The following is a 72089-nucleotide window of genomic DNA, read 5'->3' as shown; positions in this document are numbered from 1 at the left end:
TTTATTTATTTATGGTATTTATGGATCCAGGCGCAAATGAGACCATCTCTCTTCCCAATTGTACATATTTGTGTGGAGAAGAGAACTGCTTCTCTCTACCCACCATCATCCCGGAGCCTCAAAAGGTAATGGAGGACTCAGCTGAGGTTGATTGTTTTGATTGTTTGACTAATGGTTTTAATGATTTATTTTAGTTTTTGTCATTGTTATATTTGGAGTTTTTGTTATGTATTTGAAGCAGGGGGGAGGGGGAATTATGTGTATTGTGTTATATTGTATTAGAGTTGAATTGTATTGCATTATTGTATTGCATCCCATTAGAGTTGCATCTGCTATTATTATATACAGTTGTCCCTCTGGATTCGCGGACTTCAGATTCGCGGTTTTGATTATTCGCGAATGGGAGGGTGGGGACTGGAGCTGAAGAGAGGCAGGCACGCACTTGCCTCTCTTCATCCACCCAGCCCTTGTGTCTCAGAGCCAGCTAGAGGGACTGAAGGAGTGAGGGGATGAGGAGAAGCAGGCACACGATCCATCCCCCCTGGACTCCTTCCCATCTGGATCGCTGCCTGAGCAGCCTAGGCAGTGAATCCGGCTTCGGGGGATAGAGGCTCCTTTCCCCTTTCTCTGCCCCATTGCTCCCTGGGGAAGGAAGCAATCGGGCTCTGTGCACCCTCCATTTCCAAGGTATGGGGGAGGTCTGTGGACCCCTCTCTGGCCTTGGGAAAGGAGGAAGAAGGGCCCAGCCCGCCCTTTATCCTTCCCTCCCAAGGCATGACAAGGGTCTCTGGACCCCTCTCTTGCCTTGTGAAAGGAGGAGGCAGCGGCCAGCCAGCCCTCTTTCCTTCCCTCCCATCTGCAGATCCTTCTCTTGCCTTGGGAAAAGAGGAAGAAGGGCTCAGCCACCACCACCCCCAGACCCTTTACCTGCCCTATTGCTCCCTCAGCTGTCTGGGGAGCGATTGAGCAGGCAAACAGGGATGTAGCCAGTATTTTGGGAAGGGGGGGTCCCAACCAAGTGCCACCATTATAATGGGGCTTGGGTGTGGCGGTGCAGCTGCACGCACCATTCATTTTATCTAACAGATGGGGGGTTCCAGACCCAAGAACCCCCCCCCTTGGCTACGTCCCTGAGGCAAACGGAGGAGCTGGCTAAGGAGACAGGAGGGCGAGGGGATGAGGAGAAGAAGACGGGTGCCTGCTTCTCCTCTTCCCCTCGCCCTTCAGTCCCTTTAGCCAGTGCTGGGAAGAGATTGAAGGAGAAAGAGGCGCGTGCCTGTTTCTCCTCTTCCCCTCGCCCTTCTATGATTTTAAGGGAAAGAGAGAGATGGGGGGCAGAGACGTAGCCAGGGAGGGGGTCCGGGGGGTCCGGACCCCCTTCCATTAAATACAATGACTGGTGCATACTGCTGCGCCACCGCTCCCAAGCCCCATTATAATGGTGGCACTTAGTCTGGACCCCCTCCTTCCCAAAATTCTGGCTACGTCCATTTTCCATTCATGTTAACATTAGTTTGACGATGACGTCGTGTGAAAATCGACCTGCTTTTGCGGGGATTTTCCAATTTAAACCCCTGTTTTTGCACGGGATTTCCCCCATGTGATAAACTCCTATGAAAGTTTATGCTACAGCTTGTGTCACACAGTTATTCGCAAAGGTGCTACAAGATCCCTTTGCATACTGATATTCCAGAGTAACATGGCTACGTCTCTGTTTTAGACCTCTGTCTTTCAAAATTGTAACTGACTTCAGTCATTTTGGGTTTTGAAAAAAAAAAGCCTCCCTCCCACCATCATTTTAACTGAGGAGTGGGGCAAAAATGTAGTGAAATTGCCTCCCATTGCCACTCCATAGAGAGTATGAAGGGCTTTCTGGGGGTCAGGGACGTAGCCAAGGGGGGGGGGGTTCTTGGAGTCTGGACCCCTCTCCCTTCCATTAGATAAAACGAATGGTGTGTGCTGCCGCGCCATTGCACCCAAGCCCCATTATAATGGTGGCACTTAGTCTGGACCCCCCCCCTTCCCAAAATTTTGGCTACGTCCCTGCGGAGGTGCATCTACTCTGTAGATATAATCCAGTTTGACACCACTTTAAATGCTGTAGTACCATCCTACAGAATCCTAGGATTTGTAGTTTTCCAAAGTTTTTAGCCTTCTCTGCCAAAGCGTGCTGGTGCCGCATAAAAGTACAAATCCCAGGATTCTGTAGAATGGTACAGAATCCCAAAATGACTGAAGCCAGTTACAATTTTGAAAGACAGAGGTCTAAAACAGAGGCATAGCCATGTTACTCTGGAATATTAGTATGCAAAGGCATCTTGTAGCATGGTTTCAAGTGCCATTATTTCTACTGTGTTAATGCACCCAAAGTTTTTTAAAGAAGGACTGCAGACTTTATCACATATGAGGAATTTCTCTTAATTTCGAATGAAAAGAAAGTGGGGCCACAACGCATTTACGTGAATTCGCTAGTTCAGCAAATTTACGTGAATGTGAATTGCGTTTGAAGTGGCTTCCCATTGCCCGAAAATAGCATGTCATTGCCCGAATTTGCATGTGGTAGTCCACCACGCAATAACTTGAAACCCCATGATTGCGGTGGGACTGACTTCCCATTGCCTGAATTTGCGTGTGGTAGTCTATCACGCAGTAACGTTAAACCACACGATTGCGTTCAGATTGCCATTGGATTATACTTCCAATTTCCCTTGTCTGATAACGTTCTGTGTCAGGGGCTCTGTTGCAGTCTTCTGTGGTCCTACAGGATCAGGGTCTTTGGAATTTGTTTCCCCTGGACTCAAGACAAACAAAGATAGATACTGGAGAATGGTTTCATTTCTGGGGTTGCCTCAAGACATGTTTTTGTTATTCTCTTCGATGGCCCTTGAGGTATCTTCCAACTCTATGACTCTATGATTCTCCATCTGTTGGGAATGCTTTGGTTGTGTCTTCCTGCATACGGGGTTGGATTGGATAGACCTTCAGGTCTTTTCCAAAACTATGATTCTATTCTATGATTTATCTATGGTTTATCATTCATTTTCTGAGGATGGCATGATGGTTTTCTCCCTCCGTCTCCCTGACTTCTTTTGAGTGTCAGTTCCCAGTTTTTTCAGTGTGTTCTTGTTGTGACTGTAGCAGGGATACTGCAGTAGTTGCTTGGTAACTGGCTGCTGCATTTCAAAAACGCCTCGCTGTTCAGCGAAACTTTCCAAGCTAATGGCTATGAAAGGAACAGTTGTTCTTTCAGGATCATTTTGTATATCTCCTTTTAATCCTCCTTTCAGAGGAAAGTATACATTCACAGCTGGGCTTGAAAAGACATCCCTTCCAAGACTTTGCCTGTCTTGGGACCAAAAGCCTGGAAGACAAACGTGCTTTGCTTTGGAGTACAAAATTTTGTTTGTAATTGAGGAATATAACAATCAGTGTCAGTCAATAGTACTTGGCTGGAATAGCGGACTGACTAACAACAACAACAATAATAATAATAGTAGTAGTAGGATTTATTTATACGCCGCCCCATCACTGGGAATCCGGGCGGCTTACAACAGAGGGGATAATAGACGGTTCCCTGCCCTCAGGCTTACAATCTAAAAAGACACGGCACAAAAGGAGAAGGGAATGGTGGGGGAGAGGATCAGATCCTGCATTCTTCTCTCCCTCTGAGGCCTGGACCAAGGCAGATGGACCGGAGGGAGGGCTCTTCTTCTTCAGGCTAGCCCTGGTGGAGCTGGGCCTGCCTGGTCAACTCCCTAGCAGGCCGGAGGATGGCAGTTATGGAGGGAAGAGTTTCTTCGTCCAGGCTAGCCCTGAGGGAGCTGGGTCTGCCTGGTCAACTCCCTCATAGGCCGGAAGATGACAGTTATGGAGGGAGGAGTCTCTTCTTCCAGGCTAGCCCTGAGGGAGCTGGGCCTGTCTGGTCAACTCCCTCGCAGGCCGGAAGATGACAGTTATGGAGGGAGGAGTCTCTTCTTCCAGGCTAGCCCTGGTGGAGCTGGGCCTGCCTGGTCAACTCCCTTGCAGGCCAGAGGATGGCAGTTATGGAGGGAGGAGTCTCTTCTTCCAGGCTAGCCTTGGTGGAGCTGGGTCTGCCTGGTCAACTCCCTCGTAGGCTGGAAGATGACAGTTATGGAGGGAGGAATCTCTTCTTCCAGGCTAGCCCTGATGGAGCTGGGTCTGCCTGGTCAACTCCCTCATAGGCCGGAAGATGACAGTTATGGAGGGAGGAGTCTCTTCTTCCAGGCTAGCCCTGAGGGAGCTGGGCCTGCCTGGTCAACTCCCTCATGGGCTGGAAGATGATAGTTATGGAGGGAGGAGTCTCTTCTTCCAGGCTAGCCCTGATGGAGCTGGGCCTGCCTGGTCAACTCCCTCGCAGGCCAGAAGATGACAATTATGGAGGGAGGAGTCTCTTCTTCCAGGCTAGCCCTGAGGGAGCTGGGCCTGTCTGGTCAACTCCCTTGCAGGCCGGAGGATGGCAGTTATAGAGGGAGGAGTCTCTTCTTCCAGGCTAGCCCTGATTGAGCTGGGCCTGCCTGGTCAACTCCCTCGCAGGCCGGAGGATGGCAGTTATAGAGGGAGGAGTCTCTTCTTCCAGGCTAGCCCTGATTGAGCTGGGCCTGCCTGGTCAACTCCCTCGCAGGCCAGAAGATGACAATTATGGAGGGAGGAGTCTCTTCTTCCAGGCTAGCCCTGATGGAGCTGGGCTTGCCTGGTCAACTCCCTCATAGGCCGGAAGATGACAGTTATGGAGGGAGGAGTCTCTTCTTCCAGGCTAGCCCTGGTGGAGCTGGGCTTGCCTGGTCAACTCCCTTGCAGGCCGGAGGATGGCAGTTATAGAGGGAGGAGTCTCTTCTTCCAGGCTAGCCCTGATTGAGCTGGGCCTGCCTGGTCAACTCCCTCGCAGGCCAGAAGATGACAATTATGGAGGGAGGAGTCTCTTCTTCCAGGCTAGCCCTGAGGGAGCTGGGCCTGTCTGGTCAACTCCCTCGCAGGCCAGAGGATGGCAGTTATTATAGGGCTACCTCCTGTAACCGCCTTATCTGTTTTTCATAATAGCAGTGGACTAAAACAGGAATTTCAAACCCACGTTGTTTATGTTATGATTAATTTATGTCTCAAGCTCGCTCATCCTTGGCTATTCAGTCTGACAGTTACCTTAATTTGCTGGTTGTGACCTTTAACAGGAAGATATTTTTTCCCCAAAGAGGAAAGGTGGCTTTTAATCACGTGACGCTCTTCTGCCCTCAAACATTATGCTAATGAAACCAAAATTCACCAAGACAGACTAATTGCTGTGCCGATATTATTTCTCCCTCTGATGCCAGAGAGGGGAGTAATGCTAATGATGGGACATGGGCTAACCCCTAAAGAAGCACAGCAAATTGATTTCACACTCAGATGTAGAGTCTGTATCGGTGTGATCAGATCTTGGTGTTTGCAGTCTGCTAATTGCTAATATCAGTTCCCAGTAGCAAACTGCACACATTCAAACAATCTGATATAATGCTGCCACCATCTTAACTCTGTACTGCCACTGACTCCGCACAACGAAGGCAAACTTCTTACAGATGCCTGTTTAAATGATGCATGCATCCTAAGAATCTGCACCAAAGCTGCCCTCCAGTACTTAGGAAAGAAGTGTGGCTTTGGCACAACCTCCCGACTCTTAGGACCCATGCATCATTTAAATAGCATACCTCCAAAGAGACCCGAAGCAGCTTTATTTTGGCAGTCTGTAACAGGCCCTAGTCTCTGGAGTTGCAGAAAACATATCTTCAATATAATGTCCTTCCAAACATTCAGTCATGGATATCATGTCACTACTTAACCATCTCTTCTCCAGACTAAATGTACCCAATTTATCTGGATAAAAAAAAAGTAGGTAACAAATGAGCTTCGTTTGAATTTGCTCAAGTTTTTGCATTTCTTTGAATTTTGTGATAAAGTTCCTGGCTCAGGATGAATGAATGAATGAATGAATGAATGAATGAATGAATGAATGCCCCAAATATGCATAAATGTGTGTTTTGCTCCATTTGTGAACAAAATATGTTTAAAATAATGGAAATTGTCATGTTTCATAATGGCAGGTGGGTGTAAACTGTCAGAATGGATTTATGAATGAACATATGCAAAACTAACACAGAACAGAAAAGATCCATCCTTGTTGTTGGCTAAATCTTTTGATCATTTAATGATAGGGATTTCAACTAAGATCAGACAGCTCCATTGTCACCAGAAATCCACAGAGACAGGCTGATTAACGAAAGTGACAACATGCCAGAGAAATGGGGTGATGCCCATTGTGTGGAGAACAGCAGGCCACAAACATGCATGCACAATCACTACACCCCCAAACACACCACAATGGTGTTTATCACATGGAGGTTTTTGCAGCTCAGATCCGGGGTGACTCCTGGTTCAGCTATGCGAATTCACATTATAACACACATGTTTCATCACACCTGGTTGCCCTTCCGTTGCCCTTTCGAATCGAGGGGGAATCGAATCCAAGGCAAGTCACGTGATGCAGATTCACGCAAAGCGGAGTGAGAGCAAATTGTATTATCACACCGGTGGGATTCAATGATTCGAATCGGCACCCTTGCGCATGCGCAGTGGGGGTCTGAAAGCATCCTGACCGTGTACATTTCTGGGGTAAAAAGGGGTGCAAGTTCTTGTTCCCTGTTTTGCATAATTGCGTGATTGAGTGAATATTTGCCTCGTGAATATTTCTGTGTCTTCTTCATCCCCTTTTTATTTTCCCTTCCATTTCAGCAATTTCAACACACACATAGATAGATAGATAGATAGATAGATAGATAGATAGATAGACAGACAGACAGACATATCTGTATATTCACATTCACGCACATACACACACACATGTATATATTCCCCCCAAAAATGAGTTGCCCTGAAAGTTGCCCTGAAAGTGAAAGGACCACCAAAGGAAATGGGGGGGAAATTGCAGCGCCACATCATTGGAAATTTGCAACTGGGGGGTTTGCATTGGTGTACCAGAGCAGAAGCAAAGTTGCATTGCACACCAGACCAATTCGGAGTGGAATCGAAATGAGCTTGGAAGCGATTTCTGTGAATTCGCTTGTTACCGATTTCACCAAATTGAGGGGTCACTTTGGAATCACTGTGGAAGCCCCACGGAAGGAGCCCCCATAGAAAGCAATCGTGTGTGATAACACATCACGATATCACGTGAATTCGCATCGTTGGACTCGCAGTCACGTCGGATCTGAGCTGCAAAAAGCTGCGAACCTCTGTGTGATAAGGCTCACTGTGGCACTATGATGGTTTTTAGCATTGCAACTAATTATTCTGTTTGGACCATGAAGCAGATACAGTTAGCCCTATGTATCCATGGATTCTTCTTCGTGGTCTCTGTGGGTCACACAATAGGGTTTTGCACCGGTGCAGAGACTCCATTGAGGTAGCTGAAAAGCATGCCCAGTCTCACCAGTCTGGCTCCTCCTTCAGTTCTCTTTCGTCCATCACAAGAGAAACATCTCCTTTGGGTTGTTCCTGAGCTGAGTATTATTATTATTATTATTATTATTATTATTATTATTATTATTATGCTTTATTTATATAACGCTTTAGATTTCTACTGTAGGGTAGAATATTTTTTTCCTAATTTTTCTTTCCTTCAGAGCATTGCTCTTCTTTTTTATAGAATTGGAGCAAGGTTTTCTTTTCCTTTCCTTTCCTTTTAGTCCAGATGGGCCCCTCGCCTCCAGGCCCCTTATGGCCTCCAACTCTTTATTTAAAACCTGCATTGATTGTGATCGAAAGATCCCCTTCACCGACAGCCATTCTCAATGTCTTTATTGCCTGGGTGAAGCTGCCATAGCCTCTCCTCAAGAGGAGGCAGCAGACACTGCAGCTCAATCATAAGTGGACAAAGAAGGCAGACGCCTCAACATCTTTGGCCGTCGTTTTTATTCCTCTGCGACCCTTAATGCTAAACTTGTCAACCTCCAGGCCTGTATGGGCGCATATCAGAAATTTCTTTGGGACAAGATAGCATCTTTTATCCATTACTTACATGAGGATCAGAAATCGGCTGCCCTTGAGTTCTATGCAGAAGCACTATGTTTAGTCAACCAACAACTCCACTTGGCTAGACATTCGGTCGACTGCTCTGCTAAGATAATCTCTGGAGCTGTTGCTCTTCACCCGTTATGCCTGGCTCTGGTCCACTGACTTAACTGACGGACCTAGGAAGCAGATTGAAAATCTTCCCTTAGAAGGTGATGGCCTTTTGCAATGAATACAGAGGATTCCCTTGGCACTTTGGCCAAAGCACATGCTTTGGTCTTACCTTTAAGAAACAGCAATACAAAAGGCAGCAGTGGCATGGTAGGGCCACCTGTCCTCGCTCTGGGACCTTTTCTCATCTGGTGCCATCTGGCCATGGAGGGAGAGATGCAGGCCCAGCTCTGTCGAGCCTGGACTAGAATAAGAAGAAGAGCCCTCCCTCTAGTCTATCTGCTACCATTTGGCCATGCAGGGAGAGATGCAGGCCTAGCTCCATTGGGCTTGCCCTGCCTGAGCTAAGAAGAAGAGCCCTCCCTCCAGTCCATCTGGTGCCAACTGTCCATAGAGGGAGAGATGCAGGTCCAGCTCCATTGGGCCTGGCCTGAGCTAAGAAGAAGAGCCCTCCCTCCAGTCCATCTGGTGCCATCCAGCCATGGAGGGAGAGATGCAAGCCCAGCTCCATTGGGCCTGGCCTGAGCTAAGAAGAAGAGCCCTCCCTCTAGTCCATCCAGATAAACAATAATGCTTGGTAAAGTAGAAGACAGGAGGAAAAGAGGAAGACCACATGCCAGAATGATAGACTCAATCAAGGAGCCCATGGCCCTGAGTCTGCAAGACTTGAGCAGTACTGTTGATGATAGGGTGACTTTGAGTTATCTCTTTAATGGGGTCACCGTTAGTTGAACTTGACTTGATGGGAATTAAGAGCAACAAATAATTATGGCTAGGCCCCAGTCTCTAGGGATCTGTGCAGACTTTTCAATAAATGTAAAAACTGATGCCAGCCTTGGCACCGAGCAAACTATGTTGTTGCTTAGCATCCCTGAAAAAATCATATCTGCTTCCAGGCTCTTGCCGTATTTTAACAGTGCGATCAGTTACTGATGTGTAATGGGGGCCAGGGAGGAAGAATCGACACACCACTATCTAAATGAATAGCATGGTCAGAGCTGGCTGAATAAAGAACCTGGAAATGTGCAGCAGAATCAAAGCAGGACATCCTGGGAGTACGCACTTGAAGAGCATCTGACACAAAGCACTGGAAGAGTGAGGAACTGTTGGTACTAGTGGCATTGATCAGCTGTAGCCAGCATTCCCTTAGTGCTTTTTTCTTTCTCTGTCTAATTAACTGCTTCTAATGCTGTTTTAAGAATTATATTGTGGGGGAAATGCACCTAGTACTCCACCTCCTATTTTATTTAAATAGATGTACAAAGTATTTCTTAGAAATCTTGCACTCATGGTCAAATCAAGATTTCAAGTTGCATCTTTTAGGGGGAAGATTGATGACACAGATATCTCTTAGCAGCATCTCTTGTAGTCCAAGAGATAACTCTTGCTACAGCTGAATATCTGTCTCAGGTGACGTAGCTGAGATAAGCTTGCTGCAGAATAGGGAGGCTTGGCCTGAGCTGAAAGAGCTAACTTCATCTGTCTGCCTCCCTAGATCATCTTACTCTTTTGTATCTAAAGCCAGTATCAAACGTTTCCAGAAGATGAGTTACTTCCCAAAGGATTGGCAGATGGGTACCATCTTGTTGTGTCTTAATTTTTAGGTGACATGCCATACCTAGCAATTAGAGTTAAGGTAGGACAAGCTCTGGACAGTTTTTCTAACCTCTTCTCTGGCGAATATGCCATTTCTTTTCTGGGGTTCATAAGGACATCTGGATGAGTGAGAGCATGGGTAGGAATCAGCTGGCTTTTCGGGGTATGCACCACAAACCTGGAAATTGTAGGCATGCAGGAGTGATCTGCAATGCTTTGAGTTTCCTCTGAAGGACTGCTAGCAAAAGCAGATTGTCTAAATAAAGAAACAGATGCATCTCCTGCAGTCTCAGGTACACAACTATCTGTCTGGTGCATATCTAAGGAGCTGTGGCTAATCCAAAGTGCTTCAAGTGAAAAGTGAAATGGCCTATGAGGAGCGATTTAGGGAATTGGGTATGTTTAGCCTGAGGAAGTGCTAGATGCTCATGGTCAGAAACACACACATCTAAGCATTTCCCAGTGTGCTGACTTTAACCCTTTAACACCACGTCCCTCTGGTTTTCTAGGAATGAACTCTGGCAAACTCTGTGCTGGGGCGACAGCATGCGTGCCCACAGAGAAGGCTCTGAGTGCCACCTCTGGCATGTGTGCCATAGGTTCGCCACCACTGGATAGTGGAACTGAGCCCTGAGGGACACCATAGAATGTGTCCCTCCTTCTGAATCTGCCCCTCCAAGAAGTACCTCTGAACCTCATCTCAGAAAGACAACCTAGAATAATACTACAGTCAATGGTATTGAAGCCCCTGTAAGGTCCAGCAGAACCAAGAAGGGACAAACTCTTCCTGTCCGCTTCCCTGAGTAGGTCATCCACTAAGATGACCAAAGCTGCCCCTGTTCTATAGCCAGGCCTGAAAAGAGATTGAAATGGTCCCTCCCAGCACTATCACTGTATGCCTCTATGACCCCAAAAGAGGGATTTTAATCCCAATGCCCTGAGTTCTTTTTGCTGTACTTCAGTTGAGATTATTGCTGATTCATTTGGGATATTACAGAATTAATATCTATTCAGAAGATCTCAGGCAGCAGGCAGCCACTGAGAATGATCCTAACTTTAGATCAAAAAGGACCTCATCATTAATGAAGAGGCTAAAGTGTGAGTTCAATAAGAGGTATGTCCCAATCAGCGCTTTGAAGTCGGGGTGATAAAACCTCTTCTGTCACTTGGGAAGCAGGATAATAAAGGCATAAGAACCATATCAGTTTTATCGCCATGTAAGGATGATCCAGCTTTAAGTGAGGACCTTAAAACACCGTCTCAAAGTCCATTAATGCACCACAGCATATCTGGCCAGTTCCTCAGTTAGAAGAAAAACGAAAATGCAGGGGATGTCAGAGTTAGAGGATGATAATCTGTTATCCTCATTTGCTTATCTGCCTTTAGGAGAACAACAGGAAATGAAACACAGATTAGCCAAGTTACAGTGAAAATTGGATTGCATACTGCAGAATAATCATTTGGACGACAACAAACTGGGCACAAATCAATACAAGAAAAAAGACGTTCTATCCAAATGCATAGTTGAAACAAAAGCCAGTAATGGATGTTTTGGACTAGTAGATGTGGCGAGGCACATTCAAAGTGGTAGAATCAGGTTATTAAACAGAAATAAATATAAATCAATTAAACTGACCATGGAGACTATCGCACATGACTTATCCCATCTTTTCCCCAACACGTTTAAGTGTCAGTGATACATCTTATTGCATTTTCCCAGGGCCAGGCATATGCGGCCTTTATGGAACCTGGGCTTATCCTGTGGCTTTCCAAGGATGGGAAAATGTCATCCTTGAAAAGCCACGGGACAAGCACATGTTACAAACTGGCTGCATATGGGCTGCATACACCCAGTCATAAGAGAATGCGATAAGATCCATCATTGACACTTAAACGCATGTGTATCCTGTTGAGGAAAAGACGGGATACGTTGTGTGTGATAATCTCCCATAAGTAACTGGTTCTCACAATGCTCAAGCTAGGTAGCTCTTTGCCAGTAATTACAATAGACACAGACAGCCCAAAGGAAGATTTCCTCCTCCTCCTCCTCCTCTTCCTCCTCTTCTCCTCCTCCTCCTCCTCTTCCTCCTCCTCCTCTTCTTCCTCCTCCTCCTCCTCCTCTTCCTCCTTCTCCTCCTCCTTTTCCTCCTCCTCCTCTTCCTCCTCCTCTTCCTCCTCTTCTCCTCCTCCTCCTCTTCCTCTTCCTCCTCCTCCTCTTCCTCCTCCTTTTCCTCCTCTTCTTCTCCTCCTCCTCTTCCTCTTCCTCCTCCTCCTCCTCCTCCTTTGTTATGGTTTGTGTCTTCAAGTCATTTCTGAGTTACAGCAACCATAAGGTGCCAAGTTGGAGTTTTCTTAGCAAAATTTGTTAGGAGAGCGCTTGCCAGTGCCTTCCCGTAGAAGAAAATAAAGGATGTGATTTTAGATATTATTTGAACAAGGTGAACGATTTAACTGTAACATTTTAAATGACACCAGATTAAAATGACATCAGTTTGGTCTTCTAAGGAGAGCAATCACCACTTTTTGAACTTTTGGGGCCTGTTACACTTTTGCAAGAGACATGGCAGGAAGGACCTATACAGCTGGACAGATATCGACACCATCATTTGACAGCTACAGCTTCTGCTAAGGGGGAACGACTGAGGGAGCTGGGGATGTTTAGCCTGGAGAAGAAAAGCTTAAGAAGTGAAATGATCACCCTGTTTAAATATTTGAAGGGATGTCATATTGAGGACATCATAACATAACATCCCTTCAAATATTTAAACAGGGCTATCATATCACCTCTGAACCTTCTCTTCTCCAGGCTAAACATCCCCAGCTCCTTAAGTCGTTCCTCATACGGCATGGTTTCCAAATCTTAGGAACACTAAGACCTGAATAAAAGTTTGTAAAATCTTGAAAACAGGGAGAACTTGAGAATCTGCTCATGAAATGGATTGGTAGGTGTTTGAAATAGGTAACATGGAAGTCATTTCTCACCCAGTGCATGACCTGTGAAGTTCATTGCCAGACACTGTGATGAAAACTACTGGGTTGGATGAAATTTAAAGAAGATTAGACGTTAAAGATAATAATTAAAAAAGAGATTAATTGCAACTGTCTCTGATAAATCAGGACAGCTGGACGTTATGCAGCTGACAATAAAGAAAACAAATATTACTGTCTTCATGTCTCTCTCTGGCTTTGCTTCGCGAACGAAGATTCAGGAAGGACTCATGATCCCGCGCTTTGTACAAGTGGGTTGGTGACTAAAAAGGCCAATCCGGGACAAACAGGTCCGGTTGCAGAAAGCACAGCGGAAAGTCTCCTTGGGTGATGTTTCTGGGTTGTGGTTCTTTCTGCGTTGTCGTTTCTCTTCGAGAGTCGTTCGCCATCAGCTTTCGAAAAAGGCTGCAGCATCGTGGATAGTGCGTCTCCATGCCTCCCGATGCGAGGCCAGGGAGGACTATTGTTGGTGACCAATTTGGCCTTCTTCATGTATGCTGGTGATATTAACACCTACTCTGTTTAACTAGTTATGAACAGTCCTTACCCTGAATGTGTGTTGAGTTCATTTTGTTGTTTTCCTAAAGCTCTGGGTTTGTTTTGCTTTGGTTCATCCAGGTTGCAATTACTGAAGCACTTTACAGCTTTTTAGTGCAGGGACATCTTCATTAATGAAATGGATCTGTTTCTGGGCACGGCTTCTTTAACAGAGAATCTGGTACTGCATACAGAAATAACATGGAAAGAATAGGGAAAGGGGAGACACAAAGGAGCAGTTCATGTTTCAGCAGACCTTTAAATGAAAACTAACAATACGCACATGTGAAAGGAAACCACCTGGTCAGATAAGACTTGTATAAGTAAACAAAAACCTTTTCAACTTGATACCCAGAACTGGCTTGGACTCAGAGGCAGGATCAGAAGAAGGAATATTAACCACCTAAAATACGCAGATGGCACGGTACTACAGCGGGAAGCAACAAAGACCGCGAGCAAATGCTGACGTAGGTCAAGGAAGAAAAGTGCTTTGTTCGGCTTAATGTTGAACTTCGAGAAAATAAAACTAATGGCCGAGAATTCATCCCAGACCACCAGAAAATTGTAATAACCAGAGTTCCTACACCTTGGTTCAAATACTGATCAGAATAGAGACTGCAGTCAAGGACTCAGAAGACTCGGATTGGGAAGGGCTGCAATGAAAGAACTGGAAAAGATCATAAAATGCAAAAACATTGAACTCCAAGTCATTGTATTCCCCATTACCACGTACAGATGTAAGAGCTGGACTAACTCATTTGAGATGTGGTGCTAGAATCATAGAATCCTAGAGTTGGAAGAGACCCCAAGGGCCATCCAGCCCAACCCCATTCTGCCATGCAGGAACTCTCAATCAAAGCATCCCCGACAGATGGCCATCCAGCGTCTGCTTAAAGACCTCTAAGGAAGGAGGTCTTTAAGCAGACGCTGTCAAACAGCCCTTACTCTCAGGACGTTCCTCCTAATGTTTAGGTGGAATCTTTTCCTGCAGTTTGCATCCATTGGGTCCTGGAGCAGCAGAAAACAAGCTTGCTCCCTCCTCAGTATACCATCCCTTTAAGTATTTAAACAGGGCTATCATATCACCTCTTAACCTTCTCTTCTCCAGGTTAAACATCCCCAGCTCCCTAAGTCGTTCCTCGTAGGACATGGTTTCCAGACCCTTCACCATTTTAGTTGCCCTAAAAGCTATCATGGAGTTTTCTTGGCAACGTTTGTTCAGAAGAGGTTTGCCTTTGCCTTCCCCTGAGGCTGAGAGCATGTCTTGCCAAAGGTCACCCATTGGGTTTCATGACTAAACTGGGAATCCAATCCCAGTCTTGAGTCACAGTCCAATGCTCAAACCACTGCAGGTAACCACCTAATAATACCACAGAGCAGTTGTTATTATTATTATTATTATTATTATTATTATTATGAAGTGACTAGTATATAGGCTCCAATGTGGAGGATTCATCTTTCACATGAGTGGATCAGGAGGCTGCATAAGCATTTCTCTTTCTGCGTCTGCCTCTTTCTGCTGTATTATACTGTAACATTGTGATTTAAACTGTCACAAGTTATGGAACAAATAAAGCAGCAGATCTTCTGGTGTGATGACAGCTTCCACTGGAACTGGTCTGCCGAAGAAGTTCAGTGATGTGTTGATCTATAGCAGTAGTCTTCATTGAGGCTGAATACAGACAACAGATGGGATGCTTTCCTGTGGTGGGAGATGCAGGAATAACCCACAGCTGGAATCGGGGATGGTTGAATGTGCATTTTTGCTCCTATAAAGCAGGGAGCATTGCTTTCCAATGTTCTGTTGCAGCAACAATTCACAAAAGGTCTACTGTTGGATACCTCTGAGATTAGATTTCAACAAACCATGGACCTAGTGTTTCCAGGTCATCCAGTGGGTGTCAATCCTCATTTTATTTCATCAAGGTTGTTCTACGGCTATTCCTTGGGACTCAGTGTTACAAGGAGCAATGTTGGTATGCAATACAGATAACATAAGAGCACACTCATATTTCATTTCTGAGTGAATTTGGTGCTAGAACAATACAAGATTGGAATCCTTCCTTCCTTCTTTCCTTCCTTCCTTCCTTCCTTCCTTCCTTCCTTCCTTCCTTCTCACCTTTCTGCTTCCATCTAAAGTGGCTGCTACATTGCAGAATTAATGCAGTTTGATGCCACTTTAACTGTTGTGGCCCCATGTTACAGAATCCTGGAACTGGTAGTTTGCTGTGGCACCAGAGCTCTCTGACAGAAGTGGCTAAATAGTTCACAAAACTACAAATCCCAGAATTCCCTAGCATTGAACCATGGGATTTAAAGCAGCATCAAACTGTATTAAGTGCACTTTGCAGTAGACGCAGCCTAAGGAAATTATCGCATATCTATTTGCGCCTGTTGGGCACAAGCTTGAACAAGTGAAAACGGATCTTATCACACGCCTTTTTGCCCAACTCAGCTGCATCATGTACCCAATCCAGACTCCTTGCATACTTTCCAAACCTACGATACTTTCCTGTCCTTCAAAAAGTATACCAGGAGTCCGGATCAGGTATGTGATGCAGCTGGGTTGGGCAAAAAGTGTTAGGAAATGACATGTATGTGACCACAAGATGGAGCTGTAGCAGAACCTATTACAGTTCCAATGGCAGTTGACAGTTGACACTTGCATTATGGAATGTTGATGCAGTCAGTGTTCTTCTGAGAGAGTGTGTCAGTTATGACAGTTGGTGTTAGAGTAACTGCCTCTCTGTTTTGTTGTTATGGTTGTTTGGTTGACAAAGTCACTTCTTTATTAAGGCCTTTGTGTAGAGTGAAAGCTTGAAGTGCTCTTGTCGTTATTTCTCAAGCCGTTTGCAGTGGTGAAGAAATATTTTCCTTCCTGGGCTGAATACCTTTGCAGACGTCTCTTCAGATTCCTTCTCCCTGGCGTCCTGTCGACGTGGTTCAACTCTGCAGGTGGTCGCGGTGGACACAGCGCGTCTTTCCACGCCCCAACAAAAAAGTGTGCAATAAAATCCGTTTTCACCCATTCAAGCCCATGCCCAGCCTATACTCAGATCGGGCAAAAATAGATGTGCACCAATCTCCTAAAATCAAATGAAAGACTACTGTTGGATCCCATTGCTTCTACCAGATGTGGCACACTCTCCTTCAGCTCTTTATGCTCTCTAAAAGAGTGTATAGGGGCCTGAATAAACCTCTAGCACAATTGTGTGTAACATGGAGGGCTGAAGTGGAAAGACAGGGGAAATCCTAATTCTGTACCCATTAGATATTGATGTTTGTTGTTGGATATGATTCTTGGAGTCTATTGAATCATATTCAGTGCAGTGAAGTCCCATGGATGTTCACTGGATTTATGGATGTTGGCTGGCTTGTTAAACCAAATCTTTTTACTTAAATCCCCATTACATAATGATATTTTTATAATCCTGTACTGGCTTTGTATTTTCCTTTGGTGTTTTGTTTTTTTGTTTTTAAATTAATGCCCATATTTTTAGGTTTTCCTCATTATTTGCCTTTTCCAGACTGCCCAAATAAAGCTGCTTTGGGTCTCTTTGGAGGTATGATATTTAAATGATGCATGCAACCTAAGAATCCGGAAGCTGCACCAAAGCTGCCCTCCAGTGCTTAGGAATGGAGTGTGGCTTTGGTGCGACCTCTGGACTCTTAGGACCCATGCATCATTTAAATAGCACACCTCCAAAGAGACCTGAAGCAGCTTTATTTTGGCAGTCTGGAACAGGCCATCGAATCAGATCATTTCTGTAGTGCAGATGCACTGTTCCGGTAGATATTCCTTTTGAGTAGGTATGTAGTAGTCACAGTAGCAGCGGCAGTAGTAATTTATTAATGCTTAGACCATAGGCTATTTGTATACATAAAAGCGCAGTGATATGTACTGGTACAGGATAGTGTATGTCTGATGAGATAATAAAATACATTGGCGCGTTACAGACGCACCGAAGGGGCGTATTAGGGTTAGGAAGGGGCGTGTTAGGTTTGAGAAGGGGCGTCCCTTCTGGATGCCCCTCAAACCTAGTATGGACCAAGTCCGTACAAAATGGTGGCGCCCGTCTACACGGGGGGGTGCCATTTTGACGTTGCGGACGCATAGCGTCCGGATGTTGCGCGGTGGAAGTGACACCGCGAGTGTGTGACTAGCGCCTCATGGCACCACTTCCGGGTTGCAGGAAGAAGCGCCATTTCGGCGCTTCTTTCTTGCTGCGCCTGGGAACCGCGTGGTTTGGCCGCTGCGGTTCCTGGACGTAGCAAACAGCGGCGGCAGCAGAGCGCCCTTCTTGGGCGCTCTGTAACGTGCCATTGATTGGTAAAATCTGTTGCTGTTGCTTTTCCCTCATTTCAGGTTGTTTTTTGCTAGGTACATTTTTATTATCCTATTGATTTAATGGTTTCAGGTATGTGTGTGATCCTATGTTTCAGATAGTTTTAAATATTTCTGTGCTGATTGATGCTCTTTTTTAATAGCTTTTGGTTCATTATTGAAGTATTTTTTTTTTCTATAGGTAGAATTAAAAATATAGCCGTGTTAGTCTGTAGAATCAGTACGTAGAGAGATCTTGTAGCGCCTTTGAGATTCATTGAGAGAAAGAAGTTGGTAGCATGAGCTTTCATAGACTTTGGTCTACTTCCTCAGATGCATTCAGGGACGTAGCTAGGATTTTAGGAAGGGGGGGTCCAGACTAAGTGCCACCATTATAATGGGGCTTGGGTGCAGCGGTGCAGCAGCACACACCATTCATTTTTCTAATGGAAGGGGTGGGCAGGACCCCAAGACCCCCCCCCCCCCGGCTACGTCCCTGATGCATTTTATATGCATCTCAGATGTAATGCATCTGAGGAAGTCGACTGAAGTCTACAAAAGCCTATGCTACCAATTTCTTTCTTTCAATTAGTCTCAAAGCTGCGACAAGATCTCTCAAAGTACCTTTTCTATTGGCGCTTTTCTTTTAATGTGCAAATGGCATTCTTTTATGGACTCTGCCTTGGGAAAGGAGTTTTTTTTCTTACTGGGTAGTTTATCAATATTTCAAAATAAAATCAATATTGCTAAAATTGCTAGACTGCACAAAATTCAAACAGCAAACAAACAAACAAACATCCAGTCCCTGTGCTGATATCTTTGAGACTAAAAATAAATGGTCTAGGTCTGAAAGAGGAAATGCAATGAAAGTATTTCATTGCTCAAAGAGAAATCAACATATTCTTGTCCCCCCCCCCCCCCTCAAAGAAAATGACATTATTGGGTTGCAACTCTTTTAACTGAGACTCTGTAAACAATTACAGAATCATTTTTATCTGTGAGATGGAAGTGGATGCGTATAGAAGGCAGCCACAGTCGGAGTTACGACTATATTGGAACAAGACCTTCTTTGCAGATCCACCCTGAAACGTGTTTTTCCACCTAGCTAGCACCAGTCTTTTGCATGCTAAAAATGGTGAAAGAAATGACGATGAAACAATCTGTTTTAAAAAATACAGCTGCTGTATTGCATTGCAGTGCATTGTAATTCTTATTTTAAGCTTCACTGTACCAATGGCATTTTGGTGCAACTCCAGCGCTTGCCTTCCTAAGCAGCTTTGCAGACATTCATAGCTGCAGAAGAACTGGGGAATGGTTTTTGGTCATAAAAGGAGAAAATGCTAACATCAGGATGTTTGAGTATATATATATATATATATATAATTAAATGTCACCAGACTGATCCAAATTGCTGAGATGGATGCCGTTCCCAATTACATTTGACTTCCTTTCCCTGCTGCAGCTGACAAGCAAAGCAAACAAGGCACGGCTTATTTCCCTGGGTACCAGAACCGACACTAGTGAGGTTTCGCATCCTGTGCTGTCATGCCAAAAGGTGACCGGATGAGTCACTTAGGACCCCGGAGAACTCTGGTTTTGTGCAGCAGCAAAATCTGGCGCACACTGAGCATGTGCGAAGCGGGGATGCTCTCTCTTAGGCTCAGTTAGTTACTGATATAAACAGCTGGAGATATTCAAGTGCTGGGCTTAGAGACCAGCAGAGCTGCAAGAGGAGGGATGCAGGAGGATTACAGCTTCTGTGCATTAAAATCTGGGTGGCGGAGGAAGGATTAGCAGAGCAGGGCACCAGGAGATGGACTGATCTGCTTTTCAAAGCTGCATTACGGTTATTTGGTCCTATTTCACTGGATTTGCCGAGAACTTTGTCTCTCTGGAATTGAAGGGTTTTTTTGTTTTTGGTATATGTGTTTCCTTTTTAAGGTGAGTGTTGCTTTCCTTCTTCAAAGCATTTGCGGATATCCCTCCCTCACAGCCTGAATCACAACTAGACAACTTTTTTTGCGTGTGCGATTCGTCCACTGCAGATGAACTGTTAAGAATTGCGTATATTAATAATACTGGCATCTTGCAGGGTTGGAAAAATAATGTATGCCAGTTCGAGCGTGTGAGATGTAGCAGCGCACTGTGAAGATTGTGCTGCGGGCTGAAACACCCCTCATATAGCGGTTTAGAATGTGCTTGGCTGAAAACCAAGCTGCATGTGTGTTTTGTGTGTATCTGTGCGTGTGTGAGAGAGAGAGAGAGAGTGAGAGAAACCAGGATTGCCATCTGTGTGCGCTTTCAAGGCGGCAGGTCAAGTCCAGTGTTGCTGTTTTGTTAAAAGCAATGCTCAGCACACACATACGTTTCCTGGTACTTTCTAAATAGCATCTCATCCATTTTGGTTTCTTGGTGGTTGTTGCAGCCCTTTGGTGTTTTCCAAGCCTTTGAGGACTGGGCCTATTAAAATATATATTTGGAATGATGTTCTTGCTTGATATTCTCTCCAAAATTAACGTTATGCAGAGTGTCTTCTCCCCTTAGCGGGGAAAAAAGCCTTTATTTCTCTTAATCATATTGGTTTACAGAACAGATGACAGAGAAAGCATCTTGACCTCTGGTTCAGGGAAATCCAACACGAGAGACATGTTTTCCAATGAGATTTAAGGTGGGGAGTCTCAATCTGTGGGTTTCGTGCAATTTATTATTTACGAACCTTCGCTGTTCCCTCCTTTAAAAAATAAAGAAACGGATACCTTCTTGCGCATATTTAAGTGTCACAATGGAACTTTGCTCCTCTATAGGGTTCTTTGTTTATACCTCAGAAGTGTGTGTGTGTGGTGGTGGTTTTTGTGTTATAATCTGGTGATTTTATCACTGGCCTATTGGGATGAATTGGGTTGACGGCATGGTTCCTGAAAATGGGGATACATGTCCATCTCAGTGCATTCCACCAAGACTTTTGGAAGGAAAGAAAGCCTGTTCCAGACTGCCAAAATGAAGCTGCTTCGGGTCTCTTTGGAGGTATGCTATTTAAATGATGCATGGGTCCTAAGAGTCGGGAGGTCGCGCCAAAGCCACACTCCATTCCTAAGCACCGGAGTGCAGCTTTGGTGCAGCTTCCGGATTCTTAGGATGCATGCGTCATTTAAATAGCATACCTCCAAAGAGACCCAAAGCAGCTTTATTTTGGCAGTCTGGAACAGGCCATAGAGGGCCGTGGAAGTCCCCAGTTACTTCTGCTGAGGGGCATTCCCCCTCTGGACTTCAACTATCTTTATTTTCCCTAGAGTAACATTCACAGCGGTGGTCTCAAAACCAATTCCAGAAGTGTTTCCTTCAACAAACTAATCTTGACTTAAACCTGGGCCAGGCAAAAGAGATGCTAACCTCGGATTTTAACAGATGGCAGCTATGGTAGACTTTGAAGTGCTAGCTAAAAATCCTCTTCCGTAACTACTAGCTAAAAAATATAGTTGTACTGGCCATGTAGTTTGTCATAGAGACTGGGAGAGAGACAGGATACTTGGAGGGTGGAGGAAGAAAATATTGCCTTCTTGCCTTTCCCCCTGTATCTGTCCATGGCTGCTGCTCCCCATTTTGCCTCTGTATATGCCATCATGGCATGGCATGCACAATATCCTGCCTTCTGTCACATTCTTTGGCACCCTAACCCTAAATGTGTCCCCACCATTGCTTCCGCCTTCTCTCCTGTGATGTTCTAAGAGGCCACATGTGAGGCCTCTTTGTCTTTTCCCATCTGTTTTGTCTGTTATAAACCTTGATTTGTTGCAAATATCTTCCCAACTAGGCCTCTCCTTGTAAAAAAAACCATCATTGCACACTAGCTACTGGATTGACAGACTGAAGTAGCACTTTGCAACCTGGACAGGGGCACAAAAAGAGACATCATAGAACATGCAAAGGATTGATGGTTACTGGTAGTAAATCCAGACCAGTGGTTTGCATGGAAAATAGGTCTATCAAAACCTATTTTCCCATGAAGTCTTTAGAACAAGGAAGCACAAGAAATGTCTTTTCGCCCAACAACTAAATTCAGTTTTGGAAAAGGTCTTAAATGCTACATTCTAGAGTGGTACCACCATGGCATTATATTGTTGCTGTTGCTGTTGCTGTGTGTTGTGTGCCTTTAAGTCATTTCCAGCTGGGGTTTTCTCGGCAAGATTTGCTCAGAGGAGGTGCTAAGTTAATTTATTATTTATTATTCTTTATTTATTTGATTTATATCCCACTTTTCTCCTTATGCAGGAACCGGGATAGCCTTGAAGCAATTGTTGTCAGTAACTATACCTTAGGAAAGGCATTTCCGTTTTTAGCAATGGAAGACAATCTGCACAAAAACTAGGACACCTTCTGATGATGGTGTTGTAGGTGTGCGGCTTTTTGAGGAACTCAGGCGGTTTACAGACCGCGGCCTGTTCCCGCCCCTTTCCCCGCCGGATCGGGGCCTCAGCTGCCACAGCGGCAGCCTCTGAGGCCCTGATGCGCCGCTTTCCAGGCCACGGCGAAGCAGCAAAAGGCCACTTCCTCGCGGCCTGGAAAGGGGTGTCCTTGGGGCTTCAAGCCCCAAGGATACCCGACGGCGGCGGGGACAAACATAAAGGGGCCGCTCGATCCGTTTCTGCTTTGCGTCACTGGCGCAGCCGTCTAAAGCTGCACCCAGTGACACAAAGCTGGAAGGAGCTCCGAAACAGAGCTCCTTCCAGCACCGCGGAAAGGGTGCCCCAGGCGCCCTTGCACGACGCCAGTACGTCACTTCCGCGCCGCTCCGTTTGGAGGCGCGTGGTCGTGACGTACCAATGGCGCTGCCCATGTGTATAGGGCGCCACCATTTTGTACGTGCTTGGCACTTAGGGCGTCCGGAAGGGACGCCTTTTTCTAACCCTAGTACGTGCCGAGCACGTACTTTATGCGCGTCTATAACGCGCCTCAGAATGGGATGAGCTGCCTCCTGCTATACAGAGTGTCTTTACCCAAAAGTAATATGGCACTGGCTGGTATTTGCTGTTGATAGTTGCCCATTAGTTTCAAGGAAACATTTGATGGACCTCTGCAGACACTAGGATGGAGGAACAGCGGGATCTTTGGTATGACTGAACAGCATTCTGATTAGATGTATGTATGTATGTATGTATGGTATTTATTCCCTGCCCATCAGCCCTAAAGTAGTTCACAAAGAGTGTATTGTAGATAAACAGTTGCTGAGTACAAACAACAAGGTACTTGTTTTTATATAGTTCAACAGAATTCTTCCTGTGCTCATGTTTTATTAAATCCTGTAGCGTTGTATTTTCAATATATAAAGGTTAGGCAAACTTCAAGATTGTGGGGTCTACTATGTTTGTGTGAGTATATATGTATGTATGCATGCACACATATTACTACTACAACCGCCAGCACTTAGAATAGTGGCCTAACTCCAGTTTTTAGTCCCAACTAAAATTAGACCCATCGAATCAAGTGACGAATTGTAACTCAGTACTTATGTAAACCCCATTAATTCACCGTTTACTCTAGGTCAGACTGATGGTTGGAATAGAGCCCTGAGAACACTGAATTATTCATCGCCGAATTCCTGATATTAGTGGGCCTTTTAATCTATGCAATCACAGTGCTATGATTGCACTTTAATTCCCATGGCCGCACCCTATGGAATTAATAGGCTTGTGGTTTGGTGGATGTGCTAGAGTTCTCCAGCTGAGAGTTCGAAACGCTCCTCTCTAAACTGCACATCCCTTCCTTTTATAGGATGTTGCCATGACAGTTAAAGTGGAATCATGGTGCTGTAATTGCCTGGTGTGAAGGGCCCTCAATAATTATTGTATTGAGTGGACCTGATAGTCCTTCAGCACAAAACAAAACAAAACAAAACACGCAGGTGTCCTGCAAGCACTCAAACGCATGCTGACAGGGTGGAGACCATTCAGGATTTGATGCTGGATTCTAACAACCTGAATATTTTACAAACAGCAGTGCAGGGTTTATGTCAACAGTGAGATTGTAGAGGTTTAGCAGCATTAAGGTCCAGAATTCCAGTTTAACTAAGGCCTGATACAGCCAGCCAAAATAAAGCTACTTCAAGTCACTTTTGGAGGTATGGTGTTTCAATGATACATGCGTCCTAAGAGTCCAGAAGCCGCACCAAAGCCGTGCTCCATTCCTAAGCACTGGAGTGCAGCTTTGGTGCAGCTTCCGGACTCTTAGGATGCATGCATCATGTAAACACCATGTCTCCAAAGTGACTCGAAGCAGCTTTATTTTGGCTGCCTGTATAGGGCCTAAGAGGATATTGAGGCGTGTATGGATTGGGGAGGGAATGAACTCCACACATAGATTGTTCACGGTTTATTGCAGCTTTCTATTCTTTCATTGCATCCTTTGCAACATGATCATTAGGCAGTTTCATCCAGATTGTTTTCGTGTGTTGTTTTAATGATGCTGCACATGCTCCATTGTGCGTTGTACATTTTATATATATATATAGTGTGTGTGTGTGTGTGTCTTAGTATTGCACTGCAGTGTTATCACTGCGTATATGTCTATAATGTGTGTAGTTACATTCAAGTGAGAAAGACTAAAACAACTGAAAGGTGCAGCAAGTCATGCTCTCATATAGGTGCATACAGAATTTAGCCCAGGAAAAGTAATCTACAGCCCAGCTAGAGATTACTTTAGCACTGCTCTAGGATCTTTTAATTTGCCAGTCAGATGATGCCAACTGGTACTTTAGTTGGGTCAACATGTACTCAACTAAAACAGTATCCGTTCAACGAGGGGTTTCCCCAGATTAAGTGCTGATTCTTTTATATGTTTACACTATCATAGTTCATAGGCTTCCTGCATCAAGGGGGCAAAAATACCCCCAAATCAACCCAACAACAGACGTTTCACTGGATCAACATTTGGACATTTTTTGATCTCAAGAATAGGGTTAAGGCTCGAAACTGCTGCCGGCACTGGTTTTTGTTAGTTAGGGCACGACCAACATGGCATGCTCTGAAATCTGCGATGTATTCATCTTGTTGAAAATAAGCAGGTCTGGGTTGGGCCAGTGCCTGGATGGGGGTCACAATGGAACCCTTTGTATAACAACATGAAACCCTTTGTATAGAGTGGAAGAAGGTGTTCTATACATGGACTGAGTAAAACAAGATGAATAGTGACTTAAGGAGCTGGGTATGTTTAGCCTGGGGAAGAGGGCGATATGATAGCCCTGTTTAAATATTTGAAGGGGTGCCACATTGAGGAGGGAGCAAGCTTGTTTTATGCTGCTCCAGGGAATAGGACCCGGAGCAATGGATTCTAACTACAGTACAGGGAAAGGGATTCCACCTCAACATTAGGAAGAACTCCCTGATGGTAGGAATTGTTTGACAGTGGAACACACTCCTTTGGAGAGTAGAGGAGTCTCCTTCTTTGGAGTTTTTGAAACAGATGCTGGATGGCCATCTGCTGGGGATGCTTTGAGTAGGAGTTCCTGCATGGCAGAATGGGGTTGGATAGGATTGCCCTTGTGGTCTCTTCCAACTCTATGATGCTATGACTCTATAGAGGGGCTTAAAACACCAAAGTTACAGGGGCAGACACTGTCTGTTGTTACTTGCCATGACATTACCCCTAGTAACACAGGCAGGATATCTTTGAATACCAGTTACAAGAGTATGTGCAAGGCAAGGATGATGCTGTTGCTTCCCTGCAGGGACATAGCCAGGATTTTAGGAAGGAGGGGGGGTCCAGACTAAGTGCCACCATTATATTGAGGCTTGGGTGCGGCGGCACAGCTGCAAGCACCATTCATTTTTCTATGGGAAGGGGGGGTCCGGACCCCAAGACACCCCCCCCCCTTGGCTACGTCCCTGTTCCCTGTCCTGCATGTGTGTTTCCTAAAGGCACCTTATGGGTCGCTGTGGAAACATTCGGATATTGTGTTAATGGATATTGTGTTAATGATGTGCATTGAGAGGCTTCTGGAGATAGGCTAATCTATTCATTCCAGATAAATAAACATAGCCGTGACCCCAAAACTCAGATGTCTGTGAGCACTGCCTTTCTAGTTTGCCTTTGCCTTCATGCACATTGATCTAGCTATTATATTAATTTGGACTTTTCCTTCCCATATAAAGCTGCCGAGGGCGAAATGAATATCTATACCTAAAGGGAAGGCTAGAAGCCAGAATCTATTTTGGTTCGGTCCTTCAGTTGTTTCCAAGCCCACAAACATTTGTCTTGAAAGAGTGCTGACAAAGTGTAAAAGCAATATTAAATGGATCCATAGAACTGTTATCCCTTATACCAGTGGTTCTCAACCTTCCTAATGCTGTGACCCTTTAATACGGTTCCTCATGTTGTGGTGACCCCCAACCATAAAATCATTTCCATTGCTACATGCAAATATGTGTTTTCCAATGGTCTTAGGTGACCCCTGTAAAAGGGTTGTTCGACCCCCAAACGGGTCCCGACTCCCAGATTGGGAACCACTGCCTTATACCAATATATTGTCAATATGTTTTAGTAGACTCTTACCTAAAATGTTACCCTTACCTGAAACTTTTACTTTAAGGTCATGGAGCACAATATTAGTAGATATTCTAATTCTTTGCAATAGATATTCTTAAGGTGGGGCCTGCAACAAAATGATGCATTGTATTGTAATAGTCTATCCTATCATTCTAAGAACTGATGCCTCTTCAGTTCTTAACAGAAATGGTACAAATGCATGGCCACTGACAACCTGCAACAGGGATTACTATGCTGGGAAAGACACAAAGGTATACCAATGCAACAGATTCTATCCCCTATCCTCTTTCCCGAATCTAATTACAATGGATTATGCCAAACAATCCCTGGATGTTAAATGTCACTTTCAAAATAAAATATTGGGCAGGGACGATTGACTAACCTTCTTGTGCCTGATAGCATCCTGGTGGAGGGCAAGGCTGTGTGGCAGGACCCTGAAGAGAAGAACTTGAAGGATCATAGAGTTGGAAGAGACCCCCAGGGCCATCCAGTCCAACCCTAATCTGCCATGCAGGAACTCTCAGTCAAAGCACCTCCAACAGATGGCCATCCAGCCTCTGTTTAAAGACATCCAAAGGAGGAGACACCATACACTCTGAAGAAGTGTGTTTCACTGTCAAACATCTCTTAATGTCAGGAAATTCTTCCTAATGTTGAGGTGGAATCCTGTAGTTTGAATCCATTGCTCCGGGTCCTGTTCTCTGGAGCAAAAGAAAACAAACTTGCCTCATCCTCAACATGACATCCCTTCAAATATTTAAACAGGGCTATCATAGCACCTCTTTGCCAGGCTAAACATGCCCAGCTCCCTAAGTCTCTCCTCATAAGGCATGGTTTCCAGACCATCACCATTACGGTTGCTTTTCTTTGGACACGCTCCAGCTTCTCAACATCCTTATTGAATTGTGGTGACCAAAACTGGGCACAGTATTCCAGGTGACCAAAGCAGAATAGAGTTGTTCTCACACTATAGCTCCTTGGGTTTTCCTGAGTTTAGCCAGTTGTTGTCGCTCCTATGTGCCTTCATTTTCTGTATCATTGTACCTCTGGAATGAGAGGAGCTATTCATAACAATTCCTTGGATCTGCACTAGGACTGTTGCAAAGTTGTCATTGTTTTAATGGATGCATGGCTTCCTGAGGTAGTCCTGTGGCAGGAGGGCGACTAAAATGGCAAAGGGTCTGGAAACCATGCGCTATGAGGAACGACTTAGGGAGCTGGGGATGTTTAGCCTGGAGAAGAGAGGACTAAGAGATGATATGATAGTCTTGTTTAAATATTTGAAGGGATGTCATATTGAGGAGGGAGCAAGCTTGTTTTCTGCTGCTCCAGAGACAAGGACCTGGAAGAATGAATGCAAGCTACAGGAAAAGGATTCCAACTCAACATTAGGAGGAACTTCCTGACAGTAAGGGCTGTTCTACAGTGGAACTCACTCCTTTGGAGAGTGGTAGAGTCTCCCTCCTTGGAAGTCTTTAAGCAGAGGCCATCTGTCGGGTATGCTTTGGTTGGTGTGACCCCTGCCTCAAGCTTATTACTGCCCATGTTTGCTGTTTCTGGATGAAGTTAGGTCAGCAAGCAAGTCAGATGCTAATACACTGGTACCCCGGGTTACGAAATTAATTCGTTCCGCTATTCCTTTCGTAAGCCGAAAATTTCGTAACCCGAAGCGCTTTTCCCATTGAAAATAACTAATGCGTTCCATGACCTCAGACTGAACCTGCAAGTCAAAACAAAGTCACAATAGAGGCCTATTAAGCTAAGTACCCTACAATACAATGTAATACAAAGTTGCCTGAGGCACTAAAGAGCTTAACAATGACTGGCAGGTCCATTCTAAACTTTCTAAGGATCTTAACAATGACTGACAGGTCCATTCTAAACTTTCTAATGATCTTAACAATGACTGACAGGTCCATTCTAAACTTTCTAATGATCTTAACAATGACTGACAGGTCCATTCTAAACTTTCTAAAGGATAAAGAAAAAAAGTTTTTTTCTCTCTTTGATGGTTCTGGCATCTCAGAGTCAGGCAGGAGGAGGAGGATGAGCTCTCAAATCATCACACCCATGACCAAAGCACCCCAAATCTAAAAAAGCAACCCCATGGTCACACTCTCTGGCCCAAACTTGCAAAAGTCCCACCCCACACTTTGAAAACATCACAGCCATGGCCAAAGCACACAAGAACTCAAGCCCATAGGCCAGAAACCCAAAATCTGAAAATGCCACCCCATGGTCACACTCTCTGGCCCACATCAAATCAAGGCCAAACTTGCAAAAATCGATGCCCACACTTTGAAAACATCACAGCCATGACCAAGCCACCCCAGAACCCAAACTCAAAGGCCAGAAACCCCAAATCTGAACATGCCACCCCATGGTCACACTCTCTGGCCCACATCAAATCAAGGCCAAACTTGCAAAAATCGATGCCCACACTTTGAAAACATCACAGCCATGACCAAACCACCCCAGAACCCAAACTCAAAGGCCAGAAACCCCAAATCTGAACATGCCACCCCATGGTCACACTCTCTGGCCCACATCAAATCAGGGCCAAACATGCAAACCTCACATCTCACACTTTGAAATCATCACACCCATGACCATGCCACCCCAGAACCCAAACTCAAAGGCCAGAAACCCCAAATCTGAACATGCCACCCCATGGTCACACTCTCTGGCCCACATCAAATCAAGGCCAAACTTGCAAAAATCGATGCCCACACTTTGAAAACATCACAGCCATGACCAAACCACCCCAGAACCCAAACCCAAAGGCCAGAAACCCCAAATCTGAACATGCCACCCCATGGTCACACTCTCTGGCCCACATCAAATCAAGGCCAAACTTGCAAAAATCGATGCCCACACTTTGAAAACATCACAGCCATGACCAAACCACCCCAGAACTCAAACCCAAAGGCCAGAAAACCCAAATCTGAACATGCCACCCCATGGTCACACTCTCTGGCCCACATCAAATCAAGGCCAAACTTGCAAAAATCGATGCCCACACTTTGAAAACATCACAGCCATGACCAAACCACCCCAGAACCCAAACTCAAAGGCCAGAAACCCCAAATCTGAACATGCCACCCCATGGTCACACTCTCTGGCCCACATCAAATCAGGGCCAAACATGCAAACCTCACATCTCACACTTTGAAATCATCACACCCATGACCATGCCACCCCAGAACCCAAACTCAAAGGCCAGAAACCCCAAATCTGAACATGCCACCCCATGGTCACACTCTCTGGCCCACATCAAATCAAGGCCAAACTTGCAAAAATCGATGCCCACACTTTGAAAACATCACAGCCATGACCAAACCACCCCAGAACTCAAACCCAAAGGCCAGAAAACCCAAATCTGAACATGCATCCCCATGGTAAGGCCCATTCTAAAGGATAAAGAAAAAAAGTGTTGCTGGTCTTGGCATCTCAGAGTGAGGCAGGGGAAGGAGGAGGAGGAGCTGCTCTCAAATCATCACAGCCATGACCAAAGCAACCACAAATCTAAAAAAGGAACCCCATGGTCACACTCTCTGGCCCACATCAAATCAAGGCCAAACACATCTCACACTTTGAAAACATCACAGCCATGACCATACCACCCCAGAACCCAAACCCAAAGGCCAGAAACCCCAAATCTGAACATGCCACCCCAAGGTCACACTCTCTGGCCCACATCAAATCAAGGCCAAACATGCAAACCTCACATCCCACACTCTCAAATCATCACACCCATGACCATACCACCCCAGAACCCAAACCCAAAGGCCAGAAACCCCAAATCTGAACATGCCACCCCATGGTCACACTCTCTGGCCCACATCAAATCAAGGCCAAACATGCAAACCTCACATCCCACACTCTCAAATCATCACACCCATGACCATACCACCCCAGAACCCAAACCCAAAGGCCAGAAACCCCAAATCTGAACATGCCACCCCATGGTCACACTCTCTGGCCCACATCAAATCAAGGCCAAACATGCAAACCTCACATCCCACACTCTCAAATCATCACACCCATGACCATACAGTACAAAAGTGTTTTTCTTATCTTTGCTGGTCTTGGCATCTGGTCCTGGCATCTCGGAGTGAGGCAGGAGGAGGAGGAGGAGGAGAGGGGCAGCCCAAAAAGCCAAATTTAAACCAATTCAAGCAATTTAACCACTTCAGCCAATTCAAGCAATTTCACCACTTCAGCCAATTTAGCCAATTCAAGCAATTTAACCAATTCAGCCAATTTAGCCAATTCAAGCAATTTAACCAATTCAGCCAATTTAGCCAATGCCACCAATTTAACAAAGTTAACCATTTTTTTAAAAAGAATTTGGTGTTTTTTTTAAGGGTCACCTTTTTTTTAAGGGTCACCTTTTGCCTTCTTGGAAGACGGTTCTCCCGCTCTAGGGAAGAACTGGTCCAAGGATGTCTGCTTTTGCCGGCCCTTAAGCAGGTTCTTAAAATGGCTAAGGCAGACATTATCAAAATGGGCAATGGCATGGCTGGTGAGCACCTGCTCAGGGTGGTGCTTCTCCACAAAGGAAGCCACATTGTGGAATTGCCGCAAAATGTCTTTAATTTCTGCCGTTGGCAGAGATGCCCCCGCAGCCTCCTCCTCCTGGCCCCTGTCGAAATGGAGCACGTCTTCATCCACGGCCGAGTGTTGCATCGCCGCCAAGGCCTTCAGGTCCTCTGTTGTCAGGTCCTCGTTGTGCTCCTCGATGAGTTCCTCCACGTCCTCGTTGTCCACGTCGAGTCCCAGGGACCTCGCGATGGAGACGATCTCGTGCACCTCTTCCTCTTCACCTGGCTCAGCACCCTCGGACTGTGACCCTTCCAAGGAAGAAGCATCAGGCCACAGCTTCCTCCACGCAGCAATCAGGTTGCGCCTGGTGATCGCCTGCCAGGCCAAGTCCACCATCTTTAAGCACACCACGATGTCAAAATGCTGCTTCCAGAACTCACGAAGGGTCAGCTGTGTGCTCTCGGTCACATCGAAGCAACGCTTGAAGAGGTGCTTGGTGTACAGCTTCTTGAAGTTGGCGATCACCTGCTGGTCCATGGGTTGCAAGAGGGAGGTCGTGTTGGGTGGCAGAAACTGGACCTTGATGAAGGAGAACTCCGCGAGGATGTCCTTCTCCAGGCCATGCGGGTGCGCAGGAGCATTGTCCAAGAGGAGGAGGCACTTCAGGGGCAAATCTTCTTCCTCCAGGTACCGCTTCACTGTCGGGGCGAAGACACTGTTGATCCACTCGACGAAAAGGAGGCGTGTCACCCATGCGCGGCCATTGGAGCGCCACATCACTGGCAACCTGTCCTTCTGGATGTTGTGTGCCTTGAACGCCCTGGGATTCTCGGAGTGGTACACCAACAGGGGCTTGACCTTACAGTCCCCGCTGGCATTGGCACACAACGCAAGTGTGAAGCGGTCCTTCATTGGCTTGTGGCCTGGCTGTCTCCTCTCCTCCTGGGTGATGTAGGTGCGGCGAGGCATCTTCTTCCAGAAGAGGCCCGTCTCGTCGCAGTTGAAGACTTGCTGCGGGACGTAGCCTTCCTCCTCCACCATGGCCTTGAACGCGACGACGAATGCTTCAGCGGCCTGGTGGTCTGCGCTGGACGCCTCGCCGTGACGGACGACAGAGTGGATCCCGGTCCTCCTCTTGAACCTGTCGAACCAGCCACGTGATGCTTTGAAGTCCGGGGTGGCTGGCTCCTCCTGCGAAGAAGTTCCTTCGCCTGCCTCCTTGCTGGCCAGGTCTTCGTAGATGGCGGTGGCCTTCTCGCAGATGACCGAGGTGGTCACAGTGTCCCCGACTCGCTCCTTTTCCTTGATCCAGAGGAGAAGCAGGCGCTCCATCTCCTCATGCTTCGGTGTCCTCTGCTTGGCGATGGTCGTCACGCCTTTCGCTGGAGCCACAACAGCTCTGATGGCCTCCTTCTGCTTGAGGACAGTGCCAATCGTCGATGGGTTGCGTCCATACTCCTTGGCAATGTCCACCAAGCGCACGCCCCTCTCGTGCTTGGCAATGATGTCCTTCTTGTCCTCCAAGGACAAGGGAGCCCTCTTCTTCTTCTCACCGCTTGGCTTGGGAGCCATACTGTACAGTAGCTCAAGCCTAAAAAGGACAAAAGGCACAGGCACTGAGCAAAAGCCACAATTGGAAACCACCCCCACCCCCATGGTCACACTCTCTGGCCCAAACTTGCAAAAGTCCCACCCCACACTCTCAAATCATCACAGCCATGGCCAAAGCACACAAGAACACAAGCCCATAGGCCAGAAACCCAAAATCTGAAAATGCAACCCTATGGTGAGAGTCTCTGGCCACATGTGACCATAGCCAAAGTGTTAAAAGTCTCACACCACACTTTGAAAACAGCACAGCCATGAAGAAATCAAAGCAGCAAATGAAGCCCATCATCCACACATGAGAGCATGTTACCCAAACAGCAAAAAAACCCCAAAAAAGCAACCCAGCAGCTCTAACCCATCATCCACACATCAGAGCATGTTACCCAAACAGCAAAAAACCCCCAAAAAAGCAACCCAGCAGCTCTAACCCATCATCCACACATCAGAGCATGCCACACTAACAGCAAAAACCCCCCAAAAAAGCAACCCAGCAGCTCTAACCCATCATCCACACATCAGAGCATGTTACCCAAACAGCAAAAAAACCCCAAAAAAGCAACCCAGCAGCTCTAACCCATCATCCACACATCAGAGCATGCCACACTAACAGCAAAAACCCCCCAAAAAAGCAACCCAGCAGCTCTAACCCATCATCCACACATCAGAGCATGCCACACTAACAGCAAAAACCCCCCAAAAAAGCAACCCAGCAGCTCTAACCCATCATCCACACATCAGAGCATGCCACACTAACAGCAAAAAACCCCCAAAAAAGCAACCCAGCAGCTCTAACCCATCATCCACACATCAGAGCATGCCACACTAACAGCAAAAACCCCCCAAAAAAGCAACCCAGCAGCTCTAACCCATCATCCACACATCAGAGCATGTTACCCAAACAGCAAAAAACCCCCAAAAAAGCAACCCAGCAGCTCTAACCCATCATCCACACATCAGAGCATGCCACACTAACAGCAAAAACCCCCCAAAAAAGCAACCCAGCAGCTCTAACCCATCATCCACACATCAGAGCATGCCACACTAACAGCAAAAACCCCCCAAAAAAGCAACCCAGCAGCTCTAACCCATCATCCACACATCAGAGCATGCCACACTAACAGCAAAAAACCCCCAAAAAAGCAACCCAGCAGCTCTAACCCATCATCCACACATCAGAGCATGCCACACTAACAGCAAAAAAACCCCAAAAAAGCAACCCAGCAGCTCTAACCCATCATCCACACATCAGAGCATGTTACCCAAACAGCAAAAAACCCCCAAAAAAGCAACCCAGCAGCTCTAACCCATCATCCACACATCAGAGCATGTTACCCAAACAGCAAAAAACCCCCAAAAAAGCAACCCAGCAGCTCTAACCCATCATCCACACATCAGAGCATGCCACACTAACAGCAAAAAACCCCCAAAAAAGCAACCCAGCAGCTCTAACCCATCATCCACACATCAGAGCATGCCACACTAACAGCAAAAAACCCCCAAAAAAGCAACCCAGCAGCTCTAACCCATCATCCACACATCAGAGCATGCCACACTAACAGCAAAAACCCCCCAAAAAAGCAACCCAGCAGCTCTAACCCATCATCCACACATCAGAGCATGCCACACTAACAGCAAAAAACCCCCAAAAAAGCAACCCAGCAGCTCTAACCCATCATCCACACATCAGAGCATGCCACACTAACAGCAAAAACCCCCCAAAAAAGCAACCCAGCAGCTCTAACCCATCATCCACACATCAGAGCATGCCACACTAACAGCAAAACCCCCCCAAAAAAGCAACCCAGCAGCTCTAACCCATCATCCACACATCAGAGCATGTTACCCAAACAGCAAAAACCCCCCAAAAAAGCAACCCAGCAGCTCTAACCCATCATCCACACATCAGAGCATGTTACCCAAACAGCAAAAAACCCCCAAAAAAGCAACCCAGCAGCTCTAACCCATCATCCACACATCAGAGCATGTTACCCAAACAGCAAAAACCCCCCAAAAAAGCAACCCAGCAGCTCTAACCCATCATCCACACATCAGAGCATGTTACCCAAACAGCAAAAAACCCCCAAAAATGCAACCCAGCAGCTCTAACCCATCATCCACACATCAGAGCATGTTACCCAAACAGCAAAAAAACCCCAAAAATGCAACCCAGCAGCTCTAACCCATCATCCACACATCAGAGCATGTTACCCAAACAGCAAAAAAACCCCAAAAATGCAACCCAGCAGCTCTAACCCATCATCCACACATCAGAGCATGTTACCCAAACAGCAAAAAAACCCCAAAAAAGCAACCCAGCAGCTCTAACCCATCATCCACACATCAGAGCATGTTACCCAAACAGCAAAAAAACCCCAAAAATGCAACCCAGCAGCTCTAACCCATCATCCACACATCAGAGCATGTTACCCAAACAGCAAAAACCCCCCAAAAAAGCAACCCAGCAGCTCTAACCCATCATCCACACATCAGAGCATGTTACCCAAACAGCAAAAAACCCCCAAAAATGCAACCCAGCAGCTCTAACCCATCATCCACACATCAGAGCATGTTACCCAAACAGCAAAAAACCCCCAAAAATGCAACCCAGCAGCTCTAACCCATCATCCACACATCAGAGCATGTTACCCAAACAGCAAAAAACCCCCAAAAATGCAACCCAGCAGCTCTAACCCATCATCCACACATCAGAGCATGTTACCCAAACAGCAAAAACCCCCCAAAAAAGCAACCCAGCAGCTCTAACCCATCATCCACACATCAGAGCATGTTACCCAAACAGCAAAAACCCCCCAAAAAAGCAACCCAGCAGCTCTAACCCATCATCCACACATCAGAGCATGTTACCCAAACAGCAAAACCCACAATCCACACTTTGAAAACACCAAAAAAATAAAAATAAAAAAAATAAAAATTAAAAAAAAATTAAAAAAATTTAAAAAAAAAAAAACAGCACCCCAGCACCCCAGAGCAAAAGCATGGTCACACTGTCTCAGCCCACCCCACCCCACAAGAAGAAGGTAAAAATCCATCAACCTACCTGTAGAGAAATTCCTGATGGCCGGTCTTGATCCGAAGATACACCTGGCAAAGGCAGCAAAAGTCCAAAGCCAGGCAAAGTCCGAACCGCAAGTGAACCCAAGAGTCAGAGCTCAAAATATCAACTCTTCCTCACACAGTCCACAGGGCCAGACAAAGGAGCAGATCGATGGAAGCCGGCTTTTGTACCTCAAGCCAGGCCACCCCCCCCAATTTCGTTAGCCAATACAGTTGATCAGCTTGATTTCGCAAGCCAATCACTGCTGCTAACGAAATTCAAAATTCGCGCCCAAGCTAACCCCTAACCCAGCCCCCTGGGTTAGCCGTTAGCCCTTTAAATCCCTGGAAAGCCTATCGCTGCAGTTTGCATCTTTTGAATTTCGCGCCGAAAAGGATTGCGTAACCCGAAGAATCTTTCGTAACCCGGGACAGCTTTTTACAAGCCGCATTTTTCGTATCCCGAATATTTCGTAACCCGGTCCTTTCGTATCCCGGGGTACCAGTGTAGTATACAAATCATGTGTCAGTTTGAGTCAGAGCATCATTTATTGCCGAGTTGAGACCAAGTCAAGTCATTGAAGCGAAGCCGAGTCAGTCAACTTGAGGCCACATCATTGGTCTTGGCTCCTGTCATGTGGCCACTTTGCTCCGGGGAGAAAGCAGGTTGAGCAACTGAGCAGCCATGTGAGAGGAGCCATGGCAAAGGCTGGCTACCTGCATGTTGATGTTCAGCTAATATGGGCTAGCATTGGTGGAATTTGCAAAAAGCCAGTGTGGCATCATGGTTTGAATTTTGAACTAGTACTCTGGCAGATCAGGGTTTGAATCCTTGTTCAGGTGTGTAAGTCCACTGGTTGGCCTTGGGAAAGTCATTCTCTCTCAATCGCAGAGGAAGGCAAAGGGACGTAGCCAAGGGGGGGGGGGGGGTTCTTGGGCTCTGGTCCCCCCTTCCATTAGAAAAATGAATAGTGTGTGCTGCTGCGCCGCCGCACCCAAGCCCCATTATAATGGTGGCACTTAGTCTGGACCCCCCCTTCCTAAAATCCTAGCTACGTCCCTGCACACACCCAAGAAATTCTGCCAAGGAAACCCCATGAGAGGTTCACCTTAGGATCACCATAAGTCAGAGACAACTTGAACACAACAACAACCATCTTCATTAAAGAAAAGTTAGCTGTGAGGAGGGAGGGAGAGTGAACTATGATCAAATAATGGATGCTATTTCCCCCTATCACCCCCCCCCCATTTGAAACATGAGATGGCCGGTTGAAATCTAACTTCACTACCACCCCAGGTGGAAATACTGACAATGAAGAGTGGCCATTAAATATGAATGGTTTAAGTCACATCTGTGAAACAGACTAAGCCTGTTCTTCACATAAGCCTTAACTCCTTAACACAGAGACCCAGACACCCCGGGGGGGTTTGCATTTGCCCCGCTTTATCCCAACTGAAATCGATCTAATAAGGATCGGAATCGATTTCAAGTGGGAACGAGGGTCATATACCTCTATCTACAATTTGGTGTAAATTGTAGTGGGAATGAGCCGCTGGAAACCTTACGTCAGATCTCTCCTGCCAAATGCTAGAGCCTGTTATCTATTTGCTTCACTTAGGTCAAGATGCAAGGGCATGATTTTGTATCCTGCAGGAACAGAATCAGGACCCCTGCTTCGTTCTAGGGCCACAACAAACTACAGTTCCCAGAATTCCATATCATTGAGCCAGTGCAGTTAAACTGGTGCCAAGCCAGATTATTTTTGTAGTGTGAATGCAGCCTTAGTTTTGCCATTTTTTCTCATCCCCCTTTTCATCCACCTATATATATATGCATCAAACAAAGCAATAACATTAAGCAACAAGTCTAAATGTCATGACATTCATGTTCAGATTATGAAGGCAAAATGTAGCCTGTGTTGACCTGAATTTCCATGCTGTGCAACATATTGGATGAAACCCAGCACAGAAGATAAAATGTCTGTCATTCATGACTGCGTATCATCTCCTTGGTATTATCATCTTTTGCGGTCGCATAAGTGCTTCTGCATGGAAAGGAGAGGGAGTCTGCTCTGCAGTGTTTATTATTTAGCTCTCGAAACTGAAAAGTGCAATGGCTGCTTTTAATGACCCCAGTGTATCAGCCAAACATGTTATCATGAGTGGTCAATAAAAGTAGTGGCTAGTGGCTGTCAAGTGAGGTGGTCAGTGGCAAAGTTTTAAATCTGCTCCAATGCAGTTGTGACCCAAAGCAGAAAGATGTTTGGGATAGTGGTGAGGAGATGCACAACAGTACAGGTGTACTTGAAAGAAGATTTACTGTGCCTTTAAATCATGCTTACTGCATGAAATGGTTATGGTTAATCATGCTTCCATCTGATTCTGTCCTCTCCCTGCACCAAACCTAAGATTATATGGTTAGAACAATAGAATCATAGAGCTGGAAGAGACCTGAAGGGCCATCGAGTCCAACCTCCTGCGATGCAAGAAGACACAGTCAAAGCACCCCTGATAGACGGCCTTCCAGGCTCCCTATTCTAGAGAGATTCTTTGGAACTGGGAAGTGAATGTTGTCTTTAAAGGAGCAATCCAAGGAGGTGAACTTTTATGTCCAAGATAGGCTCAGCATGGTGGATATCCCCATTAATGTCTGGATTAAAATCTAGAGTGGATTCACTGCCCCATTAACATGGAAGTCATTAGCTGCCACTGCTCTGGGCAGCCATTGGCCCCATACAGACTGCCAAAATAAAGCTGCTTTGGGTCTCTTTGGAGGCATGCTGTTTAAATGATGCATGCATCCTAAGAATCCGGAAGCTGCACCAAAGCTGCACTCCAGTGCTTAGGAATGGAGTGTGGCTTTGGCGCGACCTCCGGACTCTTAGGACCCATGCGTCATTGAAATAGCATACCTCCAAAAGTGACTCGAAGCAGCTTTATTTTGGCAGTCTGTAACAGGCCATAGCCTTTTGGTGCTTTAAAGCTGGTGCGAAAGATGACATAGGGTAGCATAACGATATCTATACTGCTGAAGAATGTTTTTAATCATGTTAACAACTGCAGTTTCAAGACTTTGAGGAGTTTTAGTATACAATTCTGTTAAATAATTGTAAACCTGTTCCTTGAAACAACAGATAGGCGTTTATTGGTGTGAAAGGACATGAAATGAATGAAAGATCCTATTCACAACGGAAATACAGGAGCATGCAATTCAACCTGCCTTGGATCCCATTTTGGGAGAAAGGTGGTATATGAGTGCAATAAATACATAGGAATAAATTTGTTGCTGTTTTGTATGCCTTCAAGTGTTAAGCGTTCTTCAAGGTTCTGCAACAGGACAGACAGTCAAAAACTTTGAACATATTGGCCCATTACACATGGGCTCTTCTGGTGCCCCCGTCACATGCTAGGGGTCGGCCGAGGACCTAGCGTCCATACCGGCCTCACCCCTAGCACGTGACGGGGGCGTAAAGATGGCGGTGCCCTATACACATGGGCGCCACCATCTTTATGTGCTGGACGCGTTGCGTCCGCACGTGTCGCCCCGGAAATGACGCCGCAAATGCGCCCCTTGCACTTTGCGGTGCCTCTTCCGGGGCCTCAGAAGGAGCGCGATTTCCGCGCTCCTTCTCGGCAGCGTCCAGGAGCCGCGCCATTTAAAGGCTGCGGCTCCCGGATGGTGCAAGCGGCGGCGGCGGCAGACCGCTGCAATCCGGCGGTCTGTATCGCGCCATTGTGTGTTGGTTGTAATTACATCTGTGCAGAATGTGAACCACAGTGGGAATAGCAGCAACTATCTCAACTGTATGATATTCTGGCTCTAGTGGAATGTTGTTGTTGCTGTTGCTGTTGTGTGCCTTCAAGGCATTTCCAACTTACTAAGGCCACAAGGGATGCAGCGACTTAGTGGTTAAGATGCCAGTTCTGACAACCAGAAGATTGGACAGTGGGCAGTTTGAGGGCCGAGTGCTGCATGAAGGCACAAGCTCTTGTCACTAGTCCCAGCTTCTGCCAACCTAGCAGTTTGAAAGCATGCAAATGCAAGCAGATAAATAAGTACCACTTGGAAAGGAAGGTAACAGAGTTTGGTGCAGTCATGTTGGCGACATGACCACCAGAGTTGTCTTTGGAAAGTGTTGGCTCTTCTGCTGCTCTAGAGACTAGGACCTGGAACAATGGATGCAAGCTCCAGGAAAAGAGAATCCACCTCAACATTGGGAGGAACTTCCTGACAGTAAGGGCTGTTCAATAGTGGAACACACTCCTTCCCCAGAGTCTCCTTTCTTTGAGGTCTTTAAACAGAGGCTGGATGGCCATCTGTCAATGGGGATGCTTTGATTGAGATTTCCTGCATGGCAGAATGGGGTTGGACTGGATGGCCCTTGCAGTCTCTTCCAACTCTGTGATTCTAATGGAGGTGAGCACTGCCCCCTACAGACATTCATGTCAAGGGACTACCTTTACCTTTACCTTTAAAGCCATATCAAGGTTTTTTTTGGGGGGGGCAAGATGTGTTCAGAGAGGATTTGCCTTTGCTGTCCTCAGGGACTGAGAATGTGACTTACCCAAGGTCCTCAAAGTGAGTGACTGGTGGCAGCAGCAAACACGCCAAGGTCCTCAGCGGGATGCATTTCAAACAGGTGCTCAGAAGATCAAGAGCAACTGGCGAGTTTCTTAAATCCTGGATAGGAGGGGTAAAACAATATTCTGGAGATGAACAAGTTGACTGTCATCCAGTCTGATCACAGTGAGGCAGTTGCATTGGGCCTGTTTCCTGACTTTTTAGTACAGGAGAATATTTGGAAGACCTGCTGTATGAGCAGAATTTGCAACTTCTGGTTCACCCTTGACTGTCTTTTCATTTTACAGACATGTTTTCACACAGAGACACACACACACAGTAGCTTACAGAAACTTTGGAGGCAAGAAAGTAGCAATAGCAAGTATGAAGTTGAAGGCTTTCATAGTCAGCATTCATTGGTTTTTGTGAGGTTTTTTGGGCTATGTAGCCATCTTCTAGAAGAGTTTCTTCCTTACGTTTCGCCAGCATCTTTGATGCCAGCCACAGATGCTGGCGAAACATCAATATATGTATATTTACATGTAACTTTTTCCAAACACGCACATTTCTGCATGCCGTTTTTGACCTAAGAATGGGGTTTGGGAATCATCCATCTCTATGCGCAGCAATGTACTTCATTGTGTTAAGGATGCTGGAGAATATAATTTGGTCCAAAATAAGTGCATTAAAAAAGAAGATTGATGTCGGATACGATACATGAAAAAAACAACATAGAAAGGATGCTAAAGATTCATATATCTCTAACATACATTACATTCTCATCTACTGAAGCTTCTTAATATTCACACCGCTTAAATGTTTCAGTTATTCCACTTCTATGTCATGTTTCATCTCGAATCAGAAACGGAGACAAACGTTGCAAATGTTTCCTTCGGCATCCTGCAAGTTAAACCAGAAACAAAATGTTTTCTTTTTCCTGTGCCAAAGTGCTTCCCCAGCAAAGACGCTCTTTGGAAACACAGAGAAGACTCTTGGCCAGGAGCCGTCTTTCATCCGTACTAAAAGGTTAAAGGTTACCTAAAGCATCAAAAGCGCTTTTCTCTTCTCAAGGACAATCCCTCCACTGTGTAAATCACCATAACAAAAAGGCCAGTGAGGCCCTAGAGCTGGCTAGAAATGCATGACAAGTGTTAGAAATCCTGAATCTCATGAAAGAGTGAAAGCTCTTTTTAACTAGAGTGTGTGGAAGCCTTAAAAGTCTACCTATTCAAAAACACGTACACAATGAATGATAAAACCCATCAAATGCACCTACACTAACTCTCTTGCCTTTGTGATGGACTGCTTTAGCCCGCCTCTGCATAAGAAACATATCATGCTGAGGCCAGTGGTGCAGACTGTGGGGTTATTTCAGCCCATAATGGGTTTGGGATTGATATGATTTTCTTTTTTCAAAAAAGAATTTGGTGCAGAGACATTGGGCATATGCCTTTTCGAACTTTCTCAAGGGAGAGGAGATATTTTCCAACAGCTTCTCGGGTTCAGGGGCCATTATTAGGAACTGGATCAAAAGGACATTGAGAAACTATAGCGTGTCCAAAGGAGGGCGACTAAAATGGTGAAGGGTCTGGAAACCTTGCCCTATGAGGAACGACTCAGGGAGCTGGGTATGTTTAGCCTGGAGAAAAGAAGGTTAAGAGGTGATATGATAGCCCTGTTTAAATACTTGAAGGGATGTCATGTTGAGGATAGAGCAAGCTTGTTTTCTGCTGCTCCAGAGACTAGGACCTGGAGCAATGGATGCAAGCTGCAGGAAAAGAGATTCCAGCTCAACATTAGGAGGAACTTCCTGACAGTAAGGGCTGTTCGGCAGTGGAACAAACTCCCTTGGAGTGTAATGGAATTTCCTTCTTTGGAGGTCTTTAAACGGAGGCTGGATGGCCATCTGTTGGGTAGGATTTGATTTGGATTTCCTGCATGGCAGGGGGTTGGGCTGGATGGCCTTTGCGGTCTCTTGCAACTTTATGATTCTTCTCTGGCCTCCGCGTTCCCTTCCCGGCCTGGCATTGTCCCTTCCCCAGCCTCTAACCCCATTCCCAGTCTTGCCTCTGACCTCTTCCTCCTTTTCTCTGCCACCCCCCCCCCACAGCCTTGCCTTGTTCCATTGCCATCCTCCTCCTCCTGACTCCTTCTTCCTTTTCCTCCCTCTTGCACAGCTCTGACCCTTTCTCATCACACTATCTCTCCCTCACACTCTCTCAGCCTCAGGTCACACTCTTTCAGCCTCCACCCCCCTCCCAAATTTCCAAGTCATGCTTACATCAGATGATTGACAGGAGATTTTGAAGCGGCGCCGCCAGTGGGAATGACAGTTGTGCCAAAAAAGGCGATCACACTGTATAAGGAGGGAAAACCCCTTTCACAGTGGGAACAAGGGATCTTTTGACTTTGCTTTCCAAACTGGGGCAAGAGCAAATCAGGAAGCAATTCATCCTGCCAGTGGAAATGACCCCCCCCCCCAATCTTGTGTTTCTTCCACTGTTGGCAATTGTACAGAACATTGGTTGTCCAACTGCTGTTTTGCACCATCCACAATGGTCTGGAGGGGCATTACTCCATTGTAACATGGAGGAAAATACTCGCATAAAATTCTGCAATATCCCCAGCAGATATTGAGGGAGAGGAGAGAGAGAAACCTCAGAAATATGATCAGAAAAAGCATGTCCCAAGAAATTTTAGCTTGGTTCTATTTGCAGACATGGACAAGCAGAGCTTTCCAGCCTGCATCAGTTTTGTCTGTGTTTTAGGGTAAGTTTATCTTCTTCAGAGAGTGGTGGAGTCTCCTTCTTTGGAGGTCTTTAAGCAGAGGCTGGATGGCCATCTGTCAAGGATGCTTTGATTGGGAGTTCCTGCATGGCAGAATGGGGTTGGACTGGATGGCTCTTGGGGTCTCTTCCAACTCTAGGATTCTATGATTCTATGACTCTATTCCATTCTGTGATTATTATTTTTAAGTACAGAAATTCTCATTTAAAATGTACACATTTCTCCATAAATATGCATTTTGGTGCATAAAAAATGTGGGAACCCAGAATAACAGTGATGTCCTATTTTAAACTGAAGGGTGTGACATTGGAGCTGTCCTATATTCCAGTGTTTCTCCATTAAATCTTCTTTTTGAAGTAAGAAAAAGGAGAGGGAAGGTGGTTTATATATAACTGAAGATCAGTGGTTTACTCTCTCTTCCACCCCAATAAAATATTCTTATAGGATTATTACTTTACAAGTATTGAATGATTAACAATAGATGGAACAAAGGCCTGTTACAGACTACCAAAATAAAGCTGCTTTGGGTCTCTTTGGAGGTATGCTGTTTAAATGATCCATGCACCCTAAGAATCCAGAAGCTACACCAAAGCTGCCCTCCAGTGCTTAGGAATGGAGTGTGGCTTTGGAGCGACCTCCGGACTCTTAGGACCCAGGCATCATTTAAATAGCATACCTCCAAAGAGACCCGAAGCAGCTTTATTTTGGCAGTCTGGAACAGGCCAAAGTTTAACTAAGGATTGTGTCGTGCAAATAAATCACTGTGAGCTGAAGTTCAAAATATTTTGCTTTCATGTTGCAGATTTGGGGACTTTAGTCTCTGAAATGTGACGGGCCACAAAGAAGAAGTGATCAGCATTGATAAATCAGATATCCCGAACCCCCAGAGCCTCCTGGATACAGAGGGCCATGGATATGTACTTGGAAACGATAGGAGAAGAAAATGTTTTTGAGGAAGGAAACGTTCCAAGATAATGAGATGTCGCTGTTTGAGGAACTATCAAGAAGCCTAGCTTTGGCTTCAAGGCCATTCTGAAGGTGTGAGGAACCCAAGGTAAAGGGTATGGCCAAACCTTTTTCTAGACCCCAGAAATTTCTTTGGAGGACCCAGTTTCTGCTCTTCTTCCTCACTGCCGCTTATCTGATGGCTGGCAGTCTTCTTCTCCTACAGCGATCCCGCTTGGTTCTCCAACAAGGTTTTCGTGGGAACGCCGGAAATCAGGCCCTACCAGCCACAGATATTTTGTTACCTGCTGGAGATACAGATACTAGGCAAGTTCAAAATCCTCACTTGATCCCTAAACTCATAGTGAACATGGATGTGCTCCATGGACCAATGCCGGACCAGAAGTATGGACCACGGTGGCTGATGTCCAGAAACTCCGAACTGAGACAATTACGAAGGAGATGGTTTCTTCGGTTTGTGAATGAGCAAGAGCCAGCGCATGGTGCGGGGGCCAAGGTGCTCAAACACACACAGGAGAACAAAGGTAAATGGCTTTATAAACCTCCACATCTAGGAAGGGAAATGGGCACAGATTTTGTATGTTTTCCCAAAGGTGAAATACTTATGTATCTCATTGAAATATGGGCAGGGACGTAGCCAAGGGGGGGGGGGTTCTTCGGGTCCGGACTCCCCCTTCCATTAGAAAAATGAATGGTGCGTGCTGCTGCACCGCCGCGCCCAAGCCCCATTATAATGGTGGCACTTAGTCTGGACCCCCCTTCCTAAAATCCTGGCTACGTCCCTGATATGGGTCTGTACAGACAAGACAAAATAAAGCTGCTTCGGGTCACTGTGGAAGTAAGCTGTTTAAATTATGCATGCATCGTAAGAGTCCAGAAGCTACACTGAAACAATGCTCCGGTGCTTAGGACTGGAGTGTGGCTTTGGCATGGCTTCCAGCCTCTTGGGACTCATGCAGCATTTAAAGAGCATACATCCAAAGTGACCCAAATACAACACACATTCATGGTTTTGCTCATCCTCCTCTCTTCTTCTTTCCACTCTACTGATATATCTACCACCCTTCCTCACTTTTCCCACTTTGTGTTGTCGAACTGCTCATCCATCTACCTGAAATCGCCTCATGCCTATCTCTTTTCCTCTCTCTCGTCCTCTCTTCCCTTCTTTCCTTTCCTCTCTCATGTCCTTGAAAATCTCCTTTGCTTCTTGTAATCTGATTAAATTGATGCGTGTTTTAGCTGATGTCTTTTTAACTTATGTGTTTGTCTGTTAATTGTTGTTGTTCCCCACCTCGATCAATGGGGAGCGGTGGGTAAGAAATCATCATCATCATCATCATCATTATCGTCATTGTCATCGTCGTTGTCGTCGTCGCCGTCATCGTCGTCATCATCATCTACCCCTGATGCCACCTTGGCACTTCTACTCTCTCCCATGCCTTATCTTGAACCTTTACAATATGCCCTTTCTTTAAACTGGACTTGGACCGGATGGCCCTTCATATAGATGACAGTCTTAGGTGAATCTGGGCGCATAGCCACACTAAGGAATCCTTGTCATTGGGTGCAAGTTCCACCCCTTGGACTTCCAGCTAAAATCTGTGGCATGCATCCCTGTAAACATGTTTGTTAGCAGGAGCAGATTGGAAGAGAGGAAGCCCTTTTTAAAAATAGATCTCATTTGCCCAACTAAGCAATTACCAGTTTTGTGAAGGGGAAAAATAACCCTGAGGAACAGCGCCTGTGGAAAAACAAAGTAACCGGTATGGCATACACATTACTCCCCTCTTCTTAATGAGTTATTGTGGGTGTCTATTCACAGCTTGTGAACTTCCTAATTGCATGTTCACAAAATTGCCAGTGTTCACCTTTTCAGCAGAAACATACTATTCACCCTTGTTTCAACATCTCATTTGCAGAGTTCTGGCGTTTCTTCCTACATCGCTGAATTTCCCTCCCTCCCACTCTGCATTTTAAAAAGAGACTTAGATCATAATATTTAGCTAAAAATCTGAATCCCCAAAAATCTGCACAATTGGGAAGAATGCTGCAAAACAACAAAACATGTTTCCTGGTCTCATGGAAAGAACCCAGACAGATGCAGTTTTGTTTGTTAGCCCTGAAGACAGGCTTCTACCAAGTACCCTCAAAATATGTTAGACCTCATCTTCCACCTCTCCAAGTGGCATGGCCAATGGTAAGGTGCACAGGATGATGGAAGCTATGATTTTAAAGCCTGGTGCATTGGACTCTGGAGATTATGACACGGGGAACGTCCCATCTTTTCCCCGTTCTTGTCCTGTCCTTTCCATGCGATCACAGGAAGGACTTTCAGATGACATTGTGCTTATCCGGACATTGTCCCGTCCAGAAAGTGTGACTGACCATAACCCCGCAAAAGGCTTTCATTGTGCTTATTCTGTCATTGTCCCAATACAAAATGCTCATGTCCTGGCATTTTGTATTAACAGGAGTTGGCATTAATACAACTCCACTCCGATGACAGGATCAGAGCGACATCTCTGAAAAGCTTTTGTGCAATTGGGACAACAACAGGAGAAAGATGGAATAGCAATCTGCTTCGCTTCTGCCCCCGTCTTGTCCCTGGCCTGATAATCTCCCATGACTCTGGAGACCAGGGTTCAATTTCCGACTCAGCCATGAAACCCAGAGGGTGCCCTTGGGCAAGTCACATGCCGCCAGCCTCAGGAGAAGGCCATGGCAAAACCCCTCTAAACAAATCTTGCCAAGAAAAACCCATGATAGCTTTGCCTTAGGGTCACCACAATTCAGAAATGTGACTTGTGACCAAAAGTCAGAAAAGTCATTCCCTGCACAAGAGGAACATCTTTATCAATGACTTGGATGACAGAATTGGGGGTATACTTATCAAATTTGCAGATGACACCAAATTAGGGGGGCTAGCTTAATACCCCAGAGGACAGGATCAAAATTCAAAATGACCTGAATAGACTAGAAAACTGGGCCAGAGCTAACAAAATGAATTTCAACAGGGAGAAATGTAAGGTTAGGGCGGAAAAATGAAATGCACAGATATAGGATGGGGGACACCTGGCTGAATGAGACTATTTTGGGCTGTATCAATAGAAGTATAGTGTCTAGATAAAGAGAATTAATAGTGCCACTCTATTCTGCTCTGGTCAGGCCCCACCTGGAATACTGTGTCCAGTTCTGGGCAGCACAATTCAAAAAGGATGTGGAGAAACTGGAGCCATGTGTCCAAAGGAGGACAACTAAAATGGTGAAGGGTCTGGAAACCATGCCCTATGAGGAACGACTTAGGGAGCTTGGGATGTTTAGCCTGGAGATGAGAAGGTTAAGAGGTGATATGACAGCCCTGTTTAAATACTTGAAGAGATGTCATATTGAGGAGGGAGCAAGCTTGTTTTCAGCTGCTCCAGAGACTGGGACCCGGAGCAATGGATGCAAGCTCCAGGAAAAAAGATTCCACCTCAACATTTGGAGTAACCTCCTGAGAGTAAGGGCTGTTCGACAGTGGAACACACTCCTTCCTTGGATTGTAGTGGAGTGTCCTTCCTTGGAGGTCTTTAAACAGAGGCTGAATGGCCATCTGTTGGGGATGCTTTGATTGTGATTTCCTGCATGGCAGGAGGTTGGAGTGGATGGCCCTTGCAGTCTCTTCCAATTCTATGTTTCTATGATTCTATCATTCTAATAAATCGCTTTAATTTTCTTTGTGCCATCCATATGTGATGCAAAGTGGGTGAGGTAAAACGAATGGAGTGAAGAAACTGTAAACCTGCTGAAAACCACAACTATGACCCAGCTCTGGATTTAATTTGAGACATCCTCTCCGTTCATTCAGATTGACTGGGAGTGAGATACAAGGCTGATAAAACACGTGGAGAAATATATTGCAATGGGGAAAGTCTGCCATAGCACACACAAAAGCCAAAAAAAATCTGCAAAGAGGCCTTCCTTAGTGAAGAGAGGGGGAAAATCAGACTGACAAATTTTGGCTCAGCTCTTGTAGACTTTAGTCTTTGGGGAGAGAGGAGAAAGTGATAAAGAGAGCCTGAGGCTCTGTGTCTCTTGTTACGTTTTGTTCAACCTTTAACAACAAGATGCTCCCATCCCTGCTGCAGCCAAATCCTTTCACTGGTCTTTGCTTATAGAACTGGATGCTACTGCTATCACCCAAGGAAAGAGCCAGACACTCTTTATAAAGGAGAAACTTGTGTGTGTGTGTGTGTGTGTGTGTGTGTGTGTGTGTGTGTGTGTGTGTATATATATATATATATATATATATATATATATACTGTGTGTATGTGTGTGTATATATATATAATGTTGTAACAGTCTGTGCTATTCTCATATACTCAAGGTACTTATATCGGATGTTTCGATGACGATCCCAGAGAAAGGAAGATGAAAGGTGCCGTGTTTTATGACTTGAGGAAAATGACAATTGCTCACTGCCAGGAAGCTTGTGCCGAGAGGTAAATACAATGGTATATTTTGTTTTCTTTGTTCTTTTCGTCTCCAATGTTCAAAATATGAATGAATGCATCAGTTTTGCATGTATTTATAATTCTGATCCATAGAATTTCCCCATCAGATTGCAAACTTTTATGAAGTTAAATACGCAGAGTGAAACTTATTTATTCCCGTACACCGCTTTCCCTAATATGTATATTTTTGTATCCAGCTTTCCTTCACACATTGACTTTTCTCTTACGTTTCAAGACTTCAGATGGAGTCAGGGACGTAGCCAAGGGGGGGGGGTTCTTGGGGTCCGGACCCCCCTTCCGTTAGATAAAATGAATGGTGCGTGCTGCTGCGCCGCCGCACCCAAGCCCCATTATAATGGTGGCACTTAGTCTGGACCCCCCCCCCCTTCCCAAAATCCTGGCTATGTTGAGGTGGAATCTCTTTTCTTGTAGCTTGCTATGGCATCCCTTCAAGCATTTAAACAGGGCTATCATATCACCTCTTAACCTTCTCTTCTCCAGGCTAAACATCCCCAGCTCCTGCAGTCGTTCCTCATAGGGCATGGTTTCTAGACCTTTCACCATCTTGAGCCAGTTATTTATCTTCTAGTGTAAACTATTTCAGAAGGTTCATAAAGAGTGAGGATGGGGACGATCCTGGAGTGGGATTAAAATACCTGTCATATCAGATGCTGCAAGTATTCATGCTTTGTAAGACCAGCACATGGATAAGAACAAGCCCACCGGTTCCAAAAGTATCACATTACTGAACCCACTCATTTCATGGGTTTGGTTATACCTCTAGGAAAATAGGAAAAATTGTGGGAATTTTGCCCTAATTCATAATGGTCACAAGCTCCAGGAAAAGAGATTCCACCTCAACATCAGGAGGACCTTCCTGACAGTAAGGGCTGTTCGACAGTGGAACACACTCCTTCCTCAGAGTGTATTGGAGTCTCCTTCCTTTGAGGTCTTTAAACAGAGGCTGGATGGCCATCTGTCGAGGATGCTTTGATTGAGATTTCCTGCATGGCAGAATGGGGTTGGACTGGATGGCCCTTGTGGTCTCTTCCAACTCTATGATCCTATGAAGGACCCAGCATGGTATAGTGGTTTGAGTACTGGATTAGGATTGTAAGAGAACAGAGTCTGAATCCCCACTCAGCCATTGAAACCCATTGGGTGACTTTCGGCAAATCACATTCTCTCATTAGACAAAAATAATAGCAAGCCCCTCTGAACAGAGCTTGTCATTGTAGGGTTGCCTTTGGGTTGTCCTTTGCTGGAAATGACTTGAAGGCATACGATGAAAGTAGACACGCTGAATTAATTGTTTAATGGTGAATCAACCCATAGTTAAGTGCCATTAATGCACTGGGTCTTTTGCAGCTTGATCCAACAGTAAGATTCAGGACTTCCTTGCTTTTTTTGATACCTTTTAACATGTACTATTACCAATATTTTTCGGAACAACTCACATGATAAAAAAGTTTAAAAACGGCAGATAAATAATAATAGAGAACCAGCATGGTGTAGTGGATCCATTGTTGGACTACAATCGTGGAGACCAGGGTTCGCTTCTCTGCTTGGCCATGGAAGCCTGATGGGTGACCTTAGGTGGATCACACAGTCTCAGCCCTAAAAGATCCCTGTGTTTTGGGGAGGAGGGTCAGGTCTAGAGGGGGTGGAATAGAAGACTCGACCGACCTCGACACAGCCGCGCTGTCGCTGGGCTGGTGGAGAAGCCTGTTTAAATAGCCTCGCCCCGGTCTGGCTTCAGCTATGCGGCCTATGCTGCTGGTCTGGAGGCGGTGGAGTGGAAGACCTGCCTCGTCCTCACTGCTGCCCCAGGGTGGACCTTGCTGGAATTGGTTCTATTTACACAGCTTTACCCAATTCAGACCACAGTTCACTTGCTGGCAAGGCTATCCATCAGTGAAACCATTTCCTTGTCAGCAGGAGGGGGGGGGGGATGAGGCTTGACTTCTCCAAGGGATCCAGGTTACTAGCTGTGCCCTGGGAAGTGACAGCCTTGTGCGTCAAAGTCTAATATTCCTATTTATTGAGCTTAGCTTAGAAGACACTACACTGTTCTGAGTTAGCTAAACTCAGACTAACCTTTGACCATATGAGAAGATATGATTCCCTAGAAAAGACAATAATGCTTGGTAAGCTAGAGGGCAGCAGGAAAAGAGGAAGACCTCATTCCAGAAGAATCAAGGAATCCATAGCCCTGAATCAAGGAAGCCACAACCCTGAATCTTCTATGGCTGTTGATTATACAGTGACCTGGGGGGCGATCACACAATTCATGTGGTTACCATAAGTCAAAGTTGACAACAGTTTACAACATGTGGAAGATTTCACTAACTTGTTTTCTGCCACTCCAGAGTTCAGAATAAGCACCAGTTTATTATACTGTCAAACCATCAATAAATCATTCCTGATGTTTATGTGAAATCTCTTTTCTTGTCATTTGAATCCTGTGGTCTTGCCTCTGGAGCAGCAGAAATCAAGCCCACCCCATCTTCTGCACGACTTAGTGGACTTTACTTCTTTGGAAGATATTAAAGAGGATGGATGGCCATCTTTCAGACAGGGACATAGCCAAGGGGGGGTCTTGGGGTCCGGACCCCCCCTTCCATTAGAAAAATGAATGTGTGTGCTGCTGCGCCGCCGCACCCAAGCCCCATTATAATGGTGGCACTTAGTCTGGACCCCCCTTCCTAAAATCCTAGCTACATCCCTGTTTCAGAATTGCTTAAGTTGTATGTTCCTGCATGTTGGCCAGTTAGACTAAACGGACCTTGTTTTCCCTTCCAACTCTGTGATTCTATGTTCTATAAACTATTAGCTTTTACCAAGAGGCTGTTCAACAATTTGAGCAAGAATAATTTTGATTGGCCTTAATAAATCCATCTATATTGACCATACAATTCGAAGTTAACATTTCATGGAAATCGATAGTATTATGCCTTTCCTGTTCCCCCAGATTCCATAGGGAATGCTACCTCAGTATTTGGAAGGAAAAGAACATAGAATCATAGAATCATAGATTTGGAAGAGACCTTAAGGGCCATCCAGTCCAACCCCATTCTGCCATGCAGGAACTCACAATCAAAGCATCCCTGACAGATGGCCATCCAGCCTCTGTTTAAAGAACCCCAAGGAAGGAGACTCCACTGCTCTTCGAGGAAGGAGTGTGTTCCACTGTCGAACAGCCCTTACTGTCAGGAAGATTTGTAGCAGTTTTGCAATGTCCAGTTTATGTATGCATACACAGTTGTTGAGCATCTGCCGGGGCAAGCAGCATTCATATTTTTAGTACAAAGCAGTCAGCATAACTGCTCTCTGATATTAAATGTCCAGAGAGACGTTTGCACTGCAGAACTGGCTCTCCGGGGTCATTTGATTCCAAAGGCTGATTGCTTGCATGGCAATTTGGTGATGTATAGGGAGTGAAATTGAACTAGTAAATTGAAGGAAGCTAAAGGTGAGGTTAATCATGAATGCCGTGTGTAAGACTTGTTAAGAAACATCAGAACGGTGCAAGATTCGTAATGCATTTTCTTCCACTTGGAACCGAAAAGACCTAGTAAAACTCCAAACTTGGAAATAGGCAGAGACAGGATTCAGATTTAGAATTCATGAATCAGAGCATAGAAAACAGGTTAAGAACCTTTGGGTAAAAATTAAAGGGAGTGGCAACAGTGACATTATTGTCTGCTATAATCCCCCTAAAGCAAGATCAAAGATTGGGTTGCTGTCTTCCTAGACCACATGGCCTAACATTAAAAGGGGGGGGGGGTATAGTAATAATGAGAGAAAGCATTGTATACTGGTCCGAGTGGACTCTAGAGACAAGGGTTTGAATCCCCTCTTGGCCATGGAAACCCACTAGTTGACATTCGGCAGGTTACAAACCCCTGCTAACAAATCTCTCCCCCCAGGGACATAGCCAGGATTTTGGGAAGGGGGGTCCAGACTAAGTACCACCATTATAAAGGGGCTTGGGTGCGGCGGCGTGGCGGCACACACCATTCATTTTATCTAACGGAAGGGGGGGTCCGGACCCCAAGGACCCCCCCTTGGCTACGTCCCTGCTCCCCCAAAAAAGTCCAGAAATAGACTTAAAAGGTCGCCCAAGTCAGAAATGACTTGAAGGCACACAAGAAGAACAATGTGCTATTCAGTGATGGCCAACCTATGGCATGTGTGCCAGAGGTGGCACTCAGAGCCCTCTCTTTGGGCACATGTGCCATCACCCCAGCACAGAGTTTGCCAGAGTTTGTTACTAGAAAGCCAGAGGGATACTGCACTTTGCAGTAAATAAGTGGGCTTTGAGTTGCAGTTTGGGCACTCGGCCTCTAAAAGGTTCACTGTGCTATATGTTCAATAAAACCAGCCCCAGTCAGCAGTCTAGCTATAGCATTTTAGATGTGCTGAAGTTTCTAAATAATTTCCAAAGGTAACCTCAATTACAATGTCAAGCTGTAATTGTGATATGTGTTACAGTGACCTCACATTTCCAAGAATGAGCACAACTGGTGCACTAGGTACTCCTGTGTATTCCTGGCCACTACTGAAACCTGGTTGTCCAGGCTAGAGGCTGAATCCAAGAGTATATCCAAGCTACATACCTGTGGCCTGTTACAGACTGCCAAAATAAAGCTGCTTCGGGTCTCTTTGGAGGTATGCTATTTAAATGATGCATGTGTCCTAAGAGTCCGGAGGTCGCGCCAAAGCCACACTCCATTCCTAAGCACTGGAGTGCAGCTTTGGTGCAGTTTCCGGATTCTTAGGATGCATGCATCATTTAAACAGCATACCTCCAAAGAGACCCCAAGCAGCTTTATTTTGGCAATCTGTAGCAGGCCTGAGATTTCAGGGGAGTATAATTCAATACAGACTGACCCTCTGTTTCCTGATCTGCATTACTATTGGCATGTCTGTCTTTTCAATTTGTTCTTCCATCCAGTCCAATCCTGAAAGCAGACATTGGATCAATACTGGGACAGCTTCCTTGGCATGAGGTGTGCAGTTGAGCACATTGGTGACACGGAAGCATTGGTGACACTGAAGCACTGGATCAGAAGTCCCAATGCTTTAACATATGTAAAATAGCATGAAGGACAAAACTGAGCCCTGAGGGACTCCACAGCCCAATGGCCAGATCGTCAAACAGATGTCCCCCAGATTCACCTTCTAAGTTGGCCTTCTCAAGAAGGACTGGAAGCACTGTAGAACAATAGTCCCATCCCAGAAATGCGGGCCAACAGGCAATTATAGCTGATTGTATCAAAAGCAACTGAGAAGTCCAGGAGAACCAACAGGGATACACTGCTCCTGTCCAGTTCCCTGGGTAGGTCATCCACCAAGGCAACCAAAGCTGTCTCTGGTCCCATAGCCTGAAGCCAGAATGAAATGATTCTAGCTATTCGGTTTCATTCAAGAACCTCTGGAGCTGGGACACTACCACATGCTCCAGAATCATGCCCAGAAGGGATATTGGATACATACCAATAATTGTGGTGAGGTTCAAGGAGGGTTTCACCACAATATATATATATATATATATATATATATATATATATATATATATATGTATTTACTGTATACCCTGCCCTTCAGCCCTAAATGCTATCAGAGAATCTTACAATTATTATTATTTTTAATACGAATGTTCCCTGCCTTCAGGCTTACAATCTTACAATGGTGGGGAAGGGGATCAGGTCCAACAGTTCTTCTCTCCCTGGACCAAGGCAGATGGACTGGAGGGTGGGCTCTTCTTCTTCAGGAATGACCAGATGGCACTGGGCCTGTCTTTTCATTCCCTCCCAGGCCAGATGGAGTCAGATGCCATGGAGGGAGGCCTCTTCTTCTCAAGGAAAGGCCCAATGTGTTGGGCCTGTCTTTTTACAATCTCTCTGGACAGGATGGAACCTTGCCTTCAGGGACGTGGACAGGATTTTGGGAAGGGGGGGGGGGGTCCAGACTAAGTGCTACCATTATAATGGGTCTTGGGTGCAGTGGCGTGGCAGCACACACCATTCATTTTATCTAACGGAAGGGGGGGTCCGGGCCCCAAGAACCCCCCCCCCCTTGGCTACGTCCCTGTTGCCTTGCTGCAGCGAGGCTTTCACCACTCCCCTTATCCTCTCACCCAGACAGCTTCTGGTTGCTCTTATGAGCTAGGAAGGTCATAGCTCCAATACATGGTGGTGGTTCTCACCTCTCCAAGCATCCTGTCTATATGCTCTGGCAGCACAAACTGAAAGGACAATCAGAAGGCCAAATGTTATCCACTGGACCTATATCAACTACAGCATTTAAGCCAGTGTGCATGTGACTGATTTTGTCTGCAAAGTGCCTTACAAATTCTTCACAGCAGGTTTCTCTTGGGGGGGGGGCAGAACACTGATGGCTCCCAGTGAACATTTGCAGATGCAACAGTGGCAGCAAAGTACAATTTCTTCTCTATTATAGTCACCACACAATAGGTTTGCCATTGGGTTTTAGCCTATGTTTGCTCAGACCTACACATTTCTGCCATACATTTACTAGTCACTTTCCCATTCTTTTCATCATTGCCATCTCGTTGAGGGGTTCCCTTAGCCCCACTCCAAGGGAGTTGAGGGCAATCATGCCCACCACTCCAGCTGTCCTATGCAGAGGTCATCCACAGTAGCAATAGGATCACTTGCCAAAGTAACAGGATAATCTCCAATAACCAAAAGGAATCCATCTGGATCCATTAGCTTCTTAGGACAGATCGTCTTAAATGCTGTGCCCCCAATGTAGGCTCTGCATCCCATTTCTGCATCTACACTGGAGAAATAATGCATTTGACATCACTTTAACTGCCATAACTCAATGCTGTGGCATTCTGGGATCTGTAGTTTTGGGAGGTATTTAGCCTTATCTGTCAGAGAGCTCTGGTGCTAGAATGAACTACAGGTCCCAGAATTCCATTGCATTGAGCCATGGCAATTAAAGCAGTACCAAATTGCTTTATTTCTGCACTGCAGGTGCAGCGCCAGTGAGTCAAAGCCCTACGAGGAAATGATTTGTTCATGGCAATGGACCTACGGAAAGTATTTCCACACCCAAATTACCATCATTCCACCTAGAACAGGAGTATAAGCTACAAGATGAATGGGGCCATGTGTCGTTGGATTCCATCATAATGTGTGATGATGCTTAGTAATGCATCCTTTGTATTATCGCAAAGACTATGGAGACAAGGGAAATTGGAAGTATAATCCAATGGCAATCCAAATGCAATCATGGGGTTTAATGTTATTGTGTGATAGACTACCACACGCAATTTTGGGCAATGGGAAGTCAGTCCGAACGCAATCATGGGGTTTCATGTTATTGCGTGATAGACTACTACACACGAATTCGAGCAATGGCATGCTATTTTCAGGCAATGGGAATCCAGTTCGAATGCAATTTGCATTCACGTAAATTCGCTAAACTAGCGAATTCACGTGAATGTGTTCTGGCCCCACTTTCTTTTCATTCCAAATTAAGAGAAATTCCTCCCGTTTGATAAACTCTTATAGTGAATGTATTTAGTGGGAACTATATTCAGTGCTATAGGTTGTGATTATGGTTTCTAGATCTCAAGGCTTGGCCCTTGTTCTCCAGTCCTCAGGATGAGAGAGGAATTTCACAGTGAGAAAACTGCCTTGGAAATTGCTTGTGCCGTGTGCATGTTCCTCATTTGTTAGACTCTGTATTTTTATTTTAGTTGAATGGAGTACTTTGTGCAGCTCCAGTTGAAATGCATTGTGCTTAATGACATTATGAAGAGCTACCCTCTGTGACGTCACACTTGCAACATCACCAGAGCCTGTCCCTGTGACAAGAGGGCAATCCTAGGCCTTAGCTTGTGGCCCTGAAATATCTAGGTGTATGATTGTCCTGATCTGGTAACCTTGTTGTTGTTATTGTTGTTATTGTTGTGTGCCTTCAAGTCATTCCCAACTTAGGGTGACCCTAAGCAGGGACGTAGCCAAGGAGGGGGGGTTCTTGGGGTCCGGACCCCCCCTTCCGTTAGATAAAATGAATGGTGTGTGCTGCTGCGCAGCCGCACCCAAGCCCCATCATAATGGTGGCACTTAGTCTGGACCCCCCTTCCCAAAACCCTGGCTACGTCCCTGCCCTAAGGTGAACCTATCTTGGCAAATTTCTTCAGATGGAGTTTGCATTGCCATCCTCTGAAGCTTGTGACTTGCCCACTGCGTTTACACGGTCTAGTGGGGATTTGAACCCTGGTCTCCAGAGACAGTCCAGTGCTCAAACCACTACACCGCAATCAACATATTGAAGTGCATGTTTGTTGGGTGTCTAAAGAAAAACAAGACCACTTTTCATTTTTATTTTGTCCAGGTCTTATACTTATGCTGGTTTAGAGTATGGAGCAGAATGCTATTGTGGAAACAAGTTACCAGTGACAGTCGCAAAGCAGGAAGACTGCAACAATGAATGTAAAGGAGAGAAAGGGACCATCTGCGGAGGCATCAATAAGCTCTCTGTTTACCGTGTGGAGGAATCGTGGATTGGGCCAAAACAACGTAAGTGATGTAAGGTTCTTAAAAGAGCATTTACTCCCAGGAAGGATGGAAAGCAGGATGCATGGTTCCATAGTATCCTTCATTACAAAGGGGACAAAGATGAGGTTTAGCTAGGGCTTCTGTTTCAACTGGATTTATGTCCATGGTACTTTCTCCAGAATCTGCTCTTTAAGTAGGTTTAAGTGGCTGGGATGGTGTTATTCTGCCAGCTGTGTCCATGAGGGCTCCTCTTCAGACCTTCTGATGTCCATGCAGAGGCTCTTCCCTCGAAATCAGGCTGCATTCTTACTTCAGAAATAATCCCAGTAGAGACCACTTTAATTGCCATGGATCAGTGCTATGGAAGGGTCTGGAAACCATGCCCTATCAGGAATGACTTAAGGAGCTGGGTATGTTTAGTCTGGACAAGAGAAAGTTAAGAGGTGATATGATAGCCCTGTTTAAATATCTGAAGGCATGTCATATTGAGGAGGGAACAAGCTTGTTTTCTGCTGCTCCAGAGAACAGGACCCGGAACAATGGATGCAAGCTACAGGAAAAGAGAAAGTGAACGCACTCTTTTGCCAAGTGGCGCAAACTGGCACAAACTCATCACTTTACCAAGTAGCACAAACAGTCATCTGTAATGTTTGTCCTCCTGTTTTTGCCTAGGTTAGTGGTAGAAACAGATGAAGTCTTGCTTATTTTGTGCTTCCATTGTGGCAGACCCTCGCCGAACAAATCATGTGGAAATGTCAATACTCCAACACTGCATTTCTTGGGTTCCCATGGTTACTGTGTTCCCAGCTGCACTTTCTAGTCCTGTGCATGAACTCACACATTCTGAGAGCACACATGTGATCTCTGAATCTTGACAGTATTGTATCTCGGCAGATTGATCTCAATAATTCAAACTCAGACAGAGATTGTATTGAAAACACAAAAATGAAAATATACAAATAGTTGCATTAGAGATCAACCAATATTACTGTAGGGCTTCTAGCAGGAATCAGCTCATAAATTGCAAACAATCTGATACACTCTGAAGTCGAAAGCTTTCATGGCCAGCATCCATAGTATCTTGTGGGTTTTTGGGGCTATGTGGACCTGTTCTAGGAGAGGTTCTTCCTGACGTTTCGCCAGAATCTGTGGCTGGCATCTTCAGAGAATGTTTGCCTTGAGATGCCAGCCACAGATGCTGGCGAAACGTCAGGAAGAAACTCTTCTAGAATCTGATACACACTAAACAAATAAAGTAAATACAGTAAAGTCTCGATCATCCGACCTTCGTTAATCCAACATTCTGAATTATCCGATGTTGGATTGGTCAGTAGGCATGGCTTGTAGCCCTTACCACACCCCCAGCTGGAAAAGGCTCCTAGCATGGAGGCAAGCAGCACCAGGCCGCAAGCGAGGAGGCAGTGGCGGTGCGAGCGCCAGCACCACCATCAGGCCCATAGTGCAGCGGAGGCCTGAGCACCAGCACTAGCACCACCACCAGTCCGCAAGCGGTAAGCAGCGCCAGCAGCACCACCCATATGACCCTCCGGATTATCCAACTTTTTCTACTATCCGACCTATGGGACCGCCACTTTATGTTAGATAATCGAGACTGTACTGTATATGCATGGCTTGGCTCCAGAATACTTAAGGGAACACCTTCTTCCGTACTGTCCGTTCTGCACTTTAAGGTCCTCAAGTAAGAACCTTCTTCAGCCAAAAAGAGCTAGGCTAACTTCCGTCACTCAAAGGGCCTTCTCTACTGCTGTGCCAAAGTTGTGGAGCGACCTGCTGAAAGAGATCCACCATATCCCTACTCTTACAGCCTTCAGCATGACGTAACTGGCGAGGTGCGATGTGTGGATGGTATGCATCCGTTACGTCATGATGGCGGCTCCTGGGTATACGGGGCGCTGCCATTATTGCACTGCACAATCCCGTAACCCTAGCATGGTGCGAGTACAGTGCTTTAGTGCCCTGTGTACCACACCAATATTGTTAACTTTCATCAAGTCAGCTTTGACTTACGATAACTTTATGAATGAGAGATTTCCAAGTCACCCTTGTCATCAACTCAGGCCTTGGAAATTGGAGGCTATGGTTCCCTTGAAGAAGTGTATCCATCTGGAATGCAATCTTCCTCTTTTCCTACTACCTTCTACCATACCAAGCATTATTGTCTTTTCTATTGAGCCATGTTACAGTCCGTCCTCGCCTTACGCGGGGGATCCGTTCCGGATCCCTCCGTGTAAGGTGAATTCCGCCTATACTCGAGCCCCATTGGAAACAATGGGGCTTGTGCGCGGCGGCGCGGCGGCGCGGGGCGCAACGGGCACACGCACCCATTCAATTGAATGGGACGTGCCGCCCCTTCCGCCCCGCGCGTGCCCCGCTGCTTGAGCGCGTATGCTCAAGGCTGCGTAAGGCGCGCCCGCATATGGCACGGGCGCGCTGTATTTGCCATGGTTTTCCCTCTACCCACCCAGTATCTAAAACAGCTAGGAATTAATTGCAAACAAACAGAAAACAACAACAAGGCCATGCACATGTAAAAGCTAAATATTCATTAAAGGCCTGATTGGTTCAGATGTCCTTTGGGTTGCTTTCAACACTTGGAAGAGCTGGACGCCTTGACTGAAGCCCATGTGTTCTTATCTCTGTGGCTGACACCAGGGACGTAGCCAGGATTTTAGGAAGGGGGGGGTCCAGACTAAGTGCCACCATTATAATGGGGCTTGGGTGCGGCGGCGCAGCAGCACGCACCATTCATTTTTCTAATGGAAGGGGGGGGTCCGGACCCTAAGAACGCCCCCCCCCCCGGCTACATTCCTGTTGACACCATAGAAATCTATTTGAGCGTTTGAACTTGGTAATAATCTCCCTGACTTGGAAAATGAATAAAGAAGAAGAAGTGCTGTGGAGATAGCTATAATGAAGCACACACACCAAAATGAGGCTCCCTGAAGGAGCTTCATAACTCATTGAAATTCCATTTCTTCCTTGGTGCAAATCACAAGAAGATTTGTAGATTGTTATCAAAGGCTTTCCGAACCTTGCAGGGAAAAATCGGGAAGACGCTGGGGGTGGGCGGGCATCTTCAAAAGAAATTTGAGTCATGAAAACAGTTGTCTTACCTGCTACTAGAGGGGAGATTTAATTTCAACCTTTCAGTGCAAGCTTCTCTCAATAACAGACTCAGGGACGTAGCCAAGGGGGGTTTCTTGGGGTCTGGACCCCCCCTTCCATTAGAAAAATGAATGGTGTGTGCTGCTGCGCCGCCATGCCCAAGCCCCATTATAATGGTGGCACTTAGTCTGGACCCCCCCCCCCCCTTCCTAAATCCTGGCTATGTCCCTGACAGACTGGGCCCTGCTAGAGGTCATGTCATCATTTCAACCTGGTAGGATCGAAAACATCTTTTCTTCACTTTCCACTTGAATATATATATATATATATATATATATATATATATATTACTTCCAGTGTGTGCATTGTGTGTGTGTCCTCTGTGATAGTGAGATGCTTCGGTTGTTGCTGTTTCTACAGAGAAACCTATTTCCTATCCCTGCAGGGCGAAATGCTATCTATCGAGGATGTTTTAGAGCACCAGAAAATTTAACCAACGTCTTGCCAGCCTTTTTAATATGTTCCAACTTGACGGTAGAGATGTGCTCTGAATTTTGCTCCAAGAAGGTAAGGACAGCTTGCTTGCCCCAGTGAAGGGGCGAATTTAGTGGATGACTGGCCCCTCTCCATGTTGTTGGACTATAGCACCAATTATCCCCAGCTGGAAGCTGATGGGAGTTATAGGCTGCAGGTTTTCCATGACTTCCCCCAAGGTCTGTTGGAACATCCTCCTAGAAGATCCATGTTCTGCATCTCTCATGCACAGGAGAGGTCTTCAGAACTATTGCCTTTGTTGTTGTTGCGTGCCTTCAAGTCATTTCCAACTAATGGCAACCCTATAGCAGAACCTATCAAGATTTTTTTTTGGGGGGGGGGGGAACAAGTTTCTTCAGGGGGGGTTTACTGTTGCCATTCATAGAATCATAGAATCATAGATTCTCTGAGGCTGAGAGAGTGTGACTTGTTCAAGGTTACCCAGTGAGTTTCCATGGCTGAGCGAGGATTTGAATCCTGGTCTCCAGAGTCATAGTTCAGTACTCAAACCACTACAACATGTTGGCTTTCTCTCAGATATATATGGCTCTTATGTTATGAGGTCTTGAGCCGTCTCTGCAAAAGAGTGCTGGTGCCTCATGGCACTACAGATCCCAGGATTCTATAGGATGACTCCCTAGCCATTAAAGTGATGGCAAACGGCATGATTTCCACAGTGCAGATGCATCCTATATGATTATTTTTAAAGCATGCATATATATATGGCTGTTCAACTCATTTCCCACTTACAATGAACTAAGGGTCTAAATTCTTCCTCCTTGAAAATGGAGTTCTAAATTAAACCACTTTGAATGTCCTTCACGTGGCAATTAAAAATGACTAAGAGTTCCAGAGTTGTTTCCGCCATGTTCCATGGCAGAGAAAGACCGAATGCAGTGGTTTGAACCCAGTTATGTTGACAACTATTTAATGTCTTGTCACGCTGCTAGAACATGGGAAGAGAGCCTTGGGGACGCTCTATAAATTACCCCATTAGGACTGGATCATTACTTTTGTCCAACCGAGCTTCTCCTCACTGCTGGAGGACAGCATTAGAGCTCTCTCACACATGGCACATTCAATTTTTACTTTATTCAAATGTCTGTTTCAGGACAAAATTCACTTAGAAATGTGCACTTTGAAACAACATGGACTTATCAATATGCATTCAGTAAGAAAATGTGTTCAAAAATTGAAACCGTGTTGATGAATGTGGTTATAAATCCATCCCTCCCAATGTTTTGAATTTCTGCTTGACTATGTGAGCATGTATGTACACTGTAGAAATAATGGCGCTTGACACCACTTGTCACTGTAGCTCCATCCTATGGAATCCTGGGAGTCATAGAGTGTGGGTGCCTCAGGAAACTACAAATCCCATGATTCTGTAGGATGACTCCATGGCCATGCTTATTTTTAAAAGCATAGCATTAACATTTATTTTTACACACAATTTCCCCGCTATATACAATGTTAATGTAGTGTCGCTTCATACAGGCACTTTGGAGCTAAGAAATGCATTGCAAAATTTGCGGTACAATGAAGAATACTTTCCCAAAGTCTCAAAAGTGCTAACTGGGGTTTAAAAGGTTACAGTGGATCCCATCCAGCCTTGGATCCCATCCCAGGGGAAAGGTTTGGTATAAATTCAGTGAATAAAATAAATACGGTCGGCCCTTCGTAGCCATGGATTCTTTATCCACGGATTCAAGCATCCCTAGCTTGAAAACATTCCCAAAAATATAAATTCCAAAAGGCAAACCTTGATTTTGCCATTTTATGTAAGGGTTACCAAGCCAAACAGATGTCCTGCCTAAGGCTCTTAGCTCCAGCAGATCCTTAGCTTCTCCCTGAGTCTCATGTTTTACATTCCTACTCCTTGTATAGTTGAAGATGACCCCTGGAGATCCTCGAATCATGCTGCCACCACCCAGTGAATTCGTATTGGATTTCCCTTAGCATACACTGGGGCTTGTTAAGGACTTCTAGTTCTCTTTCTTTGCTAATCTATTCAAGCATCAACCAAACTAGGACACTTGTTAAGGAGTGTCGAAAGAGCAGATACTTATATGGAAGCATTTATTATAATTAAACAAAACAGAACCAAAGGATATAAATCATGCGAGGTCCTAAGGGCCTTGCAGGTACAATATGTGTAATTCTAACCATTCATTGCATGTAAGCAACCCTAAACCTAACCGTAAATGTTCTAATCTGATGCATTTTCACCTAAATGGCACTTAATGGGACTTGAGCATCCACAGATTTTGGCATTGGATTCCAAGGGCCTACTGTAAATACAAAAAGGTTGGCCCAAAGAAAATTATCACCATCCCCAAATCTCTCTCTCTCCCCCCTATATATATGAAAGGTCTTCATTTAAATATGAATTTGCTGAATTATTAGAATCATAGGTCCGGTACACATGGGTGGCGAAACACTCTAGGCGGCTCCTTTTTTGCGCCATCATAAGGGCTGCAGTGCAGCCCTGTGATGCCACTTCTGTTGACAGGCGTCTTTACGCGTTGCCACAGCTGTGGCGCCCACTGTGTGGACGGTGGTGCGCACCTGTGATGTCACTAGGGATGGGCGTGTCTGGACGCCCAGCCCTATCGAGCCCTAATATCGCCGCAACGTGCCCATCTGTACCGGGCCATAGACTCATAGAGCTGCAAGAGGCCAATACAACCTCCAGCCATGCAGGAGCTCACAATCAAAGCACTCCTGGGAGATAGCCGTCCAGCCTCTGTTTAAATACCTCCAACATTGGGGTATTTAAGAATAAGAAAAGATTTGTTGAACTATTAGCTGATTTGATATTAAAAATTCAAGGAAATATAGACATTCTTGATTCGAAGAACTCCTTAATATACAATTGAAGGCAGTAGATACAGGCAGCAAAGAAGAAAATAAGCTCGTGACTTTTACAGGGGATGGTTCTGGGAAGCGAGGAGTCAAAAGGTAGACAGTATTAGACAGGTTGGCGGAGGGGATCATGCCACGTTTTGCCCATCAGTTTCACATAGGAAAAAGAATGCAAGGTTTTCACATTTGTTTCTGTTCGGACAGTTGTCTTTCTGATGGCTGCTGTGTTCCTTATGGGTATTGTCCTGCTTTTTCCCCTCCACTGTTTTCCTTCTGTGCTAGGAATTCCCTTTGGCAGTTATCAGAGGACCTCAGTGTCACTGTGGCTTCCCTACCATTCATTTCCCATTAGGAAACAACTCAGACAAGTCGCTCTGTATCGTGTCGCAGAATGCCAGCAGCGTGGCCAAAATATCAAGGGAGGAGGACTATCGACTGGTCTATCAGACTCCAGTGCAAGGTAAGAGACACATTTACAAATCTAGCTGCAGATTTGGTGCAGTTTGAAACTGCTTTAGCTGTCCTGGCTTCATCCTATGGAATTCTGGGGTTTGTAGTTTGTTGCGGCACAAGAGCACTCTGACAGAGAAACTAAATATCTTGTTGTTGTTGTATGTCTTCAAGTCATTTCCAACTTACGGTGACTCTATCTTGGGATTTTTTCGGCACGTTTCTTTAGGGGGAGGTTGCTACTGTCATCCTCCGAGGCTGGGTTTACATCTCCCCAAACTACCAATCCCAGAATTCCATAGCTTTGAGCCATGGCAGATAAAGCGGTGTCAAACTGCACCAGTGCTGCTGTGGCGATGCAACTGAAGGCAAAGAACAAGGTGGGAGACAAGGCTTGTAAATCCAAATCCCTTTGTCCCTCAAATTTAAGATTCGATTATGTCTTCTATACAGGTCAATCCAGTGGCCAGCCCATAAAATGCACTGCAAATGCCTAAAGACAAATCCCTGAACTAGCATTGCCTAAGCAGTGGCTATTAGCAAACTGTAGTTAGTATAGGTTAGCTGCAGGCAAGATAAGAAGCCCTTGCCCAGTTGAATGTGCAAGAGACCCGAGTTTGGATGAATTCTTATCCATCAGTTTCTCCTTGGACTTCTTTTTGTCCCAAGATGACCATCTTGAGGCCAGAGATGGAATGTCCTGGGAGACAGAAGAATTTCACTGCTCTTTATTGCTGTTTCTGGTGTGATTACAGTGAAATGCCATCTCTATCTGGTTTTAGATACTCGCTGCACTGACCGGAGGTTTCTCCCTACAAAATCCAAAGCGTTTGTTGCTCTGTCAAGCTTCCCTGGAGCTGGAAATACATGGGTTCGTCACTTAATAGAACATGCCACAGGATTCTACACAGGGAGCTACTACTTCGATGGAACCCTCTATAATAAAGGTCTGTGGATTATTGATTCTTGCCATTACACACGCATGTGCGCACACACAGATGCACATGACTGCAGTTCTTCAGATAACTTGGCCTGAGCAGTGAATCAACCAATCTGGCTGATATATGGATCCTTTTTACCTTTGGAGAGCACAGGGCTGAGCACAGTGTAGCCCTTCCTGTAGAAAAGTGAGGAATGTTGGGAGTTGCAGTCATAGAATCATAGAGTTGGAAGAGACCACAAGGGCCATCCAGTCCAATCCCTTGCCATGCAGGAACTCTCAATCAAAGCATCCCCGACAGATGGTCATCCAGCCTCTGTTTGAATGGCTCTAAGGAAGGAGACTCCGCTACACTCCGAGGAAGGAGTGTGTTCCACTGTCGAACAGCCCTTACTCTCAGGAAGCCCCTCCTAATGTTGAGCTGCAATCTCTTTTCCTGTAGCTTGCATCCATTGCTCCGTTTTCTAGTCTCTGGAGCAGCAGAAAACAAGCTTGCTCCCTCCTCAACATGACATCCCTTCAAGTATTTAAACAGGGCTATCATATCACCTCTTAACCTTCTCTTCTCCAGGCTAAACATTCCCAGAACCCTAAGTTTTTCCTTATAGGGCTTCATCGTTTCCAGACCCTTCACCATTTTAGTCACCCTCCTTTGGACACGCTCTAGTTTCTCATTTCGGGAAAACTCTGTTGTTCTTTTTCTAACCCACCAAAGTTTACGTAATTTACTTTGTGATGGAGCTTACCCCAACAAATGACCATCACAGTGACAAGTCTATTTGAAGGGCTCAAAATGACACATTGTTATGCGCCTTCCTTCCCAACTTATGGCATCCTTTAGGTAGCCATATCATGGCAAAGTTTGTTCAGAATGGGATTGTGACTTGCCTAAAATCATCCAGCCGGTTTCCATGGCTGAGTGGGGATTCAACCCCTGATCTCCAAAGCTGTAGCCCACCACTCAAACCACTGTACATGCTGACTGTCGTGCTTTTATGTACATCCATGTTTTCATATAGGTTTCAAAGGCGAAAAAGATCACTGGAGAAGTAGGAGAACTATTTGCGTCAAAACACATGAAAGTGGCAAAAAGGAAATTGAAATGTTTGATTCAGCCATCCTATTGATACGGAATCCCTACAAGTCGCTGGTGGCAGAATTCAATCGAAAATGCGCAGGTCACCTTGGATATGCCACAGATCGGAACTGGAAAAGCAAAGGTAAATAGAATAAAAATGTGTATATCGAAGCAGATATAAATCAAACCGTTCTTTGTATTACAGGACATGGGTGATTTTTTGAGAATGTACATAAGGTATTCACATGTGAGGACAACTGTGGTTGTTGAGTGGTGGGTGGCGCATCAACAGTGGCGCCATAGCACAGCAGCAGGTGGGTGTCCGAATTGCCAAACTGAACCCAATGGGGTTGGCCATGAGTAAAGGACCTCAATGTCCTTTTAAACTTCTGGAAATCACCTTGGATCCCGCTGTGGAAGAAAGACAAGATATAAATGCAATAGATAAATTAAACAAATCAAAATTGTTTGCGTTTTTCCGGAAACAGTTTTTAAAATGATGCACTGACTTGGCTTGTGTATTTTTTTAGTGACTGAGGGGCTCGACAGACTGCTCCAAAAGGGTGGCCTGGAGCTGCTCATTTTAGCTCCAGAGGGAGCCCACAGCGGCCGAACTGCATCAAAAAGATGCACGGTGGCGTATCAATGATGCAAGCGCAGCGTCCCAATGTACAGACATGGCGCAGCACTTGCATCATCATGCCAGCCCCCATGGGGACAGGAAGCCGCCATGATGGTGGTGTCCATATGGTCTAGGGTTTGGGAGCGCACACCAACTGCACGCTCCCAAACCCTAGACCATATGGACACCACCATCGGCGCCGGTTACTGCCAGTCTGTCTCAGGCCTGGCTCACTGGTGCCTTTCGCTTCAAGCAGTAGGCAAGACCTGGCCCCAAACTGTGGGATGCATTTCTTAGAAGGGAACAGCAGATATGTTAGGCAATAGGCTTCAGGTGGAATGATGCTTCTAACACTTTTGGAAATGTTTACAGGTTCCTCTGATATGCAGTGAGGACAGGCTGCCAAACAGACTTCAACCCCTGCCTGAAGCCCATTGCCTAATACACTTGCTGTTCCCTCTGAGAAATGCACCCCACCTCCTTATTTTTAGCTCCCAGGCTTGAGACATGATTTTACAATACCTTGCAAGGACTTGAGTTGACTCCCAGATCTGATACTCAACATGTGTCTTGACTTAAAAGTCCCTTGCAAGGACATGAGACTTGAAGATAGAGACTTAAGTTATGACTTGAGATTTTGACTAAAAGACCTGAATACATCCCTGACATTTAGGCCCAAAACATACTGCAGAAATAATCCAGTTTGAGACCTCTTTAATTGCCCTGGCACAGTGCTAGGGAACATGGGATCAGTAGTTTGTTGTGAGTTCTCTGACAGAGAAGGCTACATGTCTCACAAAACTAACGTTCCTAGGATTCTTTAGCATTGAACCAGGGCAGTTAAAGTGGTCTCAAACTTGATTATTTCTGTAGTGTGTTTTGGACCAAAGTCTGTAAATGGGGATTTTGGAGAACTGGAAAGGACAAGTGTGGTCCATGGATGGAAATAGATTTTAGAATTTAAGTACGCAAAGCAGTATTAAAGAGAATGAGACCCTATACAGACTGGCACTTTGGGCCGTCATGAAGGCGGAGGCAGAGTGTAGAGTGCTCACGACGCATGCCCCAACTCTGCCCCCAGGGCACTGTGATACTGTGCGCCGCTCCATACGGCACATGGCATCACTGCACTCCTCCGGTGCTGCGTCCATATGGTGCTGTACCGAAGGAGTGTTGCATAGCTGCGGCGCCATGGCTATCACATCCTTTTCAGGTTGCAAAAAGGTGCTGCTTTTTGCAGCTCCTTTTTGCACCCTGGAAAGGCCGGATTAGGGCCACAACGTGACGTTGCCACAGCCCCGACCTGGCTAGGAAAGCGGGGCTGAGAGAACTTTCTTTCTTTCTCCTTTCCTCCCTCTCTCCTCCTTTCTACAGTATTCGTTATTGACTACCTCAAGGCTGCACTATGCTACTTCAGTTGTTTTATTTAACTTGTAGCTTTCTTCTGTCTTCCATCTTATAGGGCCCGAACAGACAGGTGAAAATAAAGCGGTTTCGAGTCACTTTGGAGGTATGCTGTTTAAATGATGCATGCACCCTAAGAATCCGGAAGCTGCACCAAAGCTGCACTCCAGTCCTAAGGACCGGAGTGCGGCTTTGGCACGGCTTCTGGACTCTTAAGATGCATGTGTCATTTAAACAGCATACCTCCAAAGTGACCCGAAGCAGCTTTATTTTGGGCTGTCTGTTCAGGCCCATAGTAATTGACAGCTGTGTTTGAAAATGTGTAAGTCAGTCCTCTTCATTTTCTTCCCCGCTCTGTAGAATGGCCAGAGTTTGTGAACAGCTACGCTTCGTGGTGGGCCTCTCATGTGCTGGACTGGCTTAAATATGGCAAACACCTCCTGGTCATCCACTATGAAGATTTAAAACAGGCTCTGCTACCCAAGCTGAAGGAAATAGTTGCATTTCTGAACATCACTGTGACAGAGGACAGGCTGTTCTGCGTTGAAAACAACCGAGATGGGAATTTCAAACGGTCGGGAGCCTGGCAGAAGACATTTGAACCCTTTACAAAGGAAATGAAAGAGTTGATTAATACATATATTGTAACTGTGGACAAAGCCCTGAAAGAGAGAAACTTTATTGGGCTGCCAAAGGAGTATTTGCCTAGATGATGCCCTATGGCAGGTTTTTAAAAGGAAAGTCTTAATGAGATGGTGCCCTGTGACCAGCGAAACATGTTTTTTAAGGAAAATCTTAGTCATGAAATGAAAGAAAATGCCAGAATTGTATAGCCGTAAAAGGCAAGATTTGCACAGAGTCTGCTGATGGATGCAGATTCTCACGACTTGGATGCTCTTCAGGGGTACTAAGTGCTACGAAAGGGAAGCAACGAAGGATGGAAATTGGGTTATAAACCAAGGCAAAAGCCATTAGCATCTCTGCCTGTGTGTGTGTGTGTGTGTGTGCCCTATTCCTTATAAATGCTACACATTTTTAACACTTTTGTGCTCTGCTAACTCTGGGAAACAGGACGGAGAATGTTCTTTTGTCTCATTACAAATGCCTACTAACAATACTTTCACTCCAGCGTCTGCATTTTAAGCAATTCTGGCCATTCAAATATGTGCGGAGGGGTCTTTTTTTCTTTTCTTTGTGTGTATTAAACCCACCTTGATAAATATTTTTAGCTAAGCCGTTCAATGGGAGAAATGATTTTTAAAAACAAAACCCTTTAAAGAAGTGTTTGTCTTTACAGCTGGGGTACATTTAAAGAGTACTGAACTGGGAGGAAATGCATCATGACTTCCACCTCCCCAATATTTCTAACTTAGACTACATATGTGTCTACTTAGAAGAAACTACTTTGAGAGCATAGAAACTGATGTCCAGATAAGTGTATCAAGCATCACTGCCTTAGGGATTAAATTAACCTGGGATAAAGTGTTCTCCTACCTATAATTCGTTGACAATATGGTGATGCCAATGAAAACCTTTTTTTAAAAAATCATAGAATTGTAGTGTTCACATCCTCAACATATAATGCTACTCCTGTTTGGTCTATTTCTATAGAGTTGTTTACACCTATACATGACTACACTCCAATCATAAAAGGCACCCCATCAGGTTTCGGAGATGCCTATTAAATCATATTTGTCTCCCTTGGTGAAGACTTCAAGTTCGGTGCTTGGTGGGCGTGATGAGTCTTGTCAGCCTCTCTGTTATACCATGGATCTTCGCCTATGTTAGATAGGCCTGCACATCACTGCTTCCCTTCCTCTCCAGAGGGCATCATGTACTAGCACATGTCTCATCTGAGAACTGACAGGTGTCCTTCCATTTGTACCACTTCAGTTATTATCTCCGTACTCCTTGAGGATGAATCTGTTGCCTCTGTTCCTCGTTATGAACCCCAGTCATATGACCACTGGTCCAGGTTTAACAAATGTTGACTAAATTATGTCCATGCTCTTGTACCCTTAATAGAGTTGGAAGAGAGCACAAGGGCCATCCAGTCCAACCCCCTTCTTCTGCCATGCAGGAAATCCAAATCAAAGCATCCCCGAAAGATGGCCATCCAGCCTCCGTTTGAAGACCTCCAAGGAGGGAGACTCCACTACACTCCGAGGAAGGAGTGTGTTCCACTGTCGAACAGCCCTTACTCTCAGGAAGTTCCTCCTAATGTTGAGCTGGAATCTCTTTTCCTGCAGTTTGCATCCATTGCTCCGTTGGGTCCTAGTCTCTGGAGCAGCAGAAAACAAGCTTGCTCCCTCCTCAATATGACATCCCTTCAGATATTTAAACAGGGCCATCATATCACCTCTTAACCTTCTCTTCTCCAGGCTAAACATCCCCAGCTCCCTCAGTCGTTCCTTATAGGGCCCATTAGGGCAAAATTCTTGCCATGCATGGGCTCTGTGTACATTTATTTATATACCGCTATTCCAGAGATCATAGTGGTGAACAGCAAGTAAGCTAATTTGCAAGTAAGCTAATTAGCCCCCAACAGTCTGGGTCCTCATTTTAGCTCCCTCCTCGGAAGGATGCAAGCCTGAGTCGAGAGCTTGGGCCCTTTTGCTGGTCTTGAACTCGCAACCTTGTGGTCTTGAGTGAATGGCTGCAGTACAGGCATTTAACCACTGCGCCACCAGGGCTCAAAATGGAGGCAACATACAGAACATATTCACACTGTTTGGGCTCTTTAAGTGAAATGTGTACAGTCCTAGTGAGTGACTCACCCAGGTTATCCAAGGTAACATTTCATAGTGTTCCATTTTCGTTTTGAAATATGGTCTTTGGATGTTGCACATATTTTTATCAGGAAGGCTGTTTTAAAACAGAAAAGAACAACATACATACTTCAAATCACAAACTGAAGAGGGGGGGGGGGGACCCGGGATGGATGGCTAAGGAACTTTAAACTGAGCTAGGTTTTAAACAGAACATGTATAAGAAATGGGAAAATGGGGAAATCACCAAAGAGGAATTCAAAGAAATAGCGAGCACATGTAGGGGTAAAGTCAGAAAACCCAAAGCACAGAATGAACTCAGGCTTGCTAGAGAGGTTAAGAACAACAAAAAGGACTTTTTTGGATATGTCCGCAGCAAAAGGGAGAAGAAGGAAACGGTAGGGCCACTGCGTGGAGAAGATGGCAAAATGCTAACAGAAGACAGAGAAAAGGCAGAATTACTCAACACCTTCTTTGCCTCAGTCTTCTCAGAAAAGGAAAAGGGAACTCAACCCGAGGATAATGGAGCAGAGGACAGAATAGGGGAATTTCAGCACAAAATAAGTAAAGAGATAGTACAGGAATACCTGTTTAACCTAAATGAATTTAAGTCTCCAGGACCAGATGAGCTACATCCAAGGGTATTAAAAGAATTGGCAAATATAATATTGGACCCATTGGCAATAATCTTTGAGGACTCCTGGAGAACAGGAGAAGTCCCCGCAGACTAGAGGAGGGCAAACGTTGTCCCCATCTTCAAAAAGGGGAAGAAAGAGGATCCCAACAATTATTGTCCAGTTAGTCTGACATCAATCCCAGGAAAGATTCTGGAGCAGATCATTAAACAGAGAGTCTGTGAACATCTAGAAGGCAATGCCACAATCACAAAGAGTCAACATGGGTTTCAGAGAAAGAAGTCATGCCAGATAAATCTGATCTCTTTCTTTGATAAAATGACCATCTTGGTAGATGAAGGGAATGCTGTGGATATAGTATATCTTGATTACAGCAATGGCTCCTTTTCATCCTGGAGAGAAGTGACCAGTGGGACCAGTGTTTGACAGTGGAACACACTTCTTCCTTGGAGTGTAGTGGAGTCTCCTTTATTGCAGGTCTTCAAACAGAGGCTGGATGGCCATCTGTTGGGTATGCTTTGATGAGAGGCATAAAACAGGCCTAGCAGAACCCATTGAAACAAATGACTCTGCGAAACAAAGGTTTCTATGGCCCCATGCAGACAGGCCAAAATAAAGCTGCTTTGGGTCACTTTGGAGGTATGCTGTTTAAATGATGCATGCGTCCAAAGAGTTCGGAAGCTGCGCCAAAACTGCGCTCCAGTCCTTAGGATGGTGAATGGCTTTGGCGTGGCTTCCGGACTCTTAGGATGCATGCATCATTTAAATAGCATACCTCCAAAGTGACCCGGAGCAGCTTTATTTTGGCCTGTCTGCATGGGGCCATAGAAACCTTTTTTTCGCAGTCATTTGTTTCAATGGGTTCTGCTAGGCCTGTTTTATGCCTCCTTTGATTTCAACA

At 45.5% G+C, this 72089-nt stretch overlaps 1 protein-coding gene across 1 annotated transcript; it reads left to right on the top strand.

Annotated features, from left to right (window-relative positions):
- Positions 1-19293: 19293 nt before the first annotated feature.
- WSCD1 (WSC domain sialate O sulfotransferase 1) lies at positions 19294-69027 on the top strand. The gene is made up of 9 exons (XM_089493338.1): positions 19294-19615; positions 43570-44257; positions 48100-48214; positions 56603-56787; positions 60338-60459; positions 63574-63751; positions 64524-64688; positions 65701-65901; positions 68146-69027. Exons 2-9 carry the CDS (start codon positions 43831-43833, stop codon positions 68496-68498), a joined length of 1746 nt encoding a protein of 581 aa, XP_089349464.1. The 5' UTR covers positions 19294-19615; positions 43570-43830; the 3' UTR covers positions 68499-69027.
- The last annotated feature ends 3062 nt before the right edge of the window (positions 69028-72089 follow it).

This window comes from Sceloporus occidentalis, unplaced genomic scaffold (genome assembly GCF_023333645.1).
Source record: "Sceloporus occidentalis isolate IW3139 unplaced genomic scaffold, rSceOcc1.0.p SCAF_64, whole genome shotgun sequence".
Taxonomy (NCBI): domain Eukaryota; kingdom Metazoa; phylum Chordata; class Lepidosauria; order Squamata; family Phrynosomatidae; genus Sceloporus; species Sceloporus occidentalis.
The sequence above is the reverse complement of the archived record's forward strand: the minus strand, read 5'-3'. Positions and strand labels throughout refer to the sequence as shown.

Bases quoted from the DNA above. Each gene is read 5' to 3' on its own strand.
- WSCD1 (XM_089493338.1), top strand. From the start codon at position 43,831: ATGGCCAAACCTTTTTCTAGACCCCAGAAATTTCTTTGGAGGACCCAG. The intron at 63,752-64,523 runs GTAAGAGACACA...ATCTGGTTTTAG, and splicing joins CTATCAGACTCCAGTGCAAG to ATACTCGCTGCACTGACCGG. The intron at 64,689-65,700 runs GTCTGTGGATTA...GTTTTCATATAG, and splicing joins TGGAACCCTCTATAATAAAG to GTTTCAAAGGCGAAAAAGAT.